At 42.0% G+C, this 65927-nt stretch overlaps 1 protein-coding gene across 2 annotated transcripts; it reads right to left on the bottom strand.

The window, feature by feature from the left end:
- Positions 1–15750: 15750 nt before the first annotated feature.
- Positions 15751–63260, bottom strand: SLC37A1 (solute carrier family 37 member 1). Of its 2 annotated transcripts, XM_019528990.1 has the most exons (20): positions 63170–63260; positions 58417–58639; positions 55624–55705; positions 52843–52969; positions 51638–51716; positions 50088–50223; positions 48536–48612; positions 46423–46589; positions 45222–45259; positions 39255–39338; positions 35396–35527; positions 32824–32914; positions 30513–30575; positions 28067–28152; positions 27233–27281; positions 24612–24685; positions 23157–23235; positions 21971–22068; positions 19477–19529; positions 15751–18910 (listed from the first exon to the last, which is right to left on the bottom strand). In XM_019528990.1, exons 2-20 carry the CDS (start codon positions 58470–58472, stop codon positions 18895–18897), a joined length of 1587 nt encoding a protein of 528 aa, XP_019384535.1. In that variant the 5' UTR covers positions 58473–58639; positions 63170–63260; the 3' UTR covers positions 15751–18894. The 2 variants fall into 2 exon arrangements, with proteins under 2 accessions (XP_019384535.1, XP_019384536.1); XM_019528991.1 differs by lacking the exon at positions 39255–39338.
- Positions 63261–65927: the final 2667 nt, after the last annotated feature.

Here is a 65927-nt window from a genome sequence, read left to right as displayed (position 1 = left end):
GAAGGAGGAAGTCAATGCCATCCTCTTGGACTTCCAGAAGGCCTTCAACACAGCGTCCCACCCAATTCTGGTGGGCAAACTGAGGGGCTGCGGCACTGACGAATGCCCAGTCACATGGGTGGCAAACTGGCTCCAGGGGCGCACCCAGAGGGTGGTGGTGGCCAGGTTGATGATGTCTACCTGGGAGGTGTGGGCTGCGGAGTCCCCCAGGGCTCGGTCCTTGGGCCGGTGCTGTTCAACATCTTCATTAGCGACCTGGACGAGGGTGTGGGGAGCACCCTGTTCAAGTTTGCTGATGACACCAAGCTGTGGGGGAAAGCAAATACACCAGCAGGCAGGGACCGCATCCAGGCAGACCTGGATAGGTTGGAGAAGTGGGCGAATCTGAACAGGATGTGGCTCAACAAGGACAAGTGCAGAGTGCTGCGCCTGGGGAGAGGGAACCAGCATTATGGTTATAGGTTAGAAGCTGACCCTCTCAGCAGCACAGAGGCAGAGAGGGATCTTGGAGTCATGATTGACTACAGGATGAATAAATTCATTTAAAAAATATATATATATATATTTTTAAAAAATCCTGTTTTGGTAGTTATGAGTGGCTGTGATTTTGAGAAAAGTACGCTGACACAACATGACCTTTTTTGTATGTTGGTATTTTCTATTAATATAAAGGAATTTAAAAATGGATGGCTATTTTCCCTTTATTAAAACCCTATCATCATTTGGTTGCAATAGGCTGTGGAGATGCAGTAGCACAAACCATAAAGAGTTCTGTTTCCTAGTTTTACATAGTGTTCTTCGCATAAACAAACTATAACTGCTTCCTGGCCACGCAGTTTTCCTTCCAACTCTTCCCTCTCTTCCCCAAGGGAGTTCTTGCCTTTACATAATTCTTGCCCAAACCATGGTGCCATCTGCTGGCATCCTCCAATATAGGTTAGAATGATAACTGACATTAGTTGGTTAACTTTCAATGACTGCTTCCTGCTCTTATTACTATAATATTTCCACTGCACACCCCCCAACCCTGACGCTGCTCGTCACACTCCTTTCTCCCCACCCTCTCCCTTTTGTGTCCCCTCTCCCTTCCTTAGTCCAACAATCTAATCTGTTCCTACTTAATCACGTTAGGCTCCCCTTGCCAGCATCCTTCCCTACCTCCTGATATTGCACATTGTACCCTTTCAATGTACATGATATATATAGAAAAAAAGAAGTTGTAGCCAAATGTAGGACATGTAGCTAGCATATTGGCTCCTTGGTTCAGAGATTCTGGGAAAGCCCAACCATAAAAACTGCCTGGACTTACTTTCTGAAGGTAATGGAAGAAATAACAGACACCACTGGAACCTTCAATAGCTAGTGGGGAAAAAAAATAACGTTAACTGTGTCTAGAGATGTCTGCTGGATCATTCAGAGAGATGATAGCCAAGAAATGGAAAAGTAAATTCCCCCCTCTGGACAAAGATTGGCTGATACTTCTGGCAAGGAAAGCAGAGCTGGAGGTGACAGTCTATGCTTTCACATAAGAGAAAGACAACGGAGAAAACTATATAATTTTATGTGCTGAAGGAAGGGAAGACAATTTCATGTGCAAGATGTATAAGGTACTGTATGAAGAGGTAAATCCTGTTAAGTATATCACAGCTGTATTGGTCAAGAGGATATATATTTGTACTTCTGAAGTAGGTGTCAAGACATCACAGTAAAAGAGTTTGTGAAAGTTTTGAAATGCTTAAGAGTGGGAAAGTGGCACTGATATTTGTGTGATATTGGTCCAGCTTTGGACTGGTATGGTAACACATTCTTGTGACATGGGGTGAGTGACTGCATGGACTTTATATAAGGCTGAAAGAACCCCCAAACTTGATGCAAGACCATTAAAAATCTTACCCAACAGGTTGTATGAGGTCTCAAGCTTGGACCTCTCAATGGAAGAATTACTGTCTTTAAGTAATGTTGTATGTATGTTTTCTTACACATTTCATTTACAGGTGGAGGAATTACATTACCTGTTATTTCTGTTTTCCCTTAGGGGATTCCACAAGCAACGCTTACATGTCAGGCTTTAAAATTCTACAAGAGAAAAACAGTCTAAAGCCAGTATTATTGCTGCAACTATAAGAGTTGTCCTTCTGTGCCTTAGGCCAGAATCCAAACTGGTTTCTTATAAGCATCTAAGTGGGTCTCATAAGGCCATGTACAGATGTTTAGTTTTTACCAGGAGTATCCCCTCTTCCCAATAGAAACCAAAAGGGTACAAGCATTCTAACTCTTTCTTCTGGGCCAAAAATGGCCGTTCCAGGAAAAAAATAAGCTGACTTGAAGCAGGTAGAAGTTGACTGGAAGTTTTTTTTTCTGGGGGAAATTAACCTTTATACACTTTCCCTCAGTGTCACTTTTACTGGAAAACCAAAGGAAAGGGTCCTGTGCCTTCCAGAGACCACCTTGGTCCGGAGAAGTTTCAGGGAACGGTTGCTTTAGCTCCCCCCATGGACTGAAGAGGAAGGGACTGGCAGCCACCACTCCCTGTCTCTTCCCCAAACTGGACACTCCCTAGTGCTCCCTGCACTCTGAGGGAGGGAGGCCAGGATCAGATAAAAGGAGACAGTTCCCTGCCTCTTCCCCTGACCCCAGTCTGGGAATGAATGGAGCATCTTTCCCCATGGCTCCACTTCCTCCAGGCACCAGGAGGAGTAGAGCAGGCACTGCTTCCTACACCTTCCCCAGACTAGAATCACCCCTGTCTCAGGAAAGTGCAGAGAGCAGGGGAGAGGGGCACATGCAGGCTGAATGCCTGTTCACTCCCTCTCCTGATAAGATTTCTGCAGTAGAAATGAATGTCTGTTCATAGCCTAAGACAAAATGTAAGAACCAATTCAACTGGGTCCAATGCCAGTAGGCAAACAAACAAACAAAAGCAAAACCCAGCCAATTAGTTGCTTCTGTTTTCGACTGGAAATTTACTTGTGTTTATGGCAGGGTTTTGGCGCACACTCAGAAGTGATTAGATGCCCTGCTGAGGTGTGCTATGGTACCTAACTCGCAGTAAGATCTATTGCAATTGAGACTTTAGGCAACTCCCATAAGCATTCTACCTCTGTCCCCAAAGAGACGTCTAACAGTAGGCACAAAAATGCACTAAACTCACACTGATGGCACTGAATTCAGCTCAAAGAACATGTCCATGATGGTGGTGGTGCCCATGGCATTTCTAACCACCTTGCTCTGAGAACTCCTGCTCAGGAAATGAGACCAAGTTCAAGAGGGAGAGTGCTTCTGTATCCTATTGCTTGTAGCATGTCTCTTGGGAGTTGGAGCATCTCCCAGTCCCTACCGGGGGACAGCTTACACACCTTACACTTGACAGTGGTAACTGGGAATCCAGGACTCCCTCAAATTTCAGGAATGATCTTCTCCCTCAGCCACAGAGGCTGTGGTTGTGTGTACATCTGAAGCCATTTCAAAACGTACATTCGAGTTGATTAGGTGTGGAAAAGCCACAAATGATAAAAAATGCAGCAAACCCTCTCCAACTTTAACACTGATTGAAGCAGTTGTGTGTGAGGAAGAAGAGAAGAAGTTCCCAAAGGCCAGGCCAACAACTACTAGATGGCCTGTGTATGATAGGCTCCATGAGTGAGGAAGGTGAAAAATATTAGGTTATTTACAATCACAGCTCACATACGATATAGTCTGTTGCCCAAGATCTGCTTCTCAGAACCACCCTTATTTTCCCTTATTTATATATTATATAGATTCCTGCAATCTACTTTTAACTATCTCTAACTGTGTGTCAATCATGTACCACTGAACTATGATGTGGAATAAGTCCTACAGAAGGTGATGGCTTTATAAAACATAAATTCCTGCCATCCTGTGTAACATCATGTCATGGTGAACAAAGCCTTGCACCTGCATTGACAACTTTGTATGACTAAACAATATTTATAGGCATTTCTAGAGTATATACCACTGTTATATCAGAATTCATTACCAGATTAAGGCTAAAAACATGACCGTTACCTCTAAAGGATGGTAATTCGCTGGTCATTCAAGTCTATGTCTTCCCAACCTTGAAGTTGGTGGGCAATTGCATCTCTGTTAAGGTTTTTTTATGACATTAACACATTAGAGATTTTCTGCTTATTAAATGGGCTTGGTTTATCTTCTGAAGGTGATGAAACCCAGTACCTTGCAGAAGAAAAAATCATTACTATGGGTCTTTCTGTGAAAATATGTTGTCCTTGGCCAGTACTACAGCAAATCTGGACTTCATTGGCCAAAACATCCTCACTGAGAATAATAGGTCTAGTTGGGAAGTGGGTATCTGAATAGGTAGAGCCCAGCAAAAGATGAAGGCTTTGAAAAAGATCCAGAATTTGATTCCAGGCAACATAACCAATAGCCATGAACTAATCACTTCGACACGGTTGCTTGAACCTGTATTCAAAAATCTTAGCATATTAAAAAATTACTTCACAATCATGTGGTACTTGAGTGTTCATTATATAAATATATATTCTGCCACATGCCAAAAAGATAAAAGCAACAATATTCTGCTTAGGGACAGTCATTCTTCTGTTACTTTCCATGGCAAAATTGTTTCAGCTGCAGTGCCATACCAATAAAGTTTGGCGCGCAGAGCAAAGCCTGAAGCAGCAGACCACTTTATCCCTGTGCGTAGGCAACACATAGGGGGACATGCACTCCCCTGAGAGCCATGTACAGATGGCCCTCGGCAGGTGGGGTGGGGTGTGATGGCCCCCCCGTCCAAGAGCGTAAAGGTGCTGAGAGAAACACTGGCGGCACTACCAGTTTGCCCCCCCATCGTTGGTGATCAGCTGCTGGGCCCCCCAGTCAGCGATCAGCTGTTGGTGCCCCCTCAGGATCAGAAAGCACCAGTCGCCTGTGGTCCCATGCACAGATCTGGGGGGTGCACGCCTCCCCCCCACCCCCATGCTTGCCTGGGAGTGTACTCAGCAGTGGGAGCCACCCTTCCCCCATCCCCGCACCTCCCCAAATGCGCAACTAGTGGCTCTATCACGTGTTGTTTGTTCAACACATGCAAAAACAACCCCATTAAAGGGGTGCAAAAGCATTTAACCCACTTTAAAGTGCCATGCACACATGCTCCTCATTTAGTCTACACACAGCCTAAATTGCTTTATAGTCAAAAGCACAGGCCTGTAGTTAACACATTTCCCCAGAGAACAAAGATGGTAAGTGTTGTTTCAGGATGCCTAGTAGAACCTGGTTGACATAAAAATGAACATGAGTCACCAGCGTGATGAGGTAATAAGTAAGGCTAACTGCACCCTTTCTTGCATCAGCAGGAGTATCATGATAATTTCCCTCTATGCAGCATTGGCGAGGCTGCAGATGGAGTACTGCATCCAGTTTTGAGCACTGCACTTCAAGAGGGATGTGGATAACCTTGAGAGAGTTCAGAGAAAGGCTACTTGTATGGTGAGAGCCTGCCCTATGAAGACAGACTGAGGGATCTGAATCTCTTCAGCCTCCACAAGAGAAGGCTGAGAGGCGATCTTGTGGCTGCCTACAAACTCATCCGGGGGGGCCAGCAGGGAATAGGGCACACTCTGTTTACCAGGAATAAAGGCCACAAATTGAAGAAGAACAGATTCAGATTGGACATACGGAAGAAAATCTTTACGGTAAGGGTTGCCAAAATACAGAATGGGCTCCCAAAGGAGGGGGTGCTTTCCCTTACCCTGGAGGTGTTCAAGAGGAGATTAGACAGGCATCTGGCTGGGATTACTTAACCCCAGCACTCTGTCCTGCCTGGAGCAGGGGGTTGGACCCAGTGATTTACCAGGTCCCTTCCAACTTGAGACATCTATCTATGAAATCTATGAACCGAGAGGAAGGTCAAGAGTCTCGAGCCAATGAGCTTAAAATATTTAAATAAATATTAAAATAAACATATTTTAATACGGTATTAAATTTAAACATATTATTTATTTATTAATTATTAAATAATATTAAGTCATTTCAGCAAGACGAGGTTCATCCTTCATGAAGAAAGGAGTTCAGGAAAAAGAGTAGGAATTTCACAACATAAGTGTTCTGTTAAAACAGTTGCCCTTTAGAAATGGCTGCCACATCACTGTGAATAGCTGGGTCCAAGGAAATTGAGGTGGAATACTTATAAAGAGCTGCTCTTTAATGTGACGAGCTAAATTTAATTCCTGTGTTATGATTACTTTGATATAGGTCTCAGGATGAGCTCAGATATACAGATTCTGTCACAAAATAATGTAGCTATCCAGCACTCCTACTCATCATATAATGAGTGGTGAAATAGTAATTCAGACACAAGCTGTATTTATTAAATTCAACTTTATACACCATACAGGGAATTGTGATGGCTCAGACTTAAATTGAATGTTCAGAAGAAAACATAACATTTAAAAAGTAGTCTACTGTGCATTAGACTGCCTTTCTCTCTAATTTATGTTAATGACCCTTTGTATCAAAGCATGACAGCTCGAGAAATATTTTCAGATTTCAGATATTGTTTTGCCATTTTGCTACTTCTGTTCTTTTCATTATTTAAAGACTGAATTTACAGAAAATGGAACAGAATTTTCAGTGAAATCAGAGTCTTAACTAAGATCTAGCGTGTATAAAAATATATGCGCTTGCTCACACACTTGCTCTCACTCTTTCACACATGTGTACACACTCTAGGCTTAGCAGACATACTTGGGCATTTCCTGAGTTTAACTCCAATGGTTGCTGCTATATGCTCAGCACTTTTGGAAGGTAAGCCACTTGTATAGGAACCTACAAGGGATATAAGGGTTAGATCCACAAAGAATTTTAATGCATAAATCCAAAATTTAGATTCTCAAAACCTCCTCTGAGCTGCTCAATAAATCTATAGGAATCCAACTTTCCACCAATAACATCCTATAGGTGCCTATATTTCTGATGCTAGCATGTGCCGAGCTGCCCAACCCTGAATTGCTAAGCAACTAAGCACTTCACGTGCACCAAAGCCCTGTCAGGTTTTACAAGTATTCCTCAACCTGAGTCACCTTCAGAACCCAATTAAATAATAGAATCATGGAGCTGGAAGGGACCTTCAAGTCCACAGTTGCAAATTTGCATTCCTAAATCATCCTAGACATGGTCTTATTTATTCTCTTCCTGAAAATAGATTCCATAATACTATTGTCCTACTGCTCTAAAAGTTAGGAAATCTTTTTACCATCCCATTTACGCATCTACATGAGATGTTTACCACTGAGTTGCCTAATTAGTTCCACAGTAAATGTCTTGGTGTCTATATGTACGGCCCTATTAAGCTGCAGGAAAGTAATAAACTCTGCAGCAGGTTAGAACTTGTAAATGCAAGTACTATCCTATTACATTTTTTGTGTGTGCAGTGGTGCATGTATAGATGCTAACCTGGCTGACTGGGGCAAGAGAGTGCTTCAGTGCAGCTGCCTGCTGGCTAGCCCCACACTAGGATACCCTTGTGCCTCAGCCAGCCCTTCCACAGCATGGTGGGGTGGCTCAGAGCAGTCCCAGGCTGGCAGGCTGACCCCCTCACACCCTCTGCCAGCCAGGGCTGCTTTGATGTGGCTCAATGTGCTGCAGTCCTGGGTGCATGTTCAAACACAACCCCTGGGAGCAATAAACTCCAATGTGATATGCGCTGGAGTTTATTGTCAAATGCTAATAGCACATGGGGCCAGGGAGCATGGCCACCTCCCCTTGTGAGGTCTGCTTCCTACTGGGGTCTCTGGTGCGCCAGCTGGAGGAGCTCCAGGCCACAGTCCAGAAACTGCATGCCATCAGGGACTGTGAGCAGAAGATTGACTCCTACTGCCAGGCCCTTCTCCCCCGGGAGCTGGAGGGTAGACCATGGTCTCCTTCCAGGACAAGGGAGGTCTCTGGGACCTCCCACTCTGTCCAGTCTGTCCAGTCAGGGGGATAGACCAAGATGGTCAAGGGCCCTAAGGCCTGCCGCACCATGGTCCCTACCCCACTGGAGCTTAGCAACAGGTACGCACCTCTTGCAGCCCCAGCAGAGCCTGCTGAGGTGCCAGCTTCCACAGGCAACACAGGCTCAACTGCAGCTACCATCCCTGCTCTCCCCAAGACAAAACGTAAAGTGTTTGTCGTGGGAGACTCCATCCTGAGGGGGACTGAGTGGGTAATCTGCTGCCCCGAACCCTTAGCCCGGGAAGTCTGCTGCTTCCTGGGGGCCTGCATCTGGGACATGCGGAGAGGATCCCAAAGCTTCTCCAGCCCACAGACCACTATCCCATGCTCCTTATTCATTTGGGCACCAATGACACGGCTCGGAGCACCCCCAGCCAGGTCATGAGGTGCTACAGGGATTTGGGAGCTCATATCACGTAGCCAAATCAATCTCTGAAGGAACTGAACTTATGTATGCTTTATCTTTTGAAGCCCTTACTTAACATCATCAAAGTAATTCATTTGTATGAAGCAAGTGGACTGTCTTCTAATGCATTTGAAACCTAATTTGCTTGAATTGGGAAATCAAAGCCACTAGCTGATATGGCTAGCAATGGCTGTTCATAGCAGGAAATAATGGAAATTAATTTTCATTCCAAATTTTTTCTAAATTTTTGTTAGAACAAATTGTAAATGCAGCCAAAGCCTTACAGTGGCATTGCAGAAATGCTACGTATTTGCTTTTGATTACCATAATACTTCCTTACCAATAATTCGGGAAAGGTGATTGCAATGTTGTTATTCAAGGCTTTAAAATTCAGAAAAAGTGTTTTAATTTTGTAAGACTCATTGAAGTTAGGTTGTTTTCAAGAGTGACTGCGCATGTCTACACCAGACAATGCACATTGGACTAATTCTACTGCGTATTAGTGCAGCTGGCAAAAACCATGCTAATGTGCTTATGCACAGTAGATTTAGTTCAACATGCATTAAGCATCACACTGAAAGCTTAATGTGCAATAGTGCAGGTGATGACAGGTACTAAATTTAATGGGCCATAATTACAGTACGTTACTTAACGTGTAGATGCACCCATTAACTCTCATTGTAAACTCACTGGACTGGGGTGTCTTTTCACCCAACATGCCAACACATACATACACAGGACTGGTCGCTATGGATCCCTGATTGTTACCTCCGAAACACTACTATAATTCAGCGATTCAGGAAATCTTATTATTTTTTTTTAATAAAAAGAAGCCTGTGCTATGTAAACAGTGAAGAATTTTATGAAAGATAGTACTTGCAGTGCTGGTGTTTTTCTTTATAGTAGTATATATATACAAACCAAGTTAAGTCACCTGTTGCCTTATGGAAAAGTTTCCGGGCCACAATGGATATTAATGAAACATGACTAAATCCCTCTAAGATCCTTTGATCGAAGTAGGAGACCAAAATAAATACCCATCCTACCTTGATCTTACATGCACCTGAAAAGCAGAACTGGTAGGTGAAAAAACTAAATGAAGATATCAAAAAGCATACCTGACCATCTTCAGGAAAGAGAAGATTGTGATAGAGATTCTCACAAAATGGCTGTCAAATAGGAGACAGGCATTTCCAAGAAACAAGTCTGAAGGAAGACTGGCTGTGGTTTTTGTAATCACTGGATACCCAGACACCATTACATGGTGACTATGTAATGGAAAGTAATTCTATGCTTGTAGGAAGATTTTTATTTTCCTCTGAACTGGAAATTAGTCACAATAAAGGAAATGAGGAGAAAATGCAAAATCTTTTATAGCAAGGTACAAGAACAATTTCTCTGGAAGAAAAACCCATCATGTAATAAACCTTGGACACTGAAGCCTGAAGTATAACAGAGCCTAAATCACTGACTTAAGCCAGTGTGGCAGGACTTTTAACTCAGTCTGATAGGAAAGTTTAGGTGAGATTTTCAAAACCACTCAGGGTATGAGATGCATAATTGAAATTATTGGGAGCTGCATTCCTACATGATTCAGCAGCTTTGAAAATCTTGGCCATTCCTACCTGATCACCAAGAATTCAAGAGACCTGCATTTCAGTTCAACAAAAAAACAAAACAAAACAAAAAAACCTGGAGAGGGAGGGAGAGGGAGAGAGCGCGCGAGAGGGAGAGAACGCAAACAAGGGCAAAAACAATTTTCCCAAAGTGAAAAGTAGTAACTCTGAGGTAGGCCAATCATAACTTATACGTTTTAAGACCAGAAGAGATTATTAAATTATCCAGTTTAATTTCCTTACAATACAGCCCATAAAATCTCAACTGGACCCCTATGGAGACTACATACTTGTTTTGACTAACAGCAATTTTAATTGGTCCTAGGTGCAAAAATTATCCAACAACTCTAAGCATCTTTGACACTAGGTACGTCCAGCTTTGAATAGTATCTCTAATATAAATAATTCCGTACTTTAACCATTGCACAAACCTATACTTGGTGACAAAATTAATTCTTGAGTTTAAATACATTAAAGCAGTAGTGTTCAACTGTTTCTGCCCCATGGGACAGATGGGCAGTGCCTGGTCCATCCACAGGTTGGATCCGGCCAGTGGGCTCAACCCAACATGTGGGCCTGGTGTAGTGCGGCCAAATAAGACCAAACAGAGAGGGGCGGGGTTATGGGGTGGGATAGGGTTGTGGCCCAGCCCCAACCTGGCTGTGCAGGGGGAAGGGGACATGGCTCAATCCCGATATGGCTGTGCAGGACTTGTGAATTTGGTGGCAGAGAAAAGGTGGCAGTATTAATTGCTACTGCTCCCCCAGCACCAAACTTCTGACCCATGGGGAGCCCTGTGGGCTGAGGGTTGAACACTCCTGCATTCAAGAATAACCAAGTAGCCTGAGCTAGCATGACATAAGCATAAATATAAATAGAACTCCCCCTCCCCCTTTTTGCATCTTTCAATGCATGTGTACCTCCTTACCTCGGCGGCAAAGGCAACAGCTGCGGAGGAGGCAGCGGCAGGGGCAGAAACAGCTGATTCCCCCTAAGGTAAGCGGGGCAGAGGCCCTCCAGAGCCCTCTTAGCTCGCCCAACAGGGAGCCGAGCTCCCGAGCCACGCATGGGCAGTGCGCGCAAACAGGCACACTCTGTAAGGGCGCGCCAGTGTTTGCACAAAGCAGGCGCGAGGTAGCTGCCAAAAGTGGCACCTCCAGCGAGCATAAGCAGTAGGCATATCTCTGCAGACATGGTGCAGATGCAGAGCACAGCTGCCAGGGGCCCCACCCTGGTGCTGCCACCTGCCATGGGCTCTTCTGAGGCCTCCACCCAGACAGAGCTCATGGCGGGGTTGGTGGCCCCTTGCTCCCCTGTCTGTCCTTCCTGTGCACGACTTGGGGCCCTGGAGGAGCAGGTAAGGGAGCTCCAGGCTGTGGTGAGCAGGCTGAGGGGGATCAGGGAGGCAGAGGATGAAATTGATGCCTATCTCTGTTCTTCTCTGCAGGCCCGGTCGCCCACTGTACAGCTCCCACAGGAGACGCATCCAACGCAGGAGTGGCAGAAGGTGTCCAAATCCAGAGCTGCTAGGCCTAGAGTGGTGGAAGCTCCCCAGGTCCACCTGGGGAACAGGTTCGACGCCCTAGCAGCTGTGATAGAGAAAGACAGAGAAATTGCCTCCGGCAGGGATGATGCCACTCCCCACATGACAAAGAACGGGCAGAGAGCGAACACCAGCAGGAAGAAACACCCAGTCCTCGTCAATGGAGACTCCATCCTACGAGGACTGGAAGGTCCCATCTGCTGGCCTGACCCCAGAGAGGTCTGCTTCATTCCTGGGGCTCGGGTTAGGGACATCACGGAGATGATCCCAGCCTACATCCGACCTGCAGACCAGTACCCCATGGTTGTCATCCACGGGGGATGAATGACACAGCCAGGGACAACCCTGACCGCATTATGAAGGATTTCAAGGCTCTGGGGGACAAGCTTAAGGAGATGGGGGCGCAGGTGGTATTCTATTTTCTTCCAGTGAGTAGGTGGGGACGGCGATACAAGGCCTGCATTGGCGAGTTCAACCGGTGCTTATGCAGTTGGTGCCGCCAGGCAGGCCTTGGGTTCCTAGATAATGACCTATGCTTTTGGGCAGGGGACTTGCTGGGGTGGGATGGGGTTCACCTCTCTCCTAAAGGCAAGCATGTCTTCCCTTCCAGGTTGGCTGATCTCAACTAGCCTCACCGGGGGAGGGGGCCACAGGAAGACAAGGAGACACCACCCGAGCAAGACAGGTGACAAATGCAAGGACTGCCCAGGTAAGAAACAGGGGTCCAGACAGTCTCCCAAATTGGGGGGTGGCACAATCAGCTAGGCAAGGCCTTAAATGCCTATATACCAATGCTCGAAGTATGGGGAATAAACAGGAGGAACACACCCTCAGAATAGCCAGTTCAGACCCAGACATAATAGTGCTTACAGAAACATGGTGGGATTCATCCCATGACTGGGCAGTTAGCATTAGGGGCTATAGGCTTTACAGGTGGGATAGAGAAGGAAGGAAAGGTGGGGGTGTGGCACTCTATGTCAAGGAGCACTACACATCCTCTGCCAGCAGAATGGGGTCAGACAAGGGGCAAGCTGAAGTGCTCTGGGGCAAGATGCAAAGGGGCCATGGGGAGAGGGATCTAATGGTGGGAGTCTACTACAGACCCCCAACCAAAGGGAAGCGCTGGACCGGGAATTTTGCCTTTTATGATCAGGACACAAAAGCATCAGATGCAGGTCTCACCTGCATAGCCTTTCTGGACTTCAGCAAGGCCTTTGACAATGTCTCCCACCTCATCCTCATTAAAAAACTAGGCGACTGTGGCATTGATGCCTACACAGTCAGATGGACTGCAGATTGGCTGAAGGGTCGCACTCAGAGGGTGGTGGTGGATGGGTCATATTTGACCTGGGGAGAAGTGGGCAGCGGAGTCCCCCAGGGCTCGGTCCTTGGGCCTGCGCTGTTCAATTTCTTCATCAGCGATTTGGACGACGGGGTGAAAAGCAACCTGTTTAAATTCGCTGATGATACCAAAATTTGGGGTGAGGTGAGCATGCTAGTAGGGAGGGAAAGACTGCAACAAGACCTGGATAGGTTACAGGGGTGGGCTAGCAAAAACAGGATGCGTTTCACTACTGACAAGTGCAGGGTGCTGCACAATTATAAGATAGGAAACTCCCTTCTTGAGAGCACGGAAGCAGAAGGGGATCTTGGAATCATTACTGACGCCAAGGTGAACATGGGCTGACAATGTGAGGTCACGGTTGGCAGGGCTACACGGACCTTGTCATGCATCCACAGGTGCATGTCTAGCAGGGACAAGGAGGTGATCCTCCCCCTCTATGCGACACTGGTCAGGCCGCAGCTGGAGTACTGCGTCCAGTTCTGGGTGCCGCACTTCAGGAGGGATGTGGACAACATTGAGAGGGTCCAGAGGAGGGCCACCCACATGATCCAGGGACAACAGGGCAGACCCTGCAATGAGAGACTATGGAACCTAAACCTGTTCAGCTTTCACAAGAGAAGGCTGAGGGGGGACCTGGTGACAGTCTATAAACTCACCAGGGGGGACCAGAAGGGTTTGGGAGAGACCTCGTTTCCCCTAGCGCTCCCTGGCATAACAAGGAATAATGGCCACAAGTTGTTGGAGAGCAGGTTTAGATTAGACATCCGCAAGAACTACTTCACATTTAGGGCAGCTAGGAGCTGGAACCAACTTCCAAGAGAAGTCGTGCTGGCTCCTACCCTGGGGGTATTTAAGAAGAGGTTTGATGCCTACCTGGCTGGAGTCATTTGAGCCCAGTTTTTCTCCTGCCCAGGCAGGGGGTCAGACTTGAAGATCTACAAGGTCCCTTCTGACCCGACTTCTATGATTCTACGATGATATGAAACATACACACATGGCACATGGAATAATCCAGAGTTGGAACAAGTCATTTTTGTGCCCTAGGCCTCAGTGGCAACCAGGGAAGCAGCAGTGGCTGCAGCAGCAGCAGCTGCCTTTTTTGTGCTCCTTCTAAGCCAGAGTGCAGGCTGGTTCCCCACTTGACCACTGCTAGTTACACTGCTGGAATAACTTTTACAAATGTAAAGAGAAATCCCATTGGAAATCTCTTGCTTGAGATGCAAGAAGAAATCTAGTGGGAAGTGTATCTTAAATTGCACAAATACCCCTTGCACACACTTGGAGACAAAAAGGATCTTCAAAATGGCCTTTCTTTACTATTTGAAGAAATACCCTTAAAAACTAAGCAACTGATGGGCTTCTAAAGAGGTAGGTGACAGCAGCACTGTATCTACCAAAATTTAAGAGGTTCATACTGAAAGAGGAATACATGGGCAGTGAAAAATGTAATGCTATTATTATATCCCTTTCAGATCTCATGATCTGATAAGAGAAGTCCAAGAGTTACTACTCCATTCTATTTTAATTTCATTTAGATGGCTATGGAAAAAACATTGCAATTAAAATATATTTACAGTAATTTGTCTACATAGGATGTGGGCTATAACATGGTACAGAAGTTGATGTTTTATTTCTGCAGTTATGCTCATCTTTGTGTTCTGCTGTTAAACTGAGAGCTTTATAACACATCTATGTGCATACCAATTCTGCAATTACTGTTCAATAGGAACATGAGCCATGGGGTGAGAAAAATCCCAGGGGCCAAAGGTTTTAATATAGCACTTCCAGGGTACTTCCAATTTTAAGTTGCATTTACAGTTATGTTTTTTTTTCCCAGCCTCTGCCTTCATCCACATTAGAATAATAAAGCATGATCTTGATGAGGAAACTTTCTCTGCTTTTCAATTGGGTTTGCTTGATAAGTATTTTGTTTGGCTCAAAATATTTGAAAAGCCCTGTCATGAAAAGCACTAGTATGACTGAAGCAATCTTAGCTGGTTGTGCTTTAGGATGGTAGGAAATGGGCACATTCATCTTTGCTTCTTATAACCAACATGGTTCGATCTGTGTCTGTGCAGAAGCTTTCTGTCTGTCACAGCTGCTATATGTCTGCAGAGAGATACTGTGTTGATGAATTAGCATTTTCTAATAAAAAATTACTTCATAAGAATATTCCCAACTAATTGCACCCGTGAAGATGAAGTAACTTCTGAGTGTTACAGATAGAGAGTGTATTTACTTACACCATTTGAAATGCAAGTGTACCATGGCAGGTGTTTATAGCTTTTGAAACTAGATGAGGACTTTAAGGGTTTTTTGTACACCAAAACAATTTGTTAATTTTTTATGGTGCATTTATCTCCTACACTTGTTTCTTAATAAAATGGCACCAGATACAAGTTTGTGTCTTTTTTTCTTCCTTCTATTTTCCTTAGAAGTGGTTAGATGCATGGAAAACTGTGTTCTGATGTAACTTTGCATAGCTTTTTCCTACTATTCTGATGTAACTTTACACCCCAATCTCTCCCTGGTAAGTTGCACTAAGACAACCAGTAGGTTCCCTCCCCGGCTCCTTTCCTGAGTGCCTCCTTCCACACAGGACAGAGAGGAAAGCATAACCTCTCCCACTGATATAGCCGATAGAGAACGGTGGTGTTCTAGGTTTCAAAGGGCAGGGGAATAACCATGTGCTCATTCAGGTGAGAAAGCCAGGTGTGCCTGGAAGACAGATAAGAGTTGTTTTTCCTAAATAAACTATTTCCACAACTGTCTCTAGAAAGACAGACCCTCTCCCCAAGAGGATGCCTATCCCACACATGCACGAGATGGACAGCTTTTTCAGGAACAGATTAGAGGCAGAAAAGAGTCAACATGTCCCCCTTTAATAAAGAATTCAGCTTTTATTCAACACAATGTAAAAAACATTTTAACTCCCAAATAATTAGCATTAACAAAATGACACATTTCACACTAAGATATGAACCCTATTTTGCCCATTGCAGTTTTGCATTCCAGTGTGCATTTGCCAGCTGATTTGCTTCATCAGGTGAAGGCGCATTGACACCTGATGGTACCAAAACACACTGTTTGATTAGCACTCAGGGATTTTTAGGGCTGGTTTTAGGAGAGAAGCAATTTCACTCTTGTACTGCATATTTGCAACAGCAAAATAAAAGAACATTGGTGCCTAGTGACCTGCCCTTCAGACAAGTTGGTTATGGAAGTTAGATCCACTAGTTCAATTTTCTGCAGTGCAAAGTGACTGTAATTGCAAAGTATGGACACAGATTTTAAAACTGGACGAAAGGTCCTCTGAAAAGTGAGAGCCTGATACTGCTGTTCTTAGGTAGGCAGAATTCCCATTGCAGACACAGCCCTTACAGATTGAGCAGCATTGAATTCCAGTGGCCAAAGCATTTTTTGTAGCCTGAAATTGAAATGATTACATTTCTAGCACTTTAAGAAACAAACATCAGTCATGTTTCAGCCATTTTATTATTCTGCACAACATTTTGACTGTTAAATATGCCAGCTATCATTTTAATCTGTCCTTCCCGATTTACAGATGTGGATTCCCTAACTCAACCCCAAATAAAAGTTGTAAGAAATTCTTAACATTCCACCTCTCAAGAAAACTGCACTTCATTTTTTAAAATGTGTGTCATCCTTCTAGAACATTAAACTCCTGAATCGAAAAGGACAGAGTGTTAGGTACAGACACCCAATTCCTCAGAGCAATCATGTTCATTAGTTCAAATCTAGGTCTTTATACTGCAAAGGCTTTTTAAAAAAATAAATAAAATCAGCTCCCAAGAAGAAAAACACCCCAAATTTGGAGTTCATTAAACATTGTTACAACAGTATATTTCTATTAATAAATACAATTAGAAACACCTAAGACAATAGCCTTAGCAATACAGCTTTAACAAACAACTTTGGAGATGCAGTGTCTAACAGTATAAAAGGTTGTGATAACCAGGACCCCAATCCTGTAAAGACTAAGGCAAATGCTTAATTTTATGCACTGAGACCCCCATTACAAAAAATCAGTGGTACTATTAGGCATGGTGTGTGTCAGGTTAAGCATTTCTATAAATCTTTGCAGGCCTGGTGGTGGTGTCTAGCATTCATCACACAAAGACTTTGGATGATGAATGCTAGAAAACTTTGTTTGACTGAAGCCTTTGGAGGTTCCTTATTGCAAGCAAACACTTTGATTCAGCAAAATAGTTAAGCACATGCTTAACTTTAAATATGTGCCAAGTTTCAGTTCAGTCAGTGGGATTTAAGCACCCGCTTATATACTTTGCTGAATCAAGGCCAAAATACAGAAACCCACACAATTGTTCTGTGTTCAAAAATGAGAAGGTCAAAGTTTGAACAATTCAGAACAACATCCCTCAAAGTACAAATATCAAGCTAAAACAACACAGAACCAGCAGTTGGTGGACAAAAAAAAGAGTGTATCAGTATGTTTTTGTAGGGTTATTTTAAGAAGTGGTATTTTGTCCACCAAGTCAAGTATATACAGTACTGTCTTGTTTTGCAAAGCTTAAAGCAAAACTCAGAACATTCAAAACATTATGGTTGCTTAAAAGTTTTAATAAATACATCTTTTAACAAACATAGAATGTGTCTATTTAACCATTGCATTCAATCTGTATCAATGCCTCCTTTACAGAAACTCTGTATTTTGTTGCATCTTAGTATGTTCCCTAGAAACATGTTCTCTCTCAGAAGGAGAGAAACTGTCAGATGAAAAAAAAAAAACCTGTATGTTAAGAAAACACAAACAACTGCACTTTCAGGATAACATGTGCCATGACATTTCCTTTGATACCACATCCCAGATTACTTTTACCATACACACACACGTGCAATACATGCAATGAACATGAACCACTGGCCTCTCTCTGAGCATGTTTTTGGTGCTCTGATTAAAGGCCTGATCCTGTACTAAGCTGTCTTCAGGAAGATCCTTATGTCTGCATGCACCCCACTAGTGGTGTGGTAGGTGCCTGCACTGAAATTGTTGTGAAGTCAGGGTCAAAGTCAGCCTATTTTTGTTCAACCCTCAAAAATTAATGCTAAAGCTTCCATTACCAGTGAGACAAGATATTATCCTTTGCTACCCCAGAGTGGCCTAGACAAGCAATAAAATAGCAAACATGTAGTTTGTCCACCCAGCTTATAATAGCATTATGAGACCCTTGTAGGAAATGCTGAGCTCTAATAAGCTTCTTTGCTAGTTGAGCCTTCTTTTCAGACAATCCCAATCGAGCAATAATATCTAGCCAGAGGTCAGTAGAGGCACCCAACTTAGTACTTAGGTGTAAGTTTCATTATGTCACACACAAAATAGCTGAATGTTGCCTTTGGGATCCTACTGTACAGGATTAAGTTAGTGATGAAGTTAAACCATAGCAATATGGTCTGGCTCTGGTATTATTCTGTTGAACAGTTTCAGAATATTGAATAGCAGTGAATTGTAGCCAGCTGGAAAATTCACATATAGTATTAGGATCTTGTCTCTTAAGAGATGACATGAAGGAAACTTTGATCACTGATGTTTTGTTAAAAATACTGGCAGAGTCCACTGCTGGAGTAGCTGAAGAGCTTATTTTCTTCACGCTCTGTTCTCAAATCTCCTTGTTTTTTGATCAAAAACGCAGTTTAAATGTTTAATTGAAATATCCTATCCAAATGAATCCAAAGGCACTTGGTATTTCTTTCTGGCTCAGTTAAGGCATACTTGTAGCAGCTTCCTAAAGCTTCTGTCTCTTTCTAGTTCATAAGACAGTCAACATGCTGAGGTATTGATGCATGTGCAAAAAAGAAAAAACTTCACCAGAAATTCAACTAGTGAATTTCTAAATTGTCTTCTGGCAAGAGTACAAAATCCTTCATGAAAACAATCTCTTAAATATTGAATAAGTTATTCTGAAAAGTCTTTGAGGGAGGAGTTCTGATCACTCGCACAGACCTTATTCCAAGTCCAAGATATCATTACTCAGTGTTCTTTAAACCTGTGAAAGCACAGCAAGCAAAACAGAAGAGCTTAATAACTTCCATATCCCGTATGCATTCTTTGTTATATACCTTTTCTATTCCATGCCTCATCTTCTTATAATTATGGAGGGAGGATTGCACCTTATTTTACTTACACAAGTGTAAAAGGAATTCAGTTCCACTGATTTAGTGGAATTTCTCCAAATGTACATTAGTTTAGACTCAGAATAACCCTTTTTACCCAGAGGTCTTGTGGAATGAAAAAGTATAATTTGCTACTATTAAAAACTCTCAAAGAACTTAGTCTACCAGCTCAAGGGTAAAAAACTGAGATGGGTACGTCTTTTGAAGAAAGCTGTCACGTGCCTTTTAGGAGTCTAATGTTCCCTGCTAGTTTTATAAAATCAATAGAGAAAAAAAATCATCATGATTAAAAAAAAGTAGTGGTGTTGCTATTTGGGGGTAAAAGGTAGGTTGGGACACATGAACATAAGGAATCCATTATTTCTGGAATAAGAGGGAAGCAAGCTAAAAATAAACATAGTAAAATATTTAATGATCATTAAACACCAGTAATACTTACAAGGTATGATCCATTCTACATCTGAGCTCCTTCCGTATAAGACGGACTAAGAACTGCATAAAAATAAACTCGCATTAAAACTCTGCCTAGATGCACCACGGAGTTATGTTTCAGTTTAAAATGCACACTGTCATTCTCTAACATTTACATTTAATATGTTATTGCAGTTTGCACAACTAAAAACCTCATTGTACTTATGGATAATTAGTATATCACTGGAAAATGATTTTGCACCATTAATGGCAAGGTGATGCATACAAGCCTGCTGGTACTGGTCAGTCTTAGAACCAACGGATACATTTCAAAACAGAACAGATTTACAAAAATCCTCCTTTTTGACAAAATTGGAAAATGAAAAAGCTAGCTGTAGTTTCCTGGCCACACACTATTTTTCTCCCCCATTCTCTCCTCTGCCTCTTCCCGACTTTCTCTGTGGCAAAATGAAAAAAAGAACTTCAGCAAACCAAACCACAAGGTAAGGAAAGAAAACAACAAAAACCTAACCCAAAGGTGGCAAAGCCTTTTTAATTAACATGTCAAACAACTTGTTGTTGTTCTTCTACACCTGGGATAAGAAATCCCTTGGAAATCCTCAGTGAAGTTCCCATTTGTAGCATGAATCATTTTAAAGTGCTAGTACGGTTCACAAAAAACCAGCAGAGGGAGTCCAAGACTTAAATTAAAATGGTAGTGTATCAACAGTGCTCCAAGATTCACATTTCTGGGCATGATTGAGCAAAACTGTTTGGTATGAGAATAGCTTGACTTGTATGACAATTTGCACAAGTAAAATTTCCAAGTACTTTGGTGTTTTCAGAACCAGGTCCTTTATAGTTTCTGCCTTCTGAACAGTGATTTGTATGCACAACATGGGCATGCACAGCCACGCTAAGAGCCAAATGCAAACTTTCATGATCTCTGGCTGTTAACCAGGTTACCTAGTTATAAGCATGTTTAAAAAAGTGACATCTGATTTACGAAGGTGTGGGCGGACATCAGCTGCCCAAGTGCTGCAGGGCTTTAATGGATTTTGAGGGTCTAACCTACTCATGGGACATTTGGAAAAAGAGTCACATCTTAACTACAAGGACTTGAAGAGCTTTACTGGCAAGAGGGAGAAAAAACAAACCAGTAAGTATGAGCAACAGGATTTATCAGGCTGACAGGGAAATTACCTAGTAGACAGGAGAAATTCCTGCAGCACCAGTAATGGCTCTGTAAACAACTTTTTATAGTGCTTTATAACACACACATTTACTTGACAAAGCATGGCAGTTAGGAAGCAGCAGTTTCATTCTGCCTTAGAAAGTCACACTTATCTCCTCCACCTGTCCATGGCATGGGACAGTTAAAAGGGAAGGCAAATCTTTCAGCGTACAATAAAAGTAGGTTTTAGGTCACAATAGAGTATTCATAGGAGCTCTTGTCAGTTATTAACTAGCATATCCATTTTATTGATTTGATCTCCAGAGGTCTCAGTGGGACAACTTTATAATGTGGATTAAGATAAAACAAACCTCAGGAGGAACCTGCATTTCCTTGGATGCCACTGAAGTCATTTAACTCTTCCAAGGTATCTGGTTCTGTCATTGAGCAGCTCAGACCGGAGGGGCCAGGCTGAATGGAGCATCTCACACTGCTGACCCCTAAGGGAATCCCTTCTATTGAGGATTCACAAAGGGTTAGTAAGTGAAAGTTCACTGGACCTCTGTGTAGTAGGTCAGCATTGTTGCTCCAGCACTCTGGCAGAGCAGGAAATGGAGTCATAAAGATAAAACACCTAGGAGCTTTGTGGCAAAACCTGAAACAGAATCTACAAGTCAAGTTCTGCAGATATAATATCACTGATTTCAATGGAACTACATGCCAGCAAGTCACTTGTTCCCAGATCTCGACACCTTGTTTTGTGCTTTACAGAATGGAAGGCAAAGAAAGAGAAATCAGAGCAGACCCTACTCCTCTGATTATCCCATCCACTACCTTTTTCTTAAGTCAAATAAGTGAAAGAAGTGCTGAAAGCAAGGCACAACTGGACAGTGTGTGGTTAGCTCCTGAGTTTCCTTACCCTGACAGTATGGATGCTGAGGCAATGCAGTAAACATTTGCTACTACTTCAGCAAATTGGCTTTGCTGCTTCAGTGTTAACTTGTAACAAAGTAAATCCAAAGAATTCTTCTCTAGACCAAACCGAGTGGTCCTCCCAGATTTATATGTGAATTTTTGCTTGCAATACTGTTCACTAAAACTCCTCTAAAGAGCTGTTATATACACACATCATCCAGAAACCAAGTGTACTAAAGACAAACTATGCTTCTTAATTAAAATTTAAGAGGATTCCGAAATTGTCATCTTTACGCCTCAGTTGTAAAAAATCCTCTGCATTTGAATGGAAACACAGTCCTCTGAAACGGATTCAGCAAATGGCATTAAATTGAGGAAATGAGCATTTTCATACAAATAGCTTGATACAAAAGTAACATAGACAGTGACTCACCAGTAAGGCACACGCATCTGCCACCATGAGCATGTAAAATACATTGTTCCAGCCAGAAGGAGAAATGAGACCAGCTAACAGAGGTCCTAGAGCAGCACCTGCAATACAGGATGGATATACTAGCTTGTTAAAATTGATGTGATATAAAAAAGTTACTACCAGATATTCTACATTTAGGTATTTTATTCATTTTCTGTCCTGGCTTCTCTAGAAAGCAAATCCCATATTGACATCTATTTGTAGGAGAATGCGTGAAGGGTAGATAAGTTATTATACAGTATGGCTTCATACTGTTCCTATGACAGCACAGCAAAAAACTGTCCCAAGACTTGAATAGCTGGCTAAGGTATACGGGTGCCTGCAGACATGTAGGGATGCTGCTCTGACGCACTATAATTACAACGCGTCAGAGCAGACTTAATTAATCGAGTCTGTTGGAGTGTGCTAATTAGTGTGGCTCCAACTGCCTCCAACAGCCTCCACGTCTTGTGTATTCAGCATCCCCACCTTTCAAAATGGTGGCAGGGGCATTTTAACTAAAAAGCTTATCAAATGAACTTGAGTTAAAGTGCCCCTGCTGGCATTTTGAAGTGGTGGGACACTGAATACATGAGACGCTCTTAGAGCCGTGTTAATCAAAACGCTGCCCCCCAACCCTCAGAGCAAGTGTAAAGATGCCCTATATGGAAGGATTCCCCATAGCAGGAGGAATTCCCAGGTGGTGCAGGTTCACCATGTTGACTCCAACACCATCCCCACCCAACTATTGCTATAACCAAGACATCACTGATTTTTCAAGGCTAAGACAGTTCCTTGACAGCTGGCATATACTGGGCCAGGTCTGTCCCATATTTGAGGCATCATAAAGAATGCTTAAGGCTGCCTTTGCACAGCTCTCCACTTGCAAAGCTGGAGTGGGCAAGGTGGAAAGGATCCAGCTTGACACACAGTCCACATGAATCTTGCAGCTCGGTTGCTTTAGAAAAAGCCTCTTTCTACTTGTATAACCTGAACATTTCTTATCCCCATGTCACTGGGACAAGTGCTGGGTTCCATAATTCTGCTGGTGTAGTCCCCTTTCAGAGCTGATCCATCCTCTTATACAGCAACTAGGTCTTTTGGTTAACCTCTGCAGTCACTGTAACCTCCTATAGTCAAGACCAACAGCTTCAGAACACCGACTTACCTACAGAACCAGTTCCATCGATGATAGCTGTCACTGTGGACAGGGCTCTTGCATTCCCTTTCAGACTTTTGTGGGTGCCCTGCAGTGACAAACAATCAATATGTAACCATTTACACCTGCTTTATGCTTCTGTTCTTACAATGACAAAGTAAACATTAGCATTTACTTCAGGAAGCAGCCTTAAATAATTAGGGCAAGACCTTTTTATCATTGGTTACACCACCCGTATGACCCATCTCTACTGTTTATACTCTTCTCATTTATCTTAAGCACATTCCTTATTATAAAATAACTGTCTGTGCTGCTTACACATGGTACATGCAGAACAGAAAGCATTTCCCACTGGTGATTTGCTCAGAAGCTACAAGGTTATTGCAGCCATTGTTCCCCTGGTCAAGAAGGCACTGTGGAACAGAAAAAAGTCACAAGCTGGACATGCAACACTAACAAAGCTACAGCACTGGAATAATTTAAAAAGCCCATTTAGAGGATTACAGAGCCAAAGGCATTAAGAGGAAGTGGTTGTAAAGGCCACTTTATATACTCTATTACTAAATAAGCATTGCAAAGTGAGGCTAACAATGACAGGAATAATTTTATAACAAGGCACAAATGGAACCTGGATGGTTCAGATGGCTGATAATAGGACAGGGGCCTTTTCGTTTCCAGGGGACCATGTAGAATTCAGTTTAGGTTACCAGTGGCCTGAAGTCTCATTCATAATAGAGGGCTGTTTGGCAATATGTGAGAAAATCAATTCAGTCCAGCTGCTGGAACACAGGTATCCACATCATCAGATCCTGCATCCTAGTTAATAGCCTCTTTGCAATGACTGACAACTGAATGGATATGAAGGGTAAACTTCCTTCTCAAGCTTAAAGATGGTTTGTTTAGAATAGATCTCCAAAGAGGCCAGGGGTAGATTTTAAGTTCTGCTGCCTGTCCTGTATCTACAGGGCTATATACATTCAGCATATTTCAAAACCATAATTTGTACGTATCATAAAAAAGCAACATTGAAGACAAGATACCAGGGTGAGGTTTTCATGGACGATTTATTACATCTCAGCCTGAGACCTTGTGTGGTATATGCAATAGGAATATTGGGTGGGGCATAAGCTGACTTGGATAAAGTACAAGGGTGGATGGAGGCAGATATAAGGGATGGAGCCAGGCATGGTGCTCCAAGCCCTGGGATGAACACCACAAGCTCATTTTGCACCCTCTTTCCCTTACTCTCAAGGGTGCAATTAAAATAGGTAAGCCATGGGAAGAACCGCTCTATTTTTTTTTTTGTAGTAAAAAGTAAGCAAAAGCTAAGACCTGGCATTTTCCAAGGTGTGTCTTAAGTCTAACAAGGTTGGGAACCACTGTTTCATAGAAACAGGTTTCCCCACTTCATGCAGGCACATGAATGGAGCTGCCGGCTAACCATGAAACAAAGATCAAACTCACCAAGTCAGCCGAGACTGCGGTTGTAATCAGTGCGTAGGGGCCATTCACTAGGGCTCCACTGATGAGTAGCATGACTGCGGGGAGGCAGGGAAAGAATACTGAATAAACTTGAGTGTTTTGGAAATCAGTGCTAACTATGGCAATGTGTGAGGATTTAAACTCAGAGCACTTAGCGTAAATTACATTTACTGAAGGAATATATAGTAATTATGAGATTATGCCTAATAGCATGTACAATTCTGATTCAGAATCTTTAAGAAGGCTTCCAAGAAAGCAAGGGTAAAGTTGTCCACCTACTAATGGATAGATTTAAGCACAAAGAGGGGACTTCTCCAAGCAAAGCTATAAAAAAAAGAGTCTTGCCCATCCCCAAACCCTCATTTGTTACAGAAGGTAAGCAAGGAGCATCCCTGGATCTGCTGGTGTAGTGCTTAACAAAATGGAGCCCTAACACTTTGCAAGGGCTTTGGGTACCTTGGCCACAAAAGTACAACTCTGCCAGCACTGACACTTCAACACCTTTTTTTTTTTTGTAATTCATAGGAGACCTCCAACAAATTCTGTAGAGTCAAGCAGAAGGCAAGGCAGGGTGGCACCTTAGAGACCAACTTAGAGGCACGAGCTTTCATAGGCAACAACCTACTTTGCCAGATTCTATGATTTTATGTATATTTAAGCTATGTTCTGAATTGGGTCCCTTTTAAAAGACATGAGTGGCATATGGTATGACGTACAAGGGTCTATTTAACCATCTCTGACATTTGACGAAAGGAACATAGCAGACCTTTGCCAAGTATTAGGTGTTCACTAAAGGGTGTCCGCCATGCCCCCTTTCACTCATTTCCCAACTACACCATTTCCCAACTACACCAAGGACAACAAAAAGTCCTTCTTCAGATATGTGGAAGGCAAAAAAAGAATAAAGATAGGATTGGGCCCCTGGATCAAACTAGGCAGTTGACATCTGATACCCAAGAAAAGGCCAATCTCCTAAATGACTTTTTCACATCAGATTTTCACCCTTCCAAGGGGATTGCACTGTCAGAAAGGATACAAACCAGCCTGGGAGCGGGGGCCAGGCCCAAAATTGATGTGGATCAGGTGAAGGAACACCTTGAGAATCTAGACAGTCACAATTCGCAGGCCCTGGCAGAATGCACCTGAGAGTCAAGGAGCTGGCAGACATCATTGTACCTCCTCCCCCCCCGGCAAAGATATTTGAAAATTTATGGCACTCGGGCAAGGTCCCAGAAGACTGGAAAAGAGCCACCATGGTCCCTATCTTCAAGAAAGGGAGGAGGGATGACTCAAGGAATTATAGACCAATCAGTTTGACATCCTTCCTTGAAAAAAATCCTAGAGAAAATTGTCAGGGGATCCATCAACACCAGACTAACAGAAGGCAAGCTTCTGAAGGCCAGCCAACATGGCTTTGTGACTGGCAGGTCTTGCCTGACCAATCTCATCTCCTATGACCAGGGGACACGAGTCCCGGACAAGGGAGATGACATGGATGTTATATATCTGGATTTCAAGAAAGCCTTTGACCTAGTTCCCCACAATGTCCTTATGGCTAAGCTAGGGAACTGTGGCCTTGATCATCTTATGGTCCAATGGCTAGGTAACTGGCTATGGGGTTGGACCCAAAGAGTACTAGCTGATGGGACCAAATCAGCATGGCACAGGGTGAGGAGCGGAGTCCCTCAAGGCTCAGTACTTGGGCAGGTAGTCTTTAACGTCTTTATTAACGATCTGGAGTCAGGAGTCAGATGCAAACTGGCAAAGTTCACAGATGACACCAAATTATGGAGGAGGGCAGTCACACCACAGGACAGGCTGGGGATAAAGGCTGACTTGGACACATTCTCAGGGTGGGATGACCAAACCAGATGGCCTTCAATGTTGAGAAGAGTAAGGTGCTTCACCTAGGTAGGAAGAACCCTCAGCACACTTACAGGCTCGGCAGTGCTACACTTGCTAGCACCATGACCGAAAGAGACTTGGGGGTCCTGATTGACCACAAGATGAATATGAGTCACCAATGCAATGCTGTGGCTGGCAAAGCAAACCAAACTCTGGCGTGCATCTCAAGCAAACCCAGGGAGGTCATCCTCTCGCTGTACTCAGCCATGGTGAGGCCGCAGGTAAAGTTCTGCATCCAGTTTTGGGCCCCCCACTTCAAGAGGGATGTGAAAAAGCTTGAGAGAGCCACTTGTATAATTCAAGGCCTGCAGGGCAGGCCGTACGAGGAGAAGCTGAGGGATTTGGGACTCTTTAGTCTGGAGAAGAGAAGGCTCAGGGGGGATTTGGTGGCAGCCTACAGTTACATAAGAGGGGTATATCAGGACCTGTTCACCAGAGCCAAGTTTACTGCAGTATTTTTCCCCTGTGGCCTCCCACAGAAGTACTGAAATGCTTTCACTTAACCTTTCTCTGGGTGGCTTATGTCTATTAAAACTAGGAAACACATATCCGACTGACTTAAATGCAAGCTGCAAGTATTCAGCACCTCTCAAAAGCCAGGTCATTATCATCTACCTCAGAAATACCAATCTGAATGGAATTGAAGTAAAAAAGATAAACTGAATTAAGAACAGGCAAAAAATAATTTAAATACTCACCTATGGTGGCCTCGAGGCCCATTTTACTGACTGCAGAGAACATGTACAACTAGTGGGTATGAAAGAGCAAACAGCAGCAGTTAGAACAGCAGATTCAGGCTTGACTGATCTTTTACTTTTCCTACCACGAATCAGGAGTAACTTGAATGATGCTGAACAATAGGGAGTAACTTCAATGATGCTGAACAATAGGCAGTTGAGACTCCTTAGTCTTCACAGAACTGCAGGTTTTCATAAGACACTTCAAAATCACACCGAGAAAGCCAGTTGTCTGTTATGCAAAGTTATTAGGTTTGTTATTCTGGCTGCTTCATTTTCCCATGCATCCCCTATCATATAAAACTCTCAAAGACAAGAGATAGCTGATGTGATCAATTGTTTTAACCAGTCAGGTTGCTCACTTCAGCATAAGACACAATACTGTTGATATTCATACAGTTCAGTCTATGCTAAAAAGCATGCACTGCCTGTCTGCAGCAGATAGCTTTCGAACATTAGCTCAGGGATTTTAATGATTTGATGGTTGTTTTAAACAAAATAAAATAAAATAAAAGAAGGTAAACTGCCAGGCACTGTCTGATTATGAGCTGCAAAACTGAGTAATAGGAGTTCAGTAAAAAGATAGCTGAAAGTGATAATTTTTCATGGAGTCCTGAAATAGACATTGTACCATTTTTTAAAGCTAAAGCCCTCCCAACCCTCTGTATTTGCTCTTGCTGAAGTGACTTTTTTAGAAGCTCTTGAGAACAGGAGCTTTTAGTGGAAATGCTGGCAGAACTAAAACCACAGTGGCACGAAAGAAGATAAGAGTATAATAAAGAGGACATCTCTTACTGTGGGTGCGGCTAGGAATAACATCATGCCACAGGTCGAAGCCCTTTTTTCCAATCTATCTGAAATGATGCCTGCCAAAATTCCACCTGAGAGAGAGACATTACAGAGCAAGAATTTTAGGCACCAAACTTGAACAAAGCTTATGAAGTACTTGCCTAAAATCAGGGCAAATCATTTAAAAGTAGACTTATACACCAATGGAGTAGAGGAATGAAAACACAGTTCATATTAGTAGCAGCCTTAATATTATCTATGCCAAAATTAATCAAATATTTTAGCTTCATTGCTCTTTTTTTGTTTTTGTTTTTATTCTGAGACCTTCTAAACACTCACAAGGATATAAAGGGAGGAAACACTTAGATGTCACTATACTGATAGTCATGGATGAGAATTAGACTACACTGTGGCATCAGGAACCCATCTATATCCAATCAGCCTCTTGTAATGCACAAATAATGAAGGCCTCCACCTCTTCTAGAGGAGGAATATATCAGGTCTCACACCAGAATCCTCCATATCCCATCCAATTTCAAATGTAAGATTCAGAGCATATCCCACTACATATGTTAAGCTACAAACTACTTGCTAGTTATATCAGAAGTTGCCTAGTGTCAGCTTTCAGTTTAATACTGGATACAGGCTTGACTATCTGGAAGGGAGCAGAGCAGGGATTGAGTCTTCTCTTATTGCCTTGCTCACCTCTTCCCCCCACCCCCAGCCCCTCTGCCATTTGTCTGAAACCACCTATTGACTCTTTGTTTATGCATATTAGGTGTTCTCTTGGAAATGCACCCTCTTTATGCCATGTGTGTACAGTGGCTAACACTGTGGTGCCCTCATCCATGACTAGAGCACCTAGGTGTTACTGCAATGCAGAAAGATGGGTTCATTTGTTTCTGATCCAAAATAAAATAAAACTCAGGAAATGGCAGCCTGGTGTCAAGGGAAGAAGAGACCCAGGGCTCAATGTCCTGGCCAGCATGTCCTCCAGATACAAATACTTTTGAAGAGTTCTCTCCTATTTCATTTGACCCCATCATTATTGTAATAATTAATCCATCACTTTTACTGTCATTCTTCTATGTTCCCAGATCAACCAGCTCTACTGCCCTCAACACCCTACCCCTTTCCTTCCAAAGGAAACCTAAGCCCAGTATATTTTCTGGCTGTATTTGCCCTGCTCATCCATAATGTACCTTGTCCAGCTCTACAATTACTTCTGAGGCTTTGATTTGCACCTTAGCAAGATCCATGCTTAGACTACTGGACAAAAATCACTTTCCTTCCTTCAGTGCCATCCATATGGGTTTTCAGTTGTGTGCGTGTTGGGGGGTGGGGAAGAGTAAAACTTCACCTACAGAGAGCCCAAAAGGTAAGGAATAGTGCAGGTGAAATTCCAGGCCAGGCTGGAGCCATGGCTGCTAAACCTTGCCATCACATGAACAGCATGAGCCACTGGCCTGCGTAACTCTGGATCCAGCCACACCTCCTCAGCTCACCCCTGTTGCTGTCTTCTGCTGAACTGGCAGAGGCCCCTTAGGTGACAGGTTAGAAGTACATAGGAAACCCAGATGTCAAACTACTTGAGCATCTCCAAAGTGGAACTGAATGGAAGCCCTCATTCCAGTGACTTGTACCACCATTATGCTGACTGAGAAGGTCCTTAGCATGAAATACAAACACACCATATTTTTTCACATACAGCTTTTTTTCTCCCCTGGAAAAAAAACAGCTGCTGGAAACTGAGTGCACAGAATATGCAAGAAATACAGTAAGAGCATTTTGTGCCTTACCAGGCAAAAGCACAAGAATCTGCATGCACCTCACAGGGCACAGAACAATGAACAGGCTCCATCACTGCTGCTACTCTGTAATTTACTGCAAGAGAGAACTTTTTTCTTTATTCTGCCTGCATACTGTATTCTGGGACATATTGTATGTGAGAAAATATAGCAGCAGAGTATTATAGTAATGGAATTTTTAATTTAACATCATCTCCTCAAACTCTAGAGATTTTAAACACAAAGGCCTGAAGCTGACAACAATGCTTCTTAGAGGTTAAAGGAAAAATCTAGTCTCTGCACCTTTCCAACTGTGGAAGGCCTCCAGCAACAGAACTGGCATCATTCTAATAAGCAAGTGCATGCATAGGATAGCTGTCTGGAGAGGAAGGCATGAGGTGACAAAAAGGACAGGAGAGGGCTATGGGGCAGCACCAGAGCAGTCTAAGGGCTGTGGATTCATTCCTCCAGCCCATGTACTCAGGCTGGGGAGGTGGCAAATGGATTTTGCCCTGAGGGTCCAATCCTACTTAGATTCATATTTTGCCATAATTTTTAGTGGACCAAGACCAAAGCCTGATTTCACAGTGAAAAAGTAAAATCTAGTAGCCGTGTGCTACACATTGTCTTAGATGAGTCAGATTTAAAATCAAAAGTTAACTTACCAAAGATTCCCCCCACATCAAACAGTGTAGAAAGATCTCCAGCTCTTTTGGCATCAAGGTGCTCTAAGAAGAAAAGCAGAATACAGCTGATTAAAACTTCTGTTCTCACGGTATTCAAAAGGACACAAATTCCACTATACAGACAGCTGTTGTACCAGTATAATATCGGTTGGGTGTTATTTTTTTTATTTCAACCAGTACCACCATATCAGAACTATTACTGTATCACTAGATAGTTATACTAGGACAAAGGGACTTTTTACTGCTACTGGTATATTACCACTGCAACTGTGTCTGGTATACCAGCTCATGTTTGGTAGTCAGTCACTTATTTGTTCCGATCCAACTCCCACTGAAGTCAAAGGGAATATTTCTATTGTCCTCAATAGGAATCAGGTTCTCTTTGCTAAGCCAAATTAATGTACTCCTTAAAAATACTGGATTGAAAAGAGACATTAATTTTTGATTGAAAATTGTCAACAAATAACACTCCAAAAGCCAAACATTTGCAGTAATGAGTCTAGCTATCTCTCTCTCTGTAAGTGTGCACATTACATGGCTTTTTCTTTCACATCACCACTCACTTATAAAAGACTACTAAATCATTTTTTTTTGTTATAAACTGTAATACTGTATCTAATGTAATTTGAACTGACTGCTTTCACAAAGTCCATTACCACAGAAGTATTTGTAACATGGAGGACAGGCTATGCCTCCTGGAGACATTCCACCTGATTCTCTGCTGGTAGCTGCTGGTGGTATAAATCAGTGGTTCTCAACCTTTTTCCTTCTGGGACCCATTTGCAAAGATCCATGGCTTGTCCTGACCCACAGACCCTTGCTTTCCCGGGGCCATGCTGGTGTCCCTCATTCCCAACCCACAGTCCTGTCCCCTCTTCCTGCTTGGGCCAGAGCCTGGCAGATGCGGCAGCATCTGGGCTCATAAGGGCAGCAGTGAAGCAAGTCCAGCCCTGGCACGGGCTGGAAGCAGGAGGCGGCGAGGCCTGTGCCACCCCAACCTGCCTTGGGGTAGGCCAGCCAGGTCATAGTCCCTCCTGCCCCCTGAGCAGCATCTCCCAACTGCCCTGGCCCTGCGAGCATGGGCACTGGCCCCAGTGCTGCCAGCCCAGCCACTAAGCTCTCCCCTACTCCCTTCCCTGCACTAGAAGAAGCAGGTGTCGTCCCACGGCCCCTCTACCCTGCCGCAGCTTGCAACCCTTTAAAATATTCTTGCCACCCACTTTTGGGTCATGATCCACAGGCTGAGAAACGCTGGTATGAATGATAGTCACAGCTTCTTTATGTGGCAGCAGATTTTAAAAGCCATAAGATAGGCACTGGAAAATAAACTTCTTGGGCAAGAAGCACTTTTAATATTGGTCAGCAAGCAAATAAACAGTAAACCAGCATCCCCAGTCTTTGGGCTGCTTCAGGATATAAAAGCATTATTTTATATGTATTATTACTATGGTGTTTTTTAATGGAATATTCTGACTTAGAGCAAAAGCCACATCACTAAGACTTGAAACTTTCAGGGATAAACTATATTCATATTTTCGTAGTGGTTATTTCATATCATTTGGTAAATGTCACTGGGTGCATCTGCACAAGACACTATGCCACCATAATGATAGCTATGGTAACATAGCTCATTGCTATGGCAATGTAGTGTCGGCAGACATGAACCGTGATGCTGCTGCTACTATATGAGTGGTTACCGTGCAGTCATTTAGCACTTGCTTTAGCTACTTGTAAACTAAAAGCAAGCAGTAAATGACTGCACAGTAACTACAGGTACTGCACAGTCCCGGCACCACACAGGTCTTTTCCAATCCAACCCTACTACACACTACCTTGTTGCTACTGCACAGTAACGGCAGCATCAAGGTTTGTGCCTGCTGATGCTATGTCGCTGTAGTGACAAGCTATGTCACTGCAGCTCATCACTATGGCATCTCAGCATCTTGTATAGACATGCCCAGTGACATGTACCAAGTGATAGGAAATAACCACTGCAAAAATATTAATATAGTTTATCCCTGGAAGTTGCAAATCTTAGTGATGTAGCTTTGTTTCCGAGTGTCAAAATATTTCATTAAAAAAATACTGTAATACTAAGTGACTGCAGTAACAACATGGCCACTGAGGTGTACAATTAATGCGCCAGCTGAGGTGTACACTTAACTGCAGTCTTTAACTTGCATTACTGTATCAGCAACCCTGGCAATATGTTTATTCTTATTTAATCAAGTTCACCAAACTGAAGAACAATTTTTAACCAAACATTTGTTTCTTTTACATTGATACTTACCTACATTTGTGATATAGAGAGGAAGCCAGAAAAGGAAAGTGTAACTGACCAATTTAGCAAATAACAAACACAGGGAAAACTCTATGACTCCCTACAAGAAGAAAAAGCAGCAAGGTTAGTACCTAAACAGTCATTGTTGCTTTGCTTGGTTTATATGCTAAACAACAAGAGTATAAAATCTCTAAGTGACATCTTAAACCTCTCTCTCAGCAATTCCTTAGGGGATTCTTCCTCTAGGAGCATGAACCTTATGCTCAAAGCAGACTGCAGTATTCCACTTGTGTCTCTTTCTCAGTAACTCTCCGAAATTAACCACAGAGAGAATGTTAATAGCAAAAGACAGTGTTCATAACCACTTTGGAGAGCCCCTAATTTTATTCATACATTTTCCTCGATCTTCCTGGATATACCAAGATAGGTATTTGTATTGCAGTAGCTTAAGGGGGGTGTCCCCCCATTGACCTAAACAGCCAGTATGCTACATGGGGTCAGCAAAGCCAAACAGAGACAAATTTAGGTTTCAGCTTCCCCAAAGTCCCATAATGTTAACACCAGAGATTTTGGTGAAGTGTGGTCTCTAGATAAAAATCAGTGAGTTCACAACCCCTTACAAATCGGAGGATTATTTTACCCCATTCCATCTACTGATAATTATGTGTAAGACTTAGCTATTACTGTACAGATGATGTGCATTTTACCACTAAATAACCTACTCCAGTTTCTTCTCCCTGCACTGTTTGCCTTTCTCTGACTGTTGTATGAAATTTCAATCCATCCTTGGAGATTTTTAAGATCCAGCAAGACAAAGCCTTTACTGGGATGATATTGTTGGGGATGGTCCTGCTTTGAGCAGTGTGTTAGACTAGATGTCCTCCTGAGGTCCCTTCCAACCCTCATTTTCTATGATTTCACTAGGTTGCCACAGTGCTACTCCCACAGGGATCATTCTGTGCTGTTGGACTAATACACATACCAATACCTACTTTGCTCCATCTAACATACTATTCTTTTTTACAAGTTAGTGCCAAATGAAGTATATGAGAAGTATCAAGATTCAAGAAGTCAGTAGCAGCAGATTTTAGGCATTTTAACCTATTATCTAAAGATCAAAATCTTTTCCCCCACATCATCTCCACTAGGACTTCATTTAAATGTGTGTGGGCTCAGAGAGATTGCTCTTGAATTGAAATAAACTTCACTTCTTTCTTTTCAGATTGCTGTGTAAAGAAATTGAGCTGCATGACACTTCTCAATGTAAACCATAAAAGAACACTCTAAAATTAAGAGTTTTTGAAAATGACAATTATCATAATGTATGAGACTTTGGGTGAAGCCATCTTCTGAAGAGACAATGCCACTTTTGACAATAGTCCAAATTATATTGTGCTGTAGAAAAGCACAATCAAACTCGTTTTGGAGAGTGGTGGTTTGCTTGGACCAGGACTGAATACAACCCACTGCTTTTATGGAAACTGTCAATAGGCAACTTGGAAGGTGTTTCACTCATATTTTAGCTACTATAAAATTCGAAGTGAAATTGTTGAACTTGTAGTTTGAATGCCTCATACCCTTACTGGGCCAGGTTCCTCATCCAAACTACATCTCCCACAATACACCATGGTCCTAGGACTCCACTGATGTACTGTGACAGGTCAGTCATAGGAGACTGCAGTGGATCATACCAGACATAGTTCAGCTTTGGAGACCTGGCCCACAGAAGAGCAGGAAAGCACAAGGAATGCGCTGAGGCCTGACAGCAGGCAGATGCAGAAACAACTAAAAATATTCTGATTTTGCTTGATAAACTGCCGTACACACCTTCAAGTGGAACCGGTCGCCATTAAAACCATTTTGTTTAGGGTTTTTCATCAAAAAGAAAAAAAAAAGAATTTTATGACAGAACTGGGTCATTTTCATAAGGACAAGTTTAATCCCTGTGGAAGCTACATTTTCAGTTGCAAACACATTTTAGCAGAAAATTCTTCATCAGCTCTACTTAGAATTAGTCTCTTACCCTAGATTTCAAGGAGAAAAGGGGCATTATGTGCCTGTTAGAAAATTGGCTCCATGCACTTCATTTTTCCCCCAGTTGCTGCTTCTACCCCACACCTGTCCCCAACAACTCACAGTTCATTACCTGACCTGTCACTTATCTTCCGTCACATGTTGATACAGCTTCACACAATTAATAATGTCAACAAATTTCTGTGCCAATTCTGTACTGTGCAAGTGCATGTTTTACAAGTTCAAATCACCCAGGAGCAAGTTTAACTTGCATGTTGGTTTTTCTGGCTGTACAAAAATTATAAGCTATAATCAATGTATTTTTGCAGTGTTCACCTTGAAGCTAAAGGTATTCCCTTTCTGTATTCACTCCACCTCTGATAACAACTCCCACTTCGTCACACCAAAACACTAGGATTCTCAACATTCAGACAAATCTTAAGGCACCTGAATAGTACACCAGTTTCTAGATAGGAAAACCAGTCTCATCCATTCTCCATTTCAAAAAAATGAATTCTGTAAGCCAAAAGCCAAGTCTCTGTGGAATAAGAATAATTCCTGTACTTACAGGTATTCGCAAGGCACCAAGGAAGCTTATAGGTGATGTTCCAGTTCTATTTTCTTCACTGACTGGCATGTTAATGTTCAGTGACGTTGCACAGTTTTCATTGTCAGAAAGTAACTGCTGCATCTCTGGTGCCTGCAATTTCCCCCATCATCAGCACACCCAAAAGACAAAAATTAACATGCATATTTTAAACCACCAAGGTATTAGTCTTCATTTTTACTTGTACAGGAGACAATATGCAGATTTTGAAATCCCTTCTACTTGGAGGGTTATGCAATATTGTCAGTAACCATTATTGTTTAAGGCTGCTTTTACTTATGAAATCAAGTCACTGCCTGCATTGTGAGTTTATTTCAAGCGAAACAGTTACATCAGCATTTACCTTGCATAGAACTGTAAATTCTGATCTATTTCACTTATAATTCAAAGGTGCAAACCAAATCTGAATGCTGGGTGTTTGAGCTACTGCAACTTACAACTTCTTGCAGTACTTGTGCATTATATTGTACGTTGTCTGGATTCCATGTACATGTTAAACTTGGTTTCCAAATGTTTGTTCCTTGTATCTTCAAATTCAACAGTATAAAGAGGCCTGTATAAAGTGTACCTAGTTTTAAGAGTCTCACAAGTTAATTTTGTTTCTCACCTCATTTTCAGTCCTAATCCTTCATGCAGTTTCACCTTTGAATGAGCAGAACTTAAAACCTTTGTTGAAGAACTGGATTCTAATTGCTTTCCTTACACTGAGCAGTACGTGGCTCTACACTCCATTGACTTTGGCAGGACTACTTAAAAAGTAAAAGACTACTTAACATGAGCAGGACATTCCAGTCTAGCTTTGGGGGTATGAAGTCACTGATTTCATTTAAAGACCACATTTCACTAAAATCTCTGGTGTTAACATTATGGGACTTTGGGGAAGCTGAAACCTGAATTCAAGTTTCAGGACTCGCATCTATTTCTGAAGACAGAAGTGTTGATTTTAAAACTGTCAGTGGATATCAGTACTGCTTTGCCAAATGGTAAAAATAAAATATAGGATTGGTTGCTGTTGCAACTTACAGTTCTACCAGCAACTTGGGAATCAGAAGGGAAAGATTCTGATTAACATTAAAACAAAGCGACATGGAAGCAGATATTACAGATGAACACACTTGGATATTTTATCAAATGATTTTTAAGTCTTCTCAACAGTCAACAATTGATTCAGCTTTAATTTTGAGTAACCATAACTTCTTTGATGCTTCATAATTATTTTGACATTTGCAATTCAAACCAGCAATCCCAACCACAAATCAAAACCAAAAACAGGTCACGTCTCTCCCAGCTTTGTGTGGGCAAACTTCCCATTGATTTCAGCGTGAGTTTTGCTTGACTGAAGATGAAGGAAACCCCCCCAGGATTTGTAAACACAATAAACCCAACTGGAATGGGCTGAGTAAATGCTGCTCATTTCTCAAACAATAATTTTAAATACATAAAAGCACAGAGATTAGAATTTTGAAGTGGAATTACCAGCACACACATAAGTAGCTTATTTTAGAAATTCATGTCGGAGATATTCATCAGTAATATGGGATTCAGTGCTGGATGTGGCTGGATGAAAAAAAAAAGCAATTTGGCCTTGACAGGGATAATGCTGTTTAGCTTTGTCCTCTTGTCAGAAGGAGTAACTAGACATATGGTACACGTCTGAGCTACGGGGAAGGATTCATTATTGCTCAATTCCATATAATTTAAGAAGCCAACCTGACATGACAGGCAACACAGGGAGGTATTCAGGTCATGCACCTAGAATACAGTTTGCTTTCAATCATCACTTGCACTCAGTACTTGCTTTCTTTTTATAGTATGTAGAATGGTCAGCTAAGAATCAGAAAGAGCTGCCAGCCTGCCATGCTAGGAATAGGCCAGTTCAAAACTGCTGAACATCTGCTGTTTGTATAGGCACAAAAGTTAAACAGTGATAATCAGCTCAACATCGCTAAAAGATGCCCACTGTAAAAATAAGCAATCACACTCAATTCTCCTTTAACAGGAGCAAGATTACCACTTCTTGCTCAGAGGGGAAAGTGTGGGGTCATAAAAGCAAGAGCAGTGGATACCTTTAAGCCTTGCTATTTCCTTGTATTCCAGACAAGTACAGCCCAGAGAAGGGGTATGCTATCTGATAAGGTATGGCAGCGAGGGCTCCCATGCTACCTTGTCAGTGCCCCTCTCATGTTCACAAAGAAGTCCCTCTCAGGGTAGGCAGACAGAGTCTTTGCCAATTCAGCTGATTTCGTCTCTCTGCAGAAACTGAACAGCAAGGGTAATCAGTGAAAGTTGCAACTAGTGGTGGGACAGCAATTTACAGCCAGTAAGTTGGAAGTTTTATTTAGCGTTTTTGTGCTCAGGAATTGTCCAACCCCGCCCCCCCCCCAAACAAACAAACAAACCAACCACGAAAAAACCCCTAGCCACTGACACACACGTTTTCATCCATTGTTTAAAAAGTATTCACTGAATAGCGCTGGCAAATCATTTCTGGGTCATAGATTGTACTCAAGTAGTTTGTTGTGGGCACTGAATAAATCTAGGTGAGTGGTTTGGTTAGTTTGACTGAACATAAAGATAATGGAGGAGAGCTGGTCAAAATTTGGTGTGGAAAGTTTTAATGACTACACACTTAGTTTCATCATAAAAGATTTCAAAATGTCCACCGCAAGGAGTGACGCAACAAAAGCGTTAGATTCAAACCAACGTTTGTAAATGATTTTTTTAAACTTAAAAATGGGATTCCTATGAATAAACTCCAACCGATTAAAATTCAGTTTCTTCCCTTGGATATTCCTTCAAATGAATTCACTTGCCACATAAACAGCAGGGTGAACACAATGGAAGTACATGAGCTTGGACTTTTTTTTTTTTGCAAGAAATAGAGACTGAACCCCCTCTATTCCAAACAGACTGCATCATCACCCTTCTGCTTACAAAGCTGCTTGAAGCCAACTCAAGTTTAACAGTTTTTTGAACATACAAAGAAGTGGTTAACACAGTCCAAAGCAAAGTATCACTGTGTAAACACTGTGGCTTTCAGGGCTTACTTTCTGCTGGTCAGTTAGCAAATGCTGTGTCCTAATTTGGTAAACTATGCTCATTCCCAACTAGTAGACATTCAGTTTACATGCTACGGTCCTACCCAAATCCCTTCACCTAATATCCAGCATTACCTCTGGACAGGTTCAGGTGTAGTGCAATTCACTAGGCCAACATAAATCCCGTCTGCTGCTCAGTAAGGGTCTGAGCCATGCTCTTAGAAATCAATGGATAGACTCCTATTGGCATTAGTGACTTTGAACCATGAAGAAAACTGATTAATATGAGTGGGGGAAACAGCTTCTCTTTTACTTGCTGATTTAAAAAGAAAATCAATTAACTTCTCTCAGGATCAGTATATTTGATAAACAAAAAGATCTAAAGAGAAAGGTAGAGTTGTGTTCTGTTTCTGTGTGCCCTGTGCTGTGTAGCACATTACTCTGTTCAGCAGTTTTATTTCCCTAATGAAATTATTACTGTAAAATGGGTCACAGATACAAATTTTTCACCTAAAATTCTCCTAAAAAGGAGGAATTTTCAATGCAGGCTTTTCAGTTTCTGCTCATCCCTTGATTATTGGGCATTTTGCTCAGAGAGAACCCTTGGAGCAATGCAACTTGCTTTAGAGAAATTTGCAGTGTTTATATATTTATCTTCTTCTATGAGCTGTTTAGCTGGCTGGAATATTGAAGTGCTAAATCCCTTTTTATTGTGAAGACTCTATTTGATCTTTGAAAAAAATGCTGCACTGGTAACTTAATAAAGTTTCATTTAACTTTACCTGAGATTGGCTAGTTTCCTTAGTACTTAGGTTTGGTTTCTGGACTCTGAATCTATTTGTACCATTCATGCAAGTCCTTGAGCTCTGGGGGGAAAAAAAGAAGACAAAAAACCATGATTTTTTAAACTACTACTTTAGAAAAAGTTATTAATGCTAACTTCAAGCATTAGACCTTACATTATCATACCAGAGATGTTCATTTTTCATTACAAAGATGCATGCCCAAATGAAAGTCTTCCTATTTGATCACTGTGCATTCTAGTACTTTGAATTCATATGGAGCTGTGTGAGACGTGATCAGCAGAAAATGTGACTGAGAAGCCATCTTTTTATAGTTTCATTGCGATATATATAGAGAAGTGCAGGGTGTGCAGCCTGTGAACTCATTTCTCCTAATGGCTTAAATATCCCCCCCACCACACACACAACTGCTGAACACCGATCTACATTTTGTAACAATACTTGGTCATAATTAGGCTTCCTGACTGGCAGGTATAGATACAAACTGATCAGTTTGGACAAACCTTCTTCCCCTTTCCTCACACACAACCCTTCCCCATCCACTGAAGCATTGAAGATAAAGGTTTCTGACATTGTCTTATACCCACTTTACCTTCCAGTGCCCTGGAAAGGAGCATGAGGGTGGTAGCTGTGGTGGTAGTTTTAAGAGTAGCCTCATCAGGGATCTGACTCTGCTTCTTTTCACGGGGGATTTCTGGGCCCCAACTTAAACAGGACAAAGTATTTGATTTCTGAACAAACAGCTTTTCCTTTGCATGTACAACTGCAGTACAAATTCAGTGGTTACTGTGCCTTTATTTTGTACTTGTATAAGCAAGTACTAAATAAACGCGCAGTAGCTGGAGTTACTGCATAGTGCCAGCAAACGTTTTTTCAGAGACACTACTGCACAGCAACCTAATACGTAACACTGCTTTTGCCATGAGATGCTACTGCACAGTAATATCAGGCTACTGTGCGGTCAGCATCTCAGGTAGATGAGCCCACTGAAACTGTATTTCTGGAAAAACACCACTATACAACCCTTTGTCTAGAAGGATTTGCCACTGCATTTAATCCAACCAACTGAATTTATTGGTTGGATTAAATGCAAAACTTGAATATGTATTCACAGGCTGCTAATGAGAACCTTGATCCATGTTCATTTGGGCATAACTTTACATAAGGATCATGGGGAGTCACTGTGCACTTCTAAGTGGTGAGATATTTATTTGTAAGAAGATTCAATATACTCAATGCCACGTTAAATGCGTACAGTCAGAAAAGACTGGTCTGTCCATATCTGAAATCTTAATGGAAGGTGAGGTATCAGGCAGCTTTTACTTAAAAGAAAGTATATAGTTATGTTTTGATTATTCTTTAGAAGAAGCATTATTTATTTACTGCATCAGTTCGGCAGAGCAGAAAATTTATAAGAGGTGACTCAAGCTGCATTTACACATAATCCAAAATGAGAGAGTGCAGTCCTGAGTGTCTAGAATACAAGTAGTTTTCCTGCATGAAAAAGAGGGTTCGACAAAATACAGATTCTTAGAAATACTCATTGTTGGAAAATAAATTTAACTTTTTGTCTCCTTGCGCAGACAAAATCTATTATTCGGGGAAAAGCTGGCTGTATCTTTTTCCAGTGGCTCAGCATACACACACACATGCACCCTGCCCCCCAATGACTTTTTCATTCAATTGTCATAAACAAGATTTACTCTGGTAAAGCGGAAATGTATGGAGATGATGGCTAGACTGATGCAGCATGTTTAATGATCAGACTTTATCTTCTGAAGAGAAGAAAGAAGATTCAGCCTCATATCTTCTAGATGTAGAAGCATTTTAGCACAGGAGTTTAAGAGGACCAATTTTCCTAGAGAACAGCAAAGCCATATAAAAAGATCCTTAGACTATAAAAAGATAGTTGCAGCATGTTCATGAATATTGATCAGTTATGACTACAGCTTATGTTACAAGGGAAGTGAAAGAGAGATTAGAAGCAATACTAATATTTAAAAAGCTACTAAAATGTGCACAGGCTGCTGTACATTTCTTTTCTTATTACAAATACCATTAAATCTGCTCTCTGGCAGTCTGCTTTATTGTTCTTTCAACTCTCATTTATTTCATTGGTTGCTATAATATTTGTATTTCTAACTCTGTTTATACTATTTTTTTAAATTAATATTATTCATTGGTTTAACTTCCAAAATAAAATCTGTAGTGAACAGAGAATGCAAATAAGCCAAAATGAACAGGAGTCGAGGATGCTTAATACCTAACAGACATATTTTAAATGCACGGTTTTCATCCAATCCTAATGACACAATGCCATTTATGAGGATTTAGCCCCCAAAATTGAGATTTGCCTATTTCTGGGGGAAGTCCAAGAGAAAAAATGTGTTTTCAAGTCATCTACGCGATCTGCAAATGAGAATCTCTGGGGGTGGGAGAAAGAGAAGGACACTTTGTGCTCTGGAGAGCAAGGTTTCCAGGGAAACAGTAGGTCAAGTGCGTCACCAGACAATGAGGTTGGATGTGGGGTAGTGATCTTGTTGATATCCGTGAGAAGATTAAGTCAAAGGACATTTTTGTGGGGAACGGTAACTGCCAGAAAATAAACTTAAACAAAAAATGACAGATTTATGTTAAACATCAGAAGAGTTACAGCTGAAGGTAACTTGTTCAGGTCAACTTTTGGCAAGATATAATAGTGATTAACTGTGCAAAGCTCTTTGTTATATTTTCTAGTAATAGTGCACGGATATGAAATGTAATGCAATTAAGCACATGACTAATTCTGCATACATTTTCCTCTAAAGCCACTGTACCCAACAGCTAGAATACTCAAATTATTTCTCAATCTACAGTAAAACATACAAATATGAAAAAGTGTCCTCCAGGTAGAAATTTATGAGATTCATGTAACCTCAATCAAGGATGAGATTACAGATGTATGCAAAAATGGAGAAGGAATTCCAACGGAAGATGCTTGTAGACACCTAATCTATTCCTGATAAAGCAAAACTTAAAATTACATTCCAAAGAGTGGTAATTAAAAGTGATAAGAAGCTTTATAATGGGCCTTTCACAGGTGGAGAGGCTGAAAAGATTAAGACTAGTTCATTTGGAAAGGAGAAGAGAAAAAAGAGGTGTCAATGTAAGACATGAAACATGCTACAGAAGCAATTAGTTACCCTAATTTTCTATGCAAGACCAGGAAGGCACTCAAAATTAGAGAGGCAACAGCTTTAAAACAGATGGGAAGGGGGAATATACTGTAACACACAATTTGACTTTAAAGTTGGCAGCAAGGGATATAGATGAGGCCATGATCAATCCTTATTATAGTCAAGCCTGTATGGGTCAGTTGTGGACAGGGTAAGGACAGCTACATTCCTGAAGAATCCATTGTGATGAACCACCTGGTCTGCTTTCTTCCCAGAGAATTAAAAACAAAACAAAACCCATAAAATTAATCACTTGCTTCAGAAATGTTGCAGAACTCCACGAATCTTTGAGTCTACCTGCTGGCTGAAGCGTAATCAAAGCCATACCAGCATGTTGCCACCAGCAAACATTCACCAAAGTCAAAACTGCCATGGAAACTGCCTACAGATGTTTTACAGATGTACACATGCACTTGCATATACACATGCATAATATTCATAAATCAAGCATACCACATATGTGCTTTTTTGGTAGAAGGATGCCACCATATTAATATGGCTAAAGCTCTATTTTACACATTGTTCTCTCTCTTTGCTCAATATTTCTTCTAACCCATCCCTTTCCATTTAGGTTATATCTACACTTAAAAAGGAAAATGCATCTTAAACAGATGCTTGCTAACACCAGTACAGATTATGGTATACTTTAGCTTTTATCTAATGTTTCACACAGCCTTCTACATTTATTACTTTTGCATTCCAGAGCAGTCCCATTAACTTCTATGTCAATCACATGGGTAATTTATTGCAGCAGTGAGGCCTAAACTATTTCCCAACCTACTTTAATAGCAGCTAAACAAACAATAGTTTAGCACACACATTTAAAGCAGTTAAAATCTAAGGTCTGCATGAAAAGGTAATTGGCAAGTGCTTCCTTGAATAGTCACAGCCAGTTAAACCTGATTCTTTGCGTGAGTGTTCAGAATCTAAGGCGACGGACAGATGAATACATGTACTGGTGTTAAATGTATCAGTTTTCCATACTATTGGAAATTACACCAGGTTTAGGAACGAATAGCTGTACAGCTATCCTGAGGTAGTTCTGGCAGTAGGTAGCTATCATTATGCCTCGTCACAAGGCAGCAGGGGAGTAGATAATAACTTGTTTGCCTTTAGCAAACCACTATGCTGGGATTGACATCAATGGACAAAACATAACCCGTTGTAACAGACATATTGGTACAGTTTTGCCTCTAATTCTTGCAGATTGGGTGAAAGTATTCCAGTTCAGGGATTTTCAGTGTTAATTTTACACTTATGGAATTGTGCTACCACAAGTAAAGGGTTGTGCATGTTACTTTTATAATAATTAAATCTACATTAAAAGCAGAATGACAGGACTTTTCCCTCTTTTCCTCCCTCCCTTGCAAAAAACAAGCAAAAAACCCTCTCTCCATAAAAAGCAATCGGTCTCAGACACTGGGTTTTCACACTGCCCGTTTCAAAAGAGATTGTATTTACCAGCATGAAGACAGAAGCCTGAGCCATATGTAACAAATAAAACTAAATACAAGGTACAGTTTCTTCATAGCAACTGGTACTCCTTCCAATAAAGCAGTCCTTTGGAAGTGAGGTGGTATCCAGGCTGCCCTTCAAAATCTTAACTACTCTACCAGCAGCAAAATGCATGGGGTTGGTGCCAGCAGCCATATGGCATTTAAATTCCAAAGATTTATTGGAGATGAAGAGAAAAGTCAATATAACACTATAGTCCTTCCTCATTTGTTCAGGTTTATACCAGAGGGCTTTTTTCCTCATTACAGCCACCCTCTTATGATCTAGGATGTAATTTGTCAATTTTATCCACATTAAAAAAAGGAAAGAAAGATAAGAGCAATTCCTAATTCATAGGCTATCTGCTCCAATTCTCTTCCTCATGTTTGCTTCAACTCACATCTATGAGATTCCCTTTCCTTCATGTTATCTCTTCTTAATTAACCCCTTCCCCCCTCTCCCCTACAAATGGAGCTGCCTGCTGCCATCACAGGGTCCATTCCACTCATTTCACCTCTTCCCTCACCTTGTAGTTTTCTTATCTATCTAGATCAACTTACAGCCTACAGGCATGGTTTTGGTCTGTGAAGTGCTTGGATCTGTCCTGCAGCATCCTGGGGGACTGGGGGCATGTAGATTGGCCTGACAAGTCCCCGCCATCCCTTTCTTCCCCACTGCCAAGTCCCTTTCCCGTCCCCCAGTCCCTCACTCTCCAATACTCCCAGCTCCCTATGGCACGTGCCACTCATGACTGCTTCAGAATTTACCCCTTCTCGCTGCTACTGGTTATTATTGGTAGTATGTAGCAGAGGAGAGGAGCCATGGCCTGTGGCAGTGGTGGGTAGGGTGGCCATCACAGAGGGCATTCTGGTTTCCTGCTACTCTGTCCTCTATTGAGATAAAACTCAACTCTCTCTTCAAGAGGAAAATAGAGGACAGAAAGGTGTCTGGTTTTGTATCAACAGACGACAGAGGACAACCGAACCCTCTATGATGGACACCCTAGTGGCGGGGCAGAAGGGACTGGTGGCCTGCAGCAGTGTCCAGGTCACAAGCAGCAACCCGCTCCTCTGAAAAGTTGCCGAACCCAGATCTGCGCTAAGTTCTTTTGGAGCAGGGAACATTTACTACAATGCCTGGTGTCATGCCTATCCTTGGTTGGTCCCTAGTCACTAACATAAATATGAATTTGACAGTGGAAAAGAGCAAAAACAGAAAAAAAAAAGTGTTGACTTACACTGGGCGGTGTGCAAGAGCATTTGATGTCTTTAGGATCTGAAATAAAACAGCATACACAGTTAGGTGAAAAACCAAGCAGAATGGATCTCATTCCTGAAACATTACTGACATTAAGGCAGGGTCTAAAAAGTTTCACCAGCACAAATCATACCCCTTGCAGCTATAACAGCATAAGCCCTAGTACAGACATAGCTATACAGATACAGGAATGTTTTATATAATTACTTTTGCTTCCCATGCCAGAATAAACTATGCTGATAGGCTGCGTACAGAGGAGTGTAGTATGTGGTGCCGCAGGCACATCTGCAGCACCACATACCGCATGTTCAGCTGTTCTCCGAGCTGCAAGGGATATCCAGGGGGCAAAAATACCCCCATAGACAAAAAAAAGCAGAGTTGCGCACATGGCAGCAGTGTGCACCACCCAAAGCCAAAGCCTGGCTGGCTGGAGTCAAGCTCTGCTGCCAGCCAGGCTCTGCACTGTAGTATTGCCACTGCTGCAACCCTGGGAGGTCCTGGAGCAAACTAAGTGAACCATGTGGTATGAATTACCTAGGACCATTGTACCAGGATGGTTAAAGCAGCAAAAAGCTTTCTGTTTTCGACACATTTTATGTTTAAAAAAAGCCACATTCCTTTTCACCTAAATTAGGATTGCTTTGTTTTCTTTAGTACTTAGCCTACAAAAAAAGCACAATCATACAATCATTCTCAGCCAAACACCAGGTATATTAAATTAAATGAAGGTGCTCCTGGCTATCAGATTAGGAATACCCAGAATCTGCTATTCTTGAACTGATTTTGAACTTGCTGCTTCTTTTTGGGACTGAATTTAATAATGCTAGAGAATTAAAATAATATATGGGTTTGGGGCAAGCAGGATAGTTTCAGTCTGTTGCTGTGTATTATGCCTCAGGAATATACAAATGAGAGAGGCACGGGTGGAGATTAGACTGTGATTTAGACTCCCTCTCCCCTCTTAGCTTGTTGGAGCCTGAATATATTAATTCTTGGATGCAGGCATCTTTTTCTCTATCAAGACTTCTGGGAAGCAAGCAGTTTGACGGTTAGAATAGCTGGGTGGATATTTATTTATGTAAAAACCCTTTGGGAAACACGTGGCATTGCCTACTTTAACTTATCCAGTGGATATTCATATCCATTTTGTATACATTTAAATAAAAAGATGATATACTCACGTTCGATGAGAAACAGAAAACAAACGATCCCCATCAAAGCGATTATAACACCAGGAACCACAAAAGACAGACCCCAGCAGGAAGATACCCAATAAGCAGCAATTAGTGATCCCAAGATGTTTCCCACTGAAGTATGAGAATTCCAGATTCCCATGATGAAACCTCTCCTGTGTGCAAAAAAGATGACAATTTCAGTTATTCTGCTTGGGAACATTGTTACTTGGAGAAAAGCATAACAAAGAACAATTAGTCACCACTGCTGTCTCCGATGATGAACACTTGTTTGAAGCTTTATTGTTCCAAAGAAGATCCCTATGCTTCAGGCTACGGGGTGTCACGTTGAGGTGCAACAGACTCACCACACCTCAACATTAATGAAGAACTTCCTTCTATGCAACATAGGTCTTGTACTGAGCACCTACGTGTCTGGGCTCTAAAGGCCTGCTCCAAAGTCTATTGAAGTGAATGAAACCATTTTCTATATAGGTTCAAGGGGTCTGTGGTCAGTCCCTATGGCTGTGTTTTCTCTATAGGGGGAAAAACCAGTTGTGTTCCTAATATGAGGTATAATCCTAGGGGAAGATAAGGCAGACTGTTACTTTCACATGAGCTAGAAGATAACCTAAGGCCTATGGGAAGAATGTAATCTGTGCAGGTCTACGTTGCCTCCATGTGCACCTGGGAGCATTGTCATGAAGCCTGTTCTGCTCATTCACTCCTGCTCCATGTGGACCAAATTTTGGCAACAAGACAAACGCAGCTGCCTCAGAAAAGTGCCAGTGGACAGTCCAGAGACACAGAACCGATGAGCATTCTGGGCACATGCTTAGGGCTGCTCTAAAAACAACTCAACTGCCTCATTTTGGGGAGCTGGTGTGTGTGGAGCAGGAGGAAGTGGGGGGGGGAGGGGGGAGGCATTAAGGGTGGCGCCCAGGCTTGTCAGGGGGACAATGTAGACGCACTCAAGGCGGTTACCCCACTCTTTAACTCAATCTGCTAACTTGAAGTTAGCTAATTCAAGGTAAGAATGCAACTTTTCTGGTAGTGAAGCAAGTACTAATTTTCAGAATGAAGTCAGGGCTGGAATTCAGATAATGCAAGTCTCAGCTTACTGTTGTATTCACAGGTCCACCATCCTCCCTCCTAAGAGCAACAGACCATATACTACATGGTACAAAACTGGAAATGGTAAATTCTTTTTACTCAGCTGCACTTCATCTTGCTAGGTTTGGTAACACACTTCCAATTTCACAACATGGATCAAACGGACCTCTGAAGCTCCTGCAAATTGGTTTGAGCCCCTATGCTTTCTTCACTATATATTTTCTTCTACGTCCCATGATATAGAAATCACCCTTTATTTTTGTACATCCTCTCTCTTGGTCTTACTGATTACACTGTTCATACAGTGATAGCTGTAAGAGATACTTCAAGCTAGAGTGGCGTTACTGAGTATTATTTCTATGCTACTGCCATTGGCGCTGATGGATGTCTTTGTAGCTACTGCAGTGCTATGAAGACTACCACATAACTTTACAAAGTGCTAGTAAAATGATACTCTCAGGAGGATTGGAAGAGGTGGCCATTTAAAAAAAAATAAAGAGAAGAGCTATAAGAAATGACAAAACACGTCATTCTACCATTTGCCCCACAGCTCTTTTTATGAAAATTCATAGCATTTTAATTAAAAGTGTTGTAAACAAGCATGCCTTATGCCAATATTTATTTTTAGAGTCACACCCTGACATTTTTATGCAAGTTAAAGATACGAAAAACTGCATTTAAAACTAACACCACAATAACAGCCTATATCTTGATTTTAAAGAGAAATTTTTCAAGACTTCCTGAAAATTCCACTCTGAAATACTTTGAGAAAATAAAATGCAAATAGAAAATTAGAATATAAAATCACTATAATACAAACTATTATTCTTGAACTATTCAGATAAGCTAACTGCCATCAAATTATTTTTAGGAATCATCTGAAAGGTTTGCCTAATTCAAATAACGCCCCCACTGAAACTAAATGGAAGTATTTGCATTGATATAAATATATTTGCAATGACCTACAAATATCTCAAGTACCTTGAAAAATGTGTACATATATATTTACCTTCCTTTTCCAAACCAGTTGCCAATACAGGTAACTACACTAGGCCAGCCAGTAGTCTGCACCAATCCATTAGCAATCTGCAAGCATATTACAGGGAAATGTACGAATAAGAAATTCCTATGCAATTTATGTCAAGTACATCTTTTAGGAAATCCTGTGTAGGACAAGAATAAACCCATGACACCTAAAGGTGATAATATTTGTACCTACACCTCTTTCTTTTATGCTAGTTATTAATTAATAGTAAAGCTATTAATGATGAAACTTGCAGAAAATTATGCTCCTGTTTATGAGCTTCCCAATGATGATACTGAACCTGACAGACCTTAAAAAAAAGAGCTAGGAGAACTGAGAACTGCATGTCTAAACGTTTTTTTTTTGGATATATTTTTTACAATTTTTGCCCCAATTTGAAAGTGTGGCAATGTCTGTGTACAAAGCAGTCTTCCATCAGGTTTTACAATCTAGGATGTCAATTTTTAAATGGAATAAGACACAAGATCTCTCTCTCACTCTTACCTCATTTAATTTATATATATAAATAAATAATCACCCCCCCCATCTATCTGCCACTTGGTATATTTATATAGATATCTATCTATCTAGATAGATATCTATAAATATCCAAATAGCTAGATTTACATAGGTGTGTGTGGGGGGGGGGGGTGGAAAAAACACACAAACACACACATATATATCCATGCACAAATGCACTTATATTTTGAAGGCATACATTTAACAGACAAAATTCAGTCAGAAGTCTGAGGCTGAAAGACGTTCAAAGTGTTTAAACTGGGATTTTCAATGGGATTCCCAAGGACCTCATGCCTCACTTCCTCAGGCTCCTTTGACAATTCCAGTCTAAAATTCTGTTGTGAATGCAGCAGGTGCAGCACAATATGCATCACCTCAACAATATTTTTGGGATCCTATAACCCCAGCTGACTTCCTGCCCTTTGGGCAGGGGCCTGGACTCGATCTCCTGAGGTCCCCTTCCAGCTCTGATGTCTATGAAATCTATGAAGTATGGATTTTAACATGCAATAATGGGTATTCACTCAAACTATTGTTTCTTTCTTATGAGAACTAAGTTAGTTCTTCTGAGTGCACGTTTTTAAATGACTTAGAAGCTCAAGTCCCATTAAGAGTCTGACTCAAATTCTGCTGAAGCCAACAAGAATTCCCATTGGCTTCAGATAGAAGCACAGATGCTTTGGAAAGTCCCACCTCCTGTGGCTTTGTTGCAATGCCTGGGAGTTCCTTAAATGTAGCTGATTAACTGTTTGTAAATCTATCTGGACTCTCAAATAGTTTCTTCAAAAAAATTCTGTTCAACTTCATTTAAAAAATAATAATTTTAGGGCACAGTGTATTTCTAGAAAAGCTATGGCAAGCAATCTGTTATTTCATTCTAAGCAAATGCAATTCTGTTGGTTTTATCTAGCCATTTAACCATGAAGTAGTATTCTTATTTAAAAACAGACAAGATGCTATAAAAAGTATTCTGGACAAATCAAAGAATTTAGGGAAACAAAAACAGCAGGATGCCTACCTGAGCCACCAAGTAGAACCATAGGTTATGTACATTATAGAAATAGCCAAAGCCAAACATTGCAGTGAAGAGTCCACTGGTAAGCATTCCAGCTGTCAAGTAGTACCGGATGGGCAGTCGCTCACCTATAATGCCACTGACAGCATGCAGGAAAAGAGAAAATGTTTATTTAACAAGAGTTATTGGAGGGAAATAGTACCCGCATTCGGAAATATAAGTCATGTCTAACCTGAAACCTTACTGTGTTCCAGAATGGGCTTTCTAGGTCCCTATGCTGCTCTAGAAATGCAGCCTCTGAAACTGGGAGCAGGCTACCTATGTTCATGTGGTAGTGCAAAAGGGCCTAATTAGCACCATCTCTCAGGGCCCGTTTAACACATGCAGGTAAAGTTGCAATGGGATCTAACATGCAATCCACCCAACTGTGCCTCCTGCCATGCAACACATGGGATCCAGCATCAGATCCTATCATGCCTTACTGCCAGTACAGGGGGAGCCTGCTATCCTGGGTTCCCTCTACACTGGCTAACAGCAAGCTGCAAGTCCCATAGCTGACAAGATGCATGTCCCTGGCTGCACCCCACACACAGTCAGGGCTGAGTGTCTTGTGCCTGACAGGGCACTGCCCGGCTGCAAGTGGGATACAGTCATGGCTAAGAGTCCCATCAGGTGTGGGACTCAGATCCAGCTGTGCATGGGGCCACTGCTGGGATGGAGAGTCCACTGACAGCTCTCAGCTGCAGGGGCAGACCTTGTTAAACAAGGAAATTAAATCTGGATAGCGACCAGCTATAAAGTTAGAACATATTTTTGAGGTCTAACTTTATAGCTGGTTGGACCTTTTTATGGCATAATAGGTACTTTGCATGTGTAGTTGGTCTCAGTTAATTGTGCAATTAGCCAATTAATTGCATCATACCAGTAATGTGTAAAGGGGCCTCAGTAGCACTTCTTCCAGTTTGGGAAGCAACCTGTCCACATCAGTAATGTGCTTGAAAGTGCTGCCCCCCAGGCAAGCCAAGGGTACCCTGTAGCCAGAGCCAGAAAAAGAGAACTTTAACATTTTAACCAAGGATTTATTGACAAATGTCAGCAGAAATATTAAACTGAGCAATTTGTATCATGTGCTGGAGTTAAACGGCCAATATTTAGTTAACTGACTGCCAGATGCTGACATGAGAACAACCTCCTTTTTTCAAAGAAGTTTCACTGTAGTCATAATAGAAATGATTCATTTATAGAATCATTTGCTGAACAGTTTTTACTGCCACACTGATGTAGATAAGCTAGCTAGGTTGAGACTTTAAATACATGCCTACCCAAGGGAGAAGAAAGAATCTTTCTTACACACCTACAGAGTTTACCATAATATGGGTTTCAAGACAGGTATAATTTCAAAGTGACAAGGTCCAGGATTTCAATGTATGTGGCTATCCAAATTTTCCTTTTCAATGATCACTCCTTAGAAACTTACCAGTGACGAGGGACAACACATGTGAAGCAGTTCAGCCATTTATATTAGTAGTTTTCAAAAGGTATAAAAGAATTACCTTAAATACATTCCAATTGCATAAGCACATAGAAATGAATAATCCAGTGCTCCCAGTAGTTGCTTGTAGTTGTTCTTATCTAAATAACACATTTGCAAAACAAATCACAAACCATTGCATCTGGAATTGAGAGCTTTCAACCCATTATATATTTCATACACGTATCTTTTTCTAATTTTTTTCTAATATGCTTTTTTAGTTTTAAGTGAATATTCCAACCGAAAAAAGAACACGTCTCTTTTTTAAAGCTTTTCATTTTGTATTTTAATCTATTAATTACAAAATACGAGTAGGAGTTTGTCTGAAAACAACATTTGGAAATGGAAATGGAAGACAAATATATTAGCAAAATAGAATTTATTCACACGAGTCTAGAAAGAAGAAAGGAAAGAAGGAAAGCAAACAAGAAGGAAAGCGAGCAAGAAAATGCAAAAGCCTAAAAATATTTAGGCACCTTAGAAATCCCCACACTTTCAAATGTGTCGGGTCCTCACTGGTGAGATGGTTGTTTCAATTTGCAATGGAAAGAAGTTATTGAACAGGAGTTAACAGAGTTTAATTTAAATTTAGATCAGATCTCTCCAACTGGCACAGCAGCCACTGCCTGTCCCCCTCCCCACACTGTTGGTCCTGCTGTGGCAGACAGGTCCTTTGGGCTTCCTTGCTCTCTTCCACCTTGCTCCTGATGGTGGGGAGGTGTAGCAGGAGGGGCTGGGGTACCTATGCTGTGTGTGCAGCAAGGGTGGAAGCCAGGTTGCTCATTCTGTGCATGCGAGAGGCAGGAACCAGGCTGCCAGCACTTCAGGTGGGCATGTGACTGGGAAGGGAGGGGGTACCGTACGTACAGTAGGAAGGAGCTGGCCTGCACGTGCTGCAGTGGGAACTTTGGGGAGGCTGGATAGGAGAGAAAGGGAGAACCAAGCTCCCTGCATGACGCACATGGCTGGAGCAGGGGAGAGCTAGGCTGCCCATGCAGCTTGGGCCTGCATGCTGTGGGGCTCCTGGCACTGTATCTTGTGTGGCATGCCCAGCATTTGGACAGCCCTGATTTGGAAGATTCACAACAACATATTAGTCAACATTTAAATACAAAACCCATGCCTCTTCTGCCCATGTCTCCCCACGAAGAATCTCTGTGATAAATAATAAGTTCCAGCACATCTATAAATACCTCTGTTACAAAATGAACATGTGAAAGAGCTCACCAAATGGCTCCCAACCACATTGAGACTTGTTAGGTAACGTTTTAGCAGGCTGACTCTGGGTAGCATATTCTTTGTAGGAGTGGAGTTCAACTTCAGTTGAAGCAGCACAGTGCTTATGTAGTTCTCCCTAACACAGAAAGAGAATTTGAAAATTCATCTGTGACTGAATCCTGCAGTAGCAAATTTAACAAGTCAGCTTATTTAGGGGCTTGAATCAAAGCCCACTGAAGTCAATAAAATTAACAAACACTAATGTATTTGGACCAGATCCCCCAAGAGTGGTTATGTGGCTAATAAACTCTGGAATAGTGCTGTTTGTTCTGAGAGATCTGAAAATACTTTACAAATATTGGGTCAACAAATATAAGATTGGGATAACATAGTCCCAGGATTACTAGAAGTCAAAGGAAGTTTTGCCGTTGGCTTAACTGGTAGAAGAACTAGGTCCTACACTAACAAAAGTCCTATAGGCAATTGTGTATACGTTTAACTGTGAATCCTCCTGCTGAGGTCAATGGATTTCTGACAGAGCATACTGTTAAGCATGTGCATAAATTTCTGCACATGATTGAGGCCAGTATATTGCAGATGTATCATTTCACTCAATATTAAAGCCTGGCAGAGTAATAACATTTGGTTGTATAAGGCAGGCACAGGAGAAAAATTACATTCATCTGAAACTGCAAGAGAAATGCAGATTGACAAGTACATTTTGCCTTATATCAGGTTCAGCAGTTGTAGTCTCACAAGTGCTTTGGGAATCAGAGATCAGTCAGGATTTAGACTGAACATCTCATTTGAAGGTGGCATCTGCAACAGCACAGCACACTAAACATCATGGTGGGAAGAGGCCCGGGTCACCCAACAGCTGCTGAAGTCGTCAACGAACACATTTCAATGGTACATTATATTACACAAGTCAAACACGAGTAGGTCACCTCAATCAAGGAAAACACATTATATTTACAGAATATAAAAAGGAAGGGTGTATTTATCCAAAAACACTTGTATGTAAAGTCCGTGAACTTAGACAGACTAGTGTAAATCTTTAATAGCTCTGTTAGTTCAGCAACACCCATCTGGATTGATACTGCAGTAAAAAAGAGCAATTTGTTCTTATACCACCCAATAATGCTGAGAAACTTGCTTGCTTCTCTCCTGATGAAACCTTTGCATTTAAAAGTGTGTCTAACTTTATCCCCACTAAGTGGTTAGTCCAAAATCCTTATGTTTCACGCTGTCTTTCAGTTTCTCTCTCAAACATTCATCCTGGGAGATCCCAGGGTCAAAAAAACCTCCATGGATAAAAGCAGGATGGCACATGTGGCTGCAGTGCACACCACTCAAAACTGGAGCCTGGCCTGCCAAAGCCATGCTCCAGCTGCTGGCCAGGCTCCAAGCTGCAGCTGCAGTTTCTCCAGCCCACAGGTAAGTCTGCTGGGGCCAGCACAAGTTGCTAGCCCCAGCCTCCCCTACCCCACCCCGGGTAACCGGGCACGCGCCAGAGAGCATGTGGCACAGGTGTTCTCTGGGGATAAGTAGCAGTAGCACAAGGTATGCCAGGGAATCAAATGTCTGCACTCATTTGGACATGGCCTTTGAGTCTATGAGGAGCTTGTATTACTAGAATTCCATATGGGAAGAAGGGCCTGTCCACACCGATCAGCTTGTATAACTGGGATCTATGGGTTAACAGATCACGTCAAAAGGTGATGCAAGAGTACAATAAACCGATATTACAGTTTATTGTAAAGTTAAAAAAAACCCAACCCTCTAACTTTTGGAAAGAACAGTAGATATTACTAAATCTGAAAGCAATAGAAAATACAAGTTTTACACATAGCTAAATTAAACTTCCCAAGAGATACAGACAGAAAGGAATTCTGTTTAGTAATTAGACTGAGAAAATGTTCACACACTGCTTGAATGCAAGCTAGAAACAGCTAAATCTAGCACTATTTTCAGGACCAGAGTAGACTGAAAACTACATCCCTGGAAACAATACACTCCAAAACCATGTTGTATTCAAACCCCAGCCAACCATAGTCTAAGCTAAGATGTCATAACGGTTCTCATATGAACAATGCAAAATTTAGCTTTAACCCTTTGGTCAGCCAGTCTAACTAGAAATTAAGTCAATACTATTAATAAAACTATTAAATATAACTAGTCAACTATTTTGTTTACAGGTTCAGTGCTTCTAAACAGTATGGAAGAACTAATTTGAATAGTGTGTTAAACAATAAACTGAAGGATAGAGATGAGAAATAAATTTGGGTTACTTTATTAGCAAAACATTTGCAGCTTGAACAGCAAGTCTGAAGGCATGAAAACCTCAGTTACCATCTCTGACATCACTGCATTACTCACTCATCATAAATAAGCCAACCATAACACAAATGCCTAAAAAGCCTTCTGAGGATTAGTTTGCATCATTCATATGGTTGCAACTGATTCATCAGTCTTAACTTTCCTAAATTTATAGCCCCAATCCTGCAAGTATTTACACAACTACTTTGCTTAACTCACGTGTGGAAAGTTAAGAAGACATATGGAAATGCTGCTTTTATATTTTGAGCTTGTAACAAGTACATGCAATATTCTAGATGTGTTCTTAGGAAAGATAATAAAAGTTTACTGTAAGCCAAATGTAATTGTCATCATGAATTTTTATAACACTCTGGGTTAAATTTTAACACTGCTGTTATGAAAGATAAAAGTGCACTTCTTTGTTCGAATGCCTTTCTGGTTCCAAGAAGTAAGTGTTTCACTTCTACTTACCTTAACTATACTAATAGGTTTCCTTGATAAATGGAAGCTGGCATACAACAAAAAGGTCAGAACAAAAATGAAGGCCCGGTACCTATGATGAAGAGAATAAATGAAAGATTGAAGATCTTAAATTGTTTTATTTAGATTTATAACTATTTTTATTAAAACATTTCAAAGCGTTTTTCAAGTATTTTTGACTTCATGTTATCACAAACCCTTAAAGCTGAAAAGGGTCTAAACAACCTATATTAAGGTGTAAACTTGAGCAATCTCAATAGTTTGCCCATTAACCTAACCCAGCATCAAAGCTACTGTTCATTCTTGCTGGTCTACAAGAAATTACACCAGAAATTTCCAAGCCATGATCTGTGAACCATAGGTTTTCTTCTTGTTCCCAGCTGCTAAAGCATACTATTTATTTGATATATATAGCAACAATAGGAAAATTAATATTTATATGTATGTGTGTGTACACACACACACAGTGTAACTTATTTTGCTTTGTATGCGTGTGCGCATATAATACACATACACTCCCCCCTCCACACACACTCATTTTCATATTATTGCGGCTACATGCAAGCAACTGATGTTGTTGCTAAGTAGATTGCATGTGACTGGAAATGTAGGGGAGAGGGGTCTATTGAAAACCATGTTTGAAAACACTTGTTTTTACACTGCTGGTCTGTTTGACATCTACTGCATTCCTAAGTGGAAAAAAAAAAGGTGTTTGAAAGATCCAATGGGTCTGCAAGAGTCATCTCTTCTTCCTTCTGTGCTTATCAGTCTTTAAAAATGACATGGTGAGTTCAAAGACCATCCACCTTTTTGTTCTGTATTTATATAGTCCCTGGCATAGTTCAGTTCCAGGCCATGTCTAGGGCTTCATACACTACAGCAATAAACATCAGTTATTCCTTGTGATGTATCTTCATTTAATATGCTTTATTACATTCAGTTGCCTATATGCATGGTTCAAGCAAGAAGCATGAAATTCAAGAGTCAAAGTCCATTGCATTTGTTTTTACCCAATGCATTTTTATATTTAAACCCTCAGCTGAAATGTAGGTCAGCACAGCACACTTTAAATACCCATGTAGTACTGTCCTAACACACCACCTGCTGTAGAAAGTGCTGTGGGATACATAACATTTGCTTAAACCAAGGGGGGCAACTTTTCTGACAGGAGTGCCACAAATTAACCCCCTACTCCCTGCCCTCTCCTGCAGTGCCACTCGGATCTTCTTCCCTTACCCAATCTGCTGCTCTGCTTTCTGATGGGCGGCCTGTCCCTTCCCCAGTCTGCCAATACCACTTCTGAAAAGTATGCCACAGGTTGGCTAGCTCTGGCTTAAACCATGACTGGTATCTCCTCAGAGGGACAACTCTAGACATGACCTGCTGGCCTGCACCCTGCTCACAAACACCACCACTAGAAATGTGGCGGAGAAACAGCTGTAGGAGCATTCCTCTGCAGCCAGTCTTTAAAAGCCATCCCCTATGTGCTCATGATAAGCCACTGAGGATGCCCCAAGAGTGACTCTGCTATAGTATTTCCAAGTTTGGAGCATGCAAGCAAAATCAGGTGTGTGGGTACTTGGGATCTGCCTCCTGGGGCATGCTGGGGATGCAGTGGAGACTTAACTTTTCTGGCGGAAGAAAGTCAATTTTGAGTACCATCTAATAGGAAGCACCTCTAGAAAGAAAGAAGACGCTGGCACTTCTAAGGCATCAGCCAAGTACTGCCAAGTATTGAACTATATACATTTACACTAGAGTATTAACATACCATAGCATGAGCAAGTCGCTGGATTTCCTTAGAGATCTCTCCCTTGAGAACTGTCAGGGAGACTTTTTTACCTTATTGACCAAGGCTTAAACAAGAAAAACATTCAATCTTGAAATAAGACACCTATCAATGAGGGTGGCTAAACACTGGAACAGCTTACAAAGGAGGCGATGGATTTGCCATTGCCTAAAGTCCTTAAGGCAAATTGGGAATCCTTTTACAAGATGTGTTTTGCTCCAGCTTCTGTCCTCTGGACTGTGTGTGGGTCAGAGGTCTGATCTGGCTGGATAATTACGGTGTCCTCTCTTTTCTGCATATGGAATCTATGGATAAGTTTCCCTGTTCATCTCTTTTATTTTAGGCCTTTAATATAATCAAAACATTCAGGTCCACATTACATAACCAAATCTCTTCTTTCAGGGTTTCAGCTGGTCATCTGTTGGAGTCAGGAAGATAAGTTCCTAGAGCTGCTCATTAACATTGACATGTTTCTTTTCTCTCTTTAGAAATTACACAAGAACTGATGCTACCCAAAAAAGAATGAAACATTAAAAGCTTTCAAAAGCAATCAGCCAGGTACAGCTGTTGCACTTCCTCACTTTTACATACAGAACAGTGGATTCACACAGAAGGAACAAGCAGCTCCTCCACACAGTAGTATAAGGAAATTAATCTGTTTTGCTGACCTGAACCAACCAGCTCAAAAATAAAAAGCTGATTCTTCAAATGAAAATGTATGAAGCAGAGTAACAGGCACTCGTTTGCTAGCTCCTGAAAATTAATGACCGATAAAGGGCCTTGAGTACATTTCTGTCACCTGGTATTTATATTAAACATCCTGAAGTTTAAACTCTTGGTAATGTTCTTCATTACAAAATTAAATCAGTATTTTCTCACTTTATATCTTAAGTGTTGAGAAGTTCAAAAGAGAATGAGGCAAGGGAACAATAATTCTCAGGTAAGAACTGGCATTCTCCAAGATTAAAGGTTTTTTAGATGTACTAAAAACTTACCGCTGATCTCTTGTGAATAAAGTGATAAAATGAATTCCAGGGGGAAGTTGAGCCATCTACTTCACTGCTAATATCAGATTTTAGGTGACAAAATGATAATGCTTGAAAAAAGGTTGCTTGATGTTGCAGGTTGTTGAAAGATTCTCAAGGGGTGTTACTGAGCAGATTTCCTCTTGGGTTTCCTTTTTTCTGCATTCAGTCACTTATTAGCCGATTCTTCACACTAGGAGCTCATTTTGAAGACAAGAAGGAGAGATATTGAAAAGTTAGTACTCTAAGCACCACAGCCTCACAGGTTCCACTTTTCAGTAACATGGCTAACTATTGTAACTAGTTTTCTAGATGTCAAAAATCTGAATAAATGTTTTACATCAATCCAACATTAAGCTCTGAAAGGCTAGACCCTTTTCTAAATTGATTGTGCCATGGCTAAATTGTGCTTTAAGTCAGGACAGTAAAAAGAAGAGGGGTGGAAAAAAAACAGTATGCTACAGTTCTTTATCTTTTCACTTCAATGGGTTTTGCTTTCGGTTCTGAAAAATTGTCAGTGGGCATTTTTTCAGATCAGGGGCTGGTGACATTTTGTAACCCTGGCCTGAAGCTCATGACCCAGCTCTCTGCTGCAGGCTGCAGATCTCCCCTACCCTGCCAGAGTACGAGCTGCCTGCACTCACACCACTGTAGTACCTGGCCCTCTGCAGAGAGAGTTAGTGCAGATACAGAGCAGCAGGGAGGGCTGTGGAGGAGGATGCTGTAGAGGTGACCAGCCACTGCACACCACCCAATCCTCTGTGCTCCCCCAGGCTTGGTCAGACCTCTGCAGGCTGGATCCAACCTCTTAGTAGGCAGTTTTGGCTCAAGGGATTTAGTTTGGTGATACCTGCTGCAAATGACAAAAATGTCATTTAGCATATCAAAAGCAGTCCAACATCTAATGTACTGGAAGGTGTACCAAGATCTGGTCCAATACAGTTGTCTCAAACCTCCTTCTAATGAGGAAAGACGCACAACATTCTTTCTTACAGGCAGCATGTGGTGCGCTACCTGTGCTGCTGTTTGGTAGCAGGCTCAAGCCAGCTGATGAACAGTAATCCTAAAGGGAAGTGTACTGTAATGAAAGGTGTGGCTGTAGTTTGTGGAGCCATACCCAACAGTGCTTTAAACAACATAGCTCAGATGCTAACAGTAACACCCAAATTCAGTGCAGGCTGCCAAACTCACCAGGGAACCTGCATAAAAAATGTGTGTGGCTAGCCCATGCTGAGCTCTGTGCAGCTATGGCTACACTGCTGCTGGTACCAAGCTTAAAGCTAGTTGGGACTGCAGCTTTGCTTTCAAGCTTTGACTTAAATGTGGACATGATATATGATTAATCTCTATCTCCCTTCAAATGAGCAAAAAATGTGAACTAAAGAAAAGTCTGAATTAAAAAAATAAAGCTTACTGTTGCTAAGAAAAAGAGCTTGTCTTAGCATGGGATTCTAAGGAAGCATCACATGGTGGCATGGCTTTCCAAGCCTTTTTCTTTAGTCTTTATTCTCTTGTTTTAGTACAAAGAACCCAAGAACTGTGCTTGCACTCTGCCAGCAGTAGACACTACTGATCACAATATCTGTTGTATCAAGACTGACCTCCTTTCTCAGGCAAGAATTTTTTGGGAGCAATATCTTGAAGAAAAATGTCCTGCATTCGAGAACTTGTCTATCTTTATTCCAACTATGCAACTCGTCAACTAAAAGATAAATCTTTGGCTCTCACATAATTCCTGGACCATCATGGCTACAGCACTACTCTAACACTACTCTTTCAGGAGACTTTCGATTCTTGTTTCACCTCTGGGAAGGAGAAACCCAATTTGTCCTGGAAGAATTAAATCTCTCACCAAGAGTTCACTGGTCTGTTCCTTAACATCCTCCTATACTTTTGTTGTTGCTATACATGGATCCCTTGGCTCCCCCCAATGTCCCTTGTTCAGCTTGACGTCTCTCCATGAATATTATTCCTCTCTTTCTTGCTTAGTCCAGAGAGCTAGCCCGACATCCTCCACAGCCATTCACGCTCCACATAGAGGGTTCTACTACTGGAGCAGCCACCTGCCCTGGGGACATCTGCACACCTACAACACTTTTTCAAAGTAATCCCACTTAGACTGCTATGACGGCCACAACAGAAGTGAGCTGGAAAACCAGGTTTATGAGATTTCAGTGGACCTACTACCTGAGAAACCTGGAACAGACAGCTGGAATAACAGCTGCATGGAGAGATCTGCAGTGCACAGCATGGGATGTCCATTTTTTTCCCCATGAACTGCTCATATAAAGCACAAGTTTGGAGTACTTTATGCAGATGCTGTGAATTTCACCCTACATCCACAGTAAAGAAAATTCAGGCATTTCCCATCACCTCTGTTAACCCGTAAGTTTACTGGATGCCTGTTATCTTGTTTAAACACAGACTCACAAATGTAATAAAAAAGAGAAGGAAAAAAAAGAGGAAGTCTGACTGACTAGAGTAACAACCACACAGCTCTAAAAACATTAACAGCACCATCTTATTTTGTCATAGAAGCAACTTACCTTTTGGAAGGGATGCTGGTATGATACAAAGTTAAGAACCAGGGTAATAGGTAACTTGCAGAAAAGATTATTTTATTGGAGCATGCACACATGCTAAACTCAGGAAAAATATTTAAACATATCTTCTATCTTTTTGTTTTCAGTGGGTGCATCTAGACATGCATTAATGCGCTTTTGCTACTGCGCATTGAATTCAGTACCTCTGATATGAGGTACTAAATAGATGCACATTGGGCTACCCTACTGCACAGTAGAAAAAGCACACACTTTTTTGTGACACTTACTGCGCAGTTGCTTATTTACTGTGTATTAGCATATTAACACTTTTTTGACGGACAATTTAATGTGCAGTAAAATAGGCTACTGTGCATTTAAAGCCCACGTGTAGATGCACCCAGAAGATACCAAGAAGATATTTTTAAAACTTAAAAGAAGCAACTGAAGTGTAGGAAAGTAAAATCCTAAGCCTGGTCGATAAATGATACCTTTCCCATCTCCTTGTTTCACTACAATGTCCCAGATGATATGCTATAGTTAGCTTTGAATTGGCACTTCCATTCTTAGGATTCAATTATACCTTTAAGCACAGCAGTGAGCAAGAGACATATGAACTGTACCATCCCAGGAAGTACTGGATCTGACCACCCAAAGACACAATCCTCTTGTCTCCCCTGGCTTCAGTACCAGCAGCCAGTTACAACAATCCTTAGAACTGGCTCCACTTGCCTAGTACATTGGGATTACAGAGTGAAGGCTTTGCCCATTGCTCCATCATTGTGCTCATCTTCTCTGGGACAGCTAGCAAACAGCAGCCACTTCTGCATGCTGGGATCCACAATCTTATTACATCATGTAGAGGTGTGAAGAGAGGCTTTGCTCTCCTGTGCAAGTACTAAGTCCACATTCTAGCCCTACACCACTATTTTCATAGGCTTATAAAAAAATTTTTAGGTGTCAGTACTCCTCATGCGCCCTTTAACCTAATAATTTAAGAAGGAAAACAAAATCCTGTTTGGAAATACACAGTGCAACATGGCCTGAAATAACTGGGTGATGGTACCCAGTGTCAACACAAGTTGATTGAAAGACAGCTGCCTGTCCTCCCCACATGCCAAGGGACTGACTCAAAGGACTGTCATTCAAACTCTGTCTGAACTGCCACTAAAGGCTGCAAGTTCGTGTTGACAGCAGCAGGGTGGCACGGATAGAGGTGCCACTTCCGTGTTTGCAAACCTGCATTCTGGAAAGTGTAAGTGTTTATGGCAGCTCTGATTTAACTACGGAGTTACCCCACCGACAGTGCAAAGCTGTAGCTGTTTTCCACCACCGCCTTACCACTGCAGGTCAGAGGCAGCATGCCTTTCACAACAAGATTGGCCCAACTACTGCTATCCCTCTTAAAGAGAAATGCAGGCTTCTTGCAAGACCCTCCCCACACCTTCAACCCCAGAGACGCGACAGCTTATGTCTCAAGACACTTCCTCTTTCCGACCTACACATCTTTTGAGGCTTAGAAACACTGCAGCCACACAGGAAAGTTAACAAAAAATAAGGAAGGGAAAAAAGCAAAAACAATGTAGTACTAAGCAGGCCACGGCTTCAGGGGAGACCTCCAGTGCTTCCCTAGTACTCGGGGACTCTCCCTCTGCCTGAAGAAGGGTGGTTGTACCCAAAAGCTTGCAAAGAACAACGTTTCCAACTAACCAGTTGATCAACGAGTCCACCTACTAAGTGAAGGAGCAAGCCGATCAGACCCCTCCCCCAGGTTATGCTTTTCAAATCTTACAGGGGGGCTCTCATCTCTTGGGGAAGGGCAGTCAGCTCCCCCTTAATTCGCACCCTGGTGCCCAGCCAAACTCTGTCCGGAGCCAGGAAGGGAGCAGGGACAGGAAAGCCAGGGAGCGGGAACAGGAAAGCAGCCCCGGCCAGCGTGGCTGGGAGAAGCGAGACCTGCAGAGGTCCCCAGCCCAGCCCCTGCCCGAGCAAGATCAGCCCTCGGCAATGCAGGCAATGCCCAGGAGGCGGGGGGCTCAGCTCAGCAGCCTCCAGGCTGGGAGCAAGGAGCAGCGGCGGGGAAGGACCTCCTGCTCCCCCCCAAAGGGAGCGGGGATCGGCGCCCAGGGGCCGCCTCCCGGGGAGACGCAGCCCGCAGCCCGCAGCCCGCAGCCCTGCCCTACCTGCTGCAGCCGGCTCGGTGCTTCCTGCTGCCGGGACACTTCCTGCCGGGCGCGGCCGCTGCCTCCAGCCCCACAACCCGCCCGGCTGGGGCCGGGGGGAGGGGCCGCCCGCTCACCTGTCCCTGCCGCGCCCGCACCCGGGCGGAGGAGGGGCCAGGAGCTGGCTGTGCTCACCCACGAGGCTGGAGTTGGGTCCTTGCTCTCACTTCTTTAGTCCTAGTCCTCCGTCCTTGGTTCCTTTGTCCAAACCCTTAAAGGTGGTTGGTGATGAACTGCTCAGCCTAGCGCCTTAAAATTGCATCGGAAATGTGCGTGTGTTACTCAGATCCGATCCTGTGTCAAGTACATAGGTAGCCCTGGATACAGAGCTGGGATGCTAGGGCAAAATCTTTTTCGGGGAACTGGGAATAAGGACCCAACTTCAACCTCATCTAGCATGAAATGTAAGGCAGGACTTGCATTGCTGGAGAGATGTAGTCAGCCTCATCCTGCTGGGGCAAAATCCTTTTTGGGTCACTGAGGAACTGGGAGTAACAACCTAACTTCAGTCTCATCCAGGCAGGGTAGATCATGGGCCAGTCTAGGATTTTAGAAAGGCGGGGCGCAGAGGTGAGGTGCATCACCTCATTGCACACAGTGCTTATTTCCCTCTAGTTCAAAGGAAACTAGAAGCTTTACTACTACACCAGGGGCCTAAGGCTGTATGATTCATTTTAACACTGAAGCAAAAACAAATATCACTTCATTAGAATATGCATTAATTTGCTATATCCTATTTTATGTACAAATCTATGTACAGATGTATGAGTTTATAACAGCAGTCCTCAGTGAACTAGGCAAAAAGTAATGAAAAGCTGTCGGTTCATTAGTTCTGCAGTCATTAGAATTAACTTTAGTCATTCTGTAGTCATTAGAATTAAAGGTACAACTTTTTTCTCAGATTCATAAAGCAAAATCTAGCCATGAACATCCTGACAGTGTGTCCAGTGCTTTACTGAAAGTCATTTCTGCACCTGGGTTCAGGCTTTTACCAAAGGTTTAAAAACAGCCTGAAAGGCTGTGAAATACAAATTAAATTACCAGGAGCTGCTAACATAATTGAGGAGAAAATAGAGCTCAGTTAGTGGAACATCAAGCCCATTAGAAAAGAGACCTGACTCCTTCTAAGCTCTTCATTCCACAGGTGTTAATGACCCTTTCTCTTTTTTAATGGCCGTTAATGAAGCTTGCCTTTGTTCTGTAGTTCCGCTCTCTGTTAGCTGCTTCTGGTAATGTAGTTCCTAGTTTACAGCCCTGCAGACTGTTTTTCCTCATTCCAATGAAGTTATAGTTTTTGCATCAATTTAAAACTGAATAACACAGCCTTAGCCCCTAGCATATTAGTAAAGCTTCTAGTTTCTTTTTCCCTTAATATTTAAGTTGTGACGCCCATTTTCAAAATCCTACATCCACCCATGACTAGAGATTCCTATTTGAAATCTCTGAGTTGATCTTGTGAAACGTGTTTACAGTACAAACAGTACGTGAAAGAATCCCTTGAAAGAATCTCAAGGCTTCAAAGCTGAAAATCACTATTCTATAAGGTGCAAATATACCCTCTTCTACATGATTTTAAATTAATACCGCTAACTATGCCTTTCCATTAATGTAAGTCCTAAAAAGTAAGGTCCAGATTCACCTGGGTGGGACCTCTTACACACAGGGACTTTAAATCCCATTTTTTCCCAAATCCCTTTTTTAATGGATTTGTTTGTAAGGGATGTGAGAAATACAAGATGCATTTGCTGTATCCTTGTCAAATGTCAGTTGGGTGTCTGAGATTATCAGAAGGTCAGATGCTGCCAAAGCACATCTATGTGTTCACTAACTGTATGTACTGTGTGTAGTCCCCACTAACATCAGCAACTCCACTCACCCAGTCCCCACATCAGTGATTTTAAAATCAAGAATTAGGCCACACAAAAAATGATGAGGTTTTTTTTCAGGATTCTTAGTTACTTTCTGATTTGTTGAATCTTTGGGCTGCGCTTGGTTAGCATTTTTAATTTTTTGTCAACAACTATGATCGCCAGAAACATTCTTTAAAAATCTGAAAGTTGTGATTCTGATGCAACTAATTCAAGCAGCCCTTGCTTAAAGAAAAATAATGGATTTTGGTAGTTTTGTGATATAATCCCAGGAGCTAGCAACACTCTTCACATTGTGCAAAGTTAAGACCACACATAGTTTCCCAGGAAATTGGATCCTGCTCTTACAGAAATGGACTTTTCATTATTTTTTCTTCTATCTTTTCTATGAACCTTTACCCAGTAGTGCATTTTTTATATCTGCTTCTTTTAATACTTTTAAAATACTTCAGTAGTTACTGAGGAGTGACTTTAATTATCCTGTGCAGCACAGACAGTGTCTGTTTTGCATAATGTAATATCCCTGGCTTCAGCAATCTATATACAAGGTGTCTCACAGCTGTCAGTGAAAAAATAAGTTCTGCTTGCTATTTCAGTTTCCCTTCTGCACTACATCTACCCCAGAGGTTCTCAACCCACAGCACATGGTGCTCTTCTGGAATGGGGATGTCAAACTCACCTCCGATGCCAGGCCCATGTGGGCTCTTCCTGGGCTGCACAGCCCCCACTGACACCAGGTGCATCAGGGCCCAGAGCCCCTAAATTGTCCAACAAAGTAGCCTGCTTGTAGCCTGGCTGGCCAAAGAAGTTCTGTAGGCCAGTTTCAGTCTGAGGGCTGTATGTGTGGCACC

The sequence above is a fragment of the Crocodylus porosus genome, unplaced genomic scaffold, assembly GCF_001723895.1.
Source record: "Crocodylus porosus isolate Cpor-Errol unplaced genomic scaffold, CroPor_comp1, whole genome shotgun sequence".
NCBI lineage: Eukaryota > Metazoa > Chordata > Crocodylia > Crocodylidae > Crocodylus > Crocodylus porosus.
The sequence above is the reverse complement of the archived record's forward strand: the minus strand, read 5'-3'. Positions and strand labels throughout refer to the sequence as shown.

Excerpts from the sequence above, each read along its gene's own strand:
- SLC37A1 (XM_019528990.1), bottom strand. The coding sequence starts at position 58,472 with ATGGCTCAACTTCCCCCTGGAATTCATTTTATCACTTTATTCACAAGA. Across the intron at positions 35,528-39,254 it reads AGGAAACTAGCCAATCTCAG|GCACCAGAGATGCAGCAGTT; the intron begins GTAAAGTTAAAT and ends GGGAAATTGCAG. Across the intron at positions 27,282-28,066 it reads TATTCCTAGCCGCACCCACA|TTGTACATGTTCTCTGCAGT; the intron begins GTAAGAGATGTC and ends CATACCCACTAG.